This window comes from Canis aureus, chromosome 24, assembly GCF_053574225.1.
Source record: "Canis aureus isolate CA01 chromosome 24, VMU_Caureus_v.1.0, whole genome shotgun sequence".
NCBI lineage: Eukaryota > Metazoa > Chordata > Mammalia > Carnivora > Canidae > Canis > Canis aureus.
The window spans coordinates 31600757-31661704 of NC_135634.1; the positions used below are offsets into that span (position 1 = coordinate 31600757).

Consider the following 60948-nt stretch of genomic DNA (forward strand, 5'->3'; position numbering starts at 1 on the left):
AGATATTGCCAGTTAAGGACAAAGACTTCACAATCTCACCAACTTTGCTTATTTCCAAGTCTGTTCTTTTTTAACCTCAATTTCTTTTGTTCAAAATGGAAAGAACCAGACGTATCTTACTGTAAAAACTGTACACTTTAAATGAGATAGTACACACTAGTGTTTAGAATAGTGGTGTGTAGCACATAAGCACCCAATATATGGTATGGAAAAATTGATGCACCCCCAGAAGTCAACTGCGAGTGCTCCTATGTGGTTGGACAATGGACTGTTTTCATTTTGTTGTTTTGTTTTCTACAAATTCTTCATGATTTACATGTAAGTTTTGAAAATAAACACAAAGATGAAAGTAATTTTATAAAAATCTTTTGAAAATGTGAAGAACAATGTAAAGAGACTGGTGGAAAAGAACCAACATGGAAATTGTAGCTGTCTTTGAATTTTTAGCAATTAAAAAAAATTTCTCTTGATTTTCAAAACGTTTTATAACAACTATGTACTTCTTTGTTAGTTTCCTATTCTATCTCCATCTTGTTTTATCCTCACCACCCTTTCATCTTCCAAGGTAAGGGTGGGGAATACAAACATGAAGTAATGGAAATCATCTTCTTTGCCGGCGAAGAGATTCTGTTCCACCTTCTGCACATTGCTTCAAGCACAACAAAGTCATAATAACTGTGGATTTGCTTTTTTTTTTTTTTTTAAGATTTTATTTATTCATGAGAGACAGAGACAGAGAGAGAGAGAGGCAGAGGGAGAAGCAGGCTGCATGCAGGGAGCCTGACATGGGACTCGATCCTAGGTCTCCAGGATCACACTCTGGGCTGAAGGCGGCACTAAATCGCTGAGCCACCTGGGCTGCCCTGGATTTGTTTTTAATTCTCAAATTGGACGTGCCATTTGATATGTTGTCTGAAACATGGTGTGGCTGTGGGACTTAACATCTGCATTTAAGACTTGCCAGAAAATCAGAAATGAATTCTCACAGGAATTAACACTGCTTTCTTTCTGCTTGGCACACGCATACATAATGTTCAGAGCCTTCTCTGATGGTACTGTGTTCTCATGGAAGACTATTCTTTTGTCCATTTTTTCCATTGTCCCTGTAACGTAAGAAGGATCCAGACACTTTTGCACATTATTGCTTCCACACCTAGGGAGGAGAAGTGTCACTGTCATTATCACATTAAAGTGTGCATCAACTTATTTTATCAGGTAGATCTTCTTCTGTAAGATGATCTGCTTTCGCTTACCTCCAGAACACTGATTTTTAATTTGATCTTAAGATAAAAAAAGTTATTCCTCTAAAAATACAAAGAAATATCCATGACTATACAGTATTAAGATTGCAACACAGGAATAAAGAAAAAATTGATTGTGCCCTAAGTGTCCCAAATGTTCTTGTTGCTAAAGGAAGTGAATGGGCTACAGGCCAATATAGCTCTATCTTATTAGTGAAAAAAATGTCATTTTGATTTATATTAGCTTAAGAGCCACAAGTTTTCACTCACTTTTAATTTTATGTTGGATTTCTCTGCATGAAAGTAGGAAGACAACCTAGAGAAAACCAAAATAGATCCAAACAAAATCCACCAGCCATCAGTATGGAATCCATGAACATCTTGTCTCTTTTTGCTGGCCTTGCTTACCCTTTCATAATCTGAAAATGGACTAAATGACTCCATAGGAAAAGCAGGCATTGCCCAGTAGGAGGTAGAAGAGTGATTTTTTTTTTAAAGATTTTATTTATTTATTCATGAGAGAGAGAGAGGCAGAGACACAGGCAGAGGGAGAAGCAGGCTCCATCCAGGGAACCCGACATGGGACTCAATCCCGGGTCCCCAGGATCAGGCCCTGGGCTGATGGCGGCGCTAAACCGCTGAGCCACTTGGGTGGCCCGAGTGATTTTTTTTTTCTTTAAGATTTTTAAATTTTATTTATTCATGAGAGACACAAGCCTGATGTGGGACTTGATCCCGGGACTCCAGGATCACGCCTGAGCTGAAGGCAGACACTCAACCGCTGAGACTCCCAGGCGTCCCTAGAAGAGTGATTTTTAATATTACAGGTGATCTCTCATCCCCAACAGATAGACTAAAGGTCTGGGCTGAAGAGAATTTTCCTAGCCTGACTTGTTAAGACTGCTTCCCAGTAGATAATTTTTGGCCACAAGGCCTCCATCAGCTCTCACGTAGCACCAGGTTGTGTAGGAGCTAACTCATTATTCTGATGTAGTTTGACTCTCTAAAGAAATATTTAAAAGGAAGAATAGCTCAGAGTAAGGAACAAAGGAGTTAGACCTCAAGTTAGTATTTATTAAATGTGACAATATGAGTGACAAACAAGATGAATAAGCTCTGGAAATCTGCTGTACAACATTATACCTGCAGCCAACAATTAATGTATGGTACACTTAAAAGTGTGTTAAGAGAGCACATCTTGTGTTACGTGTTCACAAGATCTGCTTGTGAAATGAAAGAAAGAGAGAGAGAGAGGAGAAGGAAAAAAGGTAGGAAAGGAAGAAAACTGAATGAGTGGATAAAGAGGTCTGAGTATGAGTCTTGGGTCTGCCACTTAAGGTCAGGGATCTTGGGATAATATTTATCTTCCCACAGTTACACACAGTCTTCATTAGATTGTTGGAGGATAAAATGAGATAGCAAGTGTGTAAAGCACCTGGTAAACAATGTATATAAGTGCTCAATAATTACCTCACTTTGAGATGATGGTCATGTTACCCTCTCCAGCTTCATAAACACGGCAAGAAAAAGCAATGTTAGCCAAGACACAAAAATATCTTCTCTGGCTGATGCCTTATTTCTTCAGACTTTGGCAAACACTCTCGCACTGGAGAGGGTGTGGCACTAAGACTATTGGAAGAGCTAAATGACAGGAACAAAGGGAAAACTTTTCCCCCAGAACAAAAGAGCAGTCTCACTAAAGTTGGAATTGTACCTTCGCTACAAATCAATTCAGACAAAGGAAGGTTATTTGTTGTGTGCCATTTGCCAAGAATAAAAAAAGAAATCTAGGACTTGGAAAATAAGAAACATGTTCACATTCTTTTCACTTTAAAACTGTTGCTCGCTGCATTTGCATATATTGTAACAAGCATCCCTTTCATTTACCTTGAAAAGAGGGTTGATTTGCCCCCAGAAAGATGATTACTCTTAGAACTTCTGACCCTATTAGGCCCAAGGAAACCTGCAAGTTCTACGGGAACCTATTTTCTTCTTTATGCATACCCTTCCCTCATTTTGTGGCTTGAGAGCTTCTAGGGTCACTGGTCCACACTGAGCATGCATCTAAAATGTAACCCACTGAACTGTTCTATCCTGTTTTGAATTCATAGCCTGTTACACTGCAGCAAGCAACAAGCTCATGTTTAGGAAAGGAAATGAAAAAACACAAATAGCCTGGCTTTCTTTGGAGCTGAAGAGTTGCACAGGGAAGCCAGCTCAGCCAGCTTCACATCAGTCCTCTGTAGCATAAGAACTTGGCCTCCATTGCTTATACTGCAGCATGGTTAGGAGGCTAGAAAATAGATGAAACGATGTCAGCAATGCATAAAGAAAGAGAGTATAGCCATCCGCTCACCAAACAGTAGCAATTCCCCCGACCCATAGCACTTTCTAGGAGCAGGATACAAACAAACAGAAAATGCATGCTTAGGATGTTGTTCCTAGTGTTAGAGGCTGGTGGGTATCCGCTGGTTTGTGCACATGATTTGCATTTTTGCATGAGGAAAGATAATGCAACATCCATGGTATCAGATATTTTAGGAGTCAAAATTGAATAGATCTGGGATCTCAGATTTAAATGTCCATAGGAGCAAGCAGATGACCTGACTATGTAAAGCAGACCAGGTATGAGCACTTCTGGTGGTTAGGTCCATAATGAGTGCTGCAGACCCAATGTATGCTCCCACCCTTATCCATGTGTCAAAGCCCAAGTTCCCAATGTAATGATATTTGGGAGGTAATTAGTTTGTGAAGGTGGAGCCTTCATGAAGGGATTATAAGAGACACGAGACTGCTGTCCTCTCTCCCTACCATCTGAGGACACAGCAAGAAAGTGGTCATCTGCAAACCACAAGGAGGGCTCTCACAGACAACAAATCCACCAGCACCTTGATTTTTGGACTTTCCAGCCTCAAGAATGATGAGAAATAAGTGTTTTCTGTTGAAGCCATTGGTCTATGGTATTTTGTTATAGCGGCCTGAGCTGAGAATAATGGGGACAGATAATTTCTCATGTCTCTTCCTCCATCTAATTAATCTAAAGAAATGACTGCCATGTATAGGGAACTAGAGGTCCATATGTATAGTGAATTCAGGTCTAAATGTCTATGGAATAGCCTCTCCAGGGAAACAAAAATTTTGTGAGATCCCAGGTCTCTGAAGACAAGACCAAGCACATGGGGAATGGAGAATATGAAATCAATCATGGAGGGTGGGGCAGGGGGCACAGTGTGTGAGAGCTGCTCCTGAAAAAAAGCTGCCAGCTCTTAAGTGTTTGGAGATGCTCCAGGCTTTCCTGTAGCAGACACCATGTACCTTCTGAGGATCAGCTGTAGGATTTTGAGTGAGATTGAAAAATGAACAAACTCTCCAGCCTCTGAAGGCTCTGATGCTGTTAGACTGAGGTCACAGGGCAATACTCAAAGGTGACAAGAAATCAACTGGGTGAATGTACTACTTTTATCAATTTCTTTTTAAAGATACCATCAATAAGCCTTAAAAATGAAGGGTTCAGCAATTATTTCATTCTGCCCTCTTTTTAGCAGATAATTCTTCCATCAGGAGTCCCTAATTATTGGTTGCTTGAAACACAAACAACAACAAAGTGTTTCAGGTGCAATGACCTGAGGCAGCATCTGGATGGGCGCAGCTTGAGATTGTTCTTTGCACCCCACCGCCATTGCCTCCTGTGTGTGATGGTTACTGTGCTTTAAGAACGCAGTACCCAAATTCTGCATTCTCTGCAGGGTGTGATTACATGAATAATCTTGTCAGAACACAGTGGATGCTCCCTCCACCACCTGCTCGCCCACCCTCTCTTCCTCCATGCCAGTCAGCCCTCCTCCCTCTCTAGAGTTTTTCCCAAAGCTTCTCATCATCTGGAAATGGAGTTAGGATCCCATGAAACAGATGTGAGGGAAGGAGCATGTTTTAAAGACAGGAAAGAGTGCACCTGTGTGGCTCAATGGTTGAGCATCTGCTTTGGCTCAGGTCATGGTTCCGGGGTCCTGGGATCCAGTCCTGCAAATGGGCTCCCTGCAGGGAGCCTGCCTCTCTCTCTGCCTATGTCTCTGCCTCTCTCTGTGGTTTCTCATGAATAAATGGATAAAATCTTAAAAAAAAAATAGAAGAAGGATCCAATTAAGGAGAGAGAGAAGGTGTAGTCTTTAATGTCAAGTTTCTGAAAAGCAGAAACCTCAGGGAATCCTGAGAATGTGGGAGAATTTGCCGGTGGGAGGAGGGATCACAAGAAGGAGTTATCAGGCCTCCCCTACTTCCTCTTCCTTCCTCCCCAATTACTTATGCTCCTCTGTGCCCCAATTTTCTCACTCGCAAAATGGTAATAATAATGGTATCTTCCTTCCTACCCCACTTCTCTTTCTCCTTTTCAGGTCCAAACATGCAGAATATTTGGACTTAAATTGACCCTTAGCTATTCTATCTTTTCCATTTCCAACCATTTCAAGAGTGTTTCTAATCTGTTTTGCAATGATCCTAGGCTAGATAGGAGCCATTAATAAAATCTTATAATTCTCATCAAATAATTGGGAATGCAATATTCTCCTTGTGTGCGACAGATTCTATTACAGTAGATTCAGTCTGTTATAATTGGACTCATAATGTCTAGGCTTTTAAAATAAAATACAAAACAAGACCAAATAGAAGAATCAAAGAAGCATTTTCTATCCTTTGACCTCCTCAGCCACCCTCCCACCTGAATACCGAAGATTGGTGACTTCCCAGCAGATTTTTTTTTTTTTTTTTTGAGAGAGAGAGAGAGAGCACACAGAGGGAAAGGGAGAAGCAGATTTCCTGCTGAGCAGGGAGCCCAAATCAGGGCTCCATCCCAGGATTCTGGGATCATAACCTGGGTTGAAGGCAGAGGCTTAACTGACTGAGCCACCCATGCTCCCTGCACCACCACCATCCCCCTCCGCCCCAGCAGATATGACGGAATGGGTCTTTCACAGTTATCTCAAAAGTCTGTCTAAAGCAATCATGCATCCTGAAGTGACCCTGGAGAGCGAGGTTGAGTCTCATGGGATGTGTGATGACCAGACATGTTCTTGGCTTCAGCCCCTGCTGCTTGTCTTGGTGTGGAGGCTTCATGCTCCGATATATGAGTGTTCAGCCCACATAGGTTAATTGAGCAAATCCTGACTCAAGTGTGTCTACTAAAAGCCTCTGTTACACATTCATTTCACAGGAGACCTCTGGGTTATTATTGTGTCTGACAGTGACATCCCAGGCATTGGTATGCAGGCTGCAGATGCACTTGCCAAAGGGCCACTGGTGCTGGCGGTGGGTCCCCTCTCATGCACTGCAAACCCAGCTCGCCCCATGGGAGTAAATGTCTCCTGCCTCAGAGGCTAGTGCTGTTTTGTAAAACAATCTGTTCTCATTTGCATCCTCTTTAATTTTTCTTCTTCTGAGTAAGTCAATTTTCAATTAACTTCAACCAACCCACATTGGATACTAATACATGTAAGGCATTGTTATAGGTACTGCAAGGAATATGAAGTTACATTTACTAGGCTGTACATCCCCCAAGGGCAGAGCCCTGTCTTATTATCCTTGTATTGTGCATAGTGCCTGGCACAAAACAGGGGCTTCATAAACATAACTGAACCAAACAAAATAAATGTGTCGACTGTCATCTTTAGGTACTCATTATAAAATAAGGCGGATGCGAAAATTAATTGAAAACAATTAATTGAAAACAAGCCCATAATACAGACACAAAGTGTTATGAAGAATAACAATAGAGCAATAACATGTTTTAGGGGTTAATTAAAAGGAACTTCATGGAGGAGTTAGTAATTAATGTGGTCAATGAAGAATGGTGGTGTCCAGCAGAAAAACAGAGCTAAAAATCAGACAAAGAACATTCAGGATGGATGGGAGGGAATGATATGAAAGAAGGTGCTGAGGCTTTGGGAGCTGGGAAAGTTCAAGCATATATAGGTGACATCACGTAGTGATTATATGTACAGGCTCTGAGTTCAAATCCCTGTGTTGTCACTTACTTCTTAGAATGTCAACCGAAGCAGTAATTGATTCTAGGAGTGTCTGTAGTCAACAGGTCTTCAAGGAAGTAGAATACAAGGACAGTGGGGTAGCCTGGCTGCCTCAGAGCTGAAAAGCTTATAGAAAGAAATCGAGTTCAAAGCCTTTATTTTCCCAGAATAAGGCATAATCAGAAAGCCAGGGAGTTTCTCTGATTTCTAAGGAAGTACTAAAAGAACTTATCTTTGCTACAGACAAAGGACTCAAGTAGTAAAAAATCAAAGTCAAGGTTTGAGCCTGTGGGTTGCCAAAATTCAGAGTGAGAGAGGGCATCACCAAAATAGCAATGCAGGAAACCCCAGCTTCCATCCTGCTCGAAAGATAAATAATTAGACAATTATCCATGAACATTAACAGCTCTGGGAGAGCTCTGGGGCCACTTAAGAAACATCAGCAAGTCAGTGGAACAAAAAACCTGAGACTAACTGCACAAAAAGGGAAGGGAGACAGTTTCATTCTGCCTGCATCATCCCATTCCCCACAGTAGCACTGCTGGGCACCAAGAAGAAACCCCCTAGCTAGAGTTTTCCTCACAGGGAGAGGAAGAGGAGGGTGAGAAAGCAGCTTCCCCAGCCTTTGGGGCCCTGCACAAAGATCCTACCAGCCTTCTGTCTCCCTGCCTGCTTTCTTCTACCTGTCCCGTCCCACCACCTCCGCCAGGAAGCCAGTCCCAGCCTCTGTGATTGTGAGTTAGGCTCGTCAAGGTGGTCCTGCAGCTGTGTGTGTGCACATCACATGCTCTGGCCGCCATCAGTCACTGCCTGCTCTGGTCTCTAGCCACTGGATGTGGAGGTGCCACTGAGGACCCCAACCGCACTTCCTGCCACTGCAGACACCCTGCAGCACGCACCAGGGACCACACAAGTTGTTCATGCTGTGAACCCCAGTGGCCTGAGCCAAAGAGACATCATGCCTTCAGACCTGGTGCTGCCACATGCCCCCATATTTGGCACCCAGCACCACTAGACCTGGGGCCATGGAATGCCCCAGCATAAAACATTGGGCATGCTTTCATGATATGTAAAAATATCAGCAAGCTAAGAACAGAAGGGAATCTCCTCACCCAGATCAACAGCATCTTTGAAAAACCTATAGGCAATATCATACACAGAGGTGAAATGCTCAATGCTTTTTATCTAAGATTAGAAACAAGGCAAAGATATCCACTTTCATCACTGGTGTTTAACATTACAGTACTGAAGGTCCTAGCCAGAGCCAGAGGTGAGAAGAAAACAAATAAAAGGCATGAAGATTGTAACAGAATGATAAGAACAAAATTTTTCTTTTTTATTTATTCTTGAGTGACACAGAGAGAGAGAGAGAGAGAGAGAGAGAGAGAGGCAGAGAGAGAATCAGGCTCCACACAGGGTGCCTGATGGGGGACTCGATCCCGGGACTCCAGGATCATGCCCTGGGCCAAAGGCAGGTGCTAAACCGCTGAGCCACCCGGGGATCCCTTCTTATTTGAAATAATGATCATGTAAGTAAAAAATCCTGAGAATTTTCAGGAAAACTAGTAGAACTAATAAATGCATTTAGTGAGATTGTAGGATATAAGTGTAATATTTTTAAAAGATCAATTGTGCTTCTTTATAGTAGCGTTAAACTTTAAAAACTGAAATTTTAAACACTACTATCACATAAAAAAGAAACAGCAAAATATTTAGATAGATTTAATAAAGGATATGTAAGTCCCTGTATCCTATAAACTGCAAAGCAATTTAAAAAGAAATTTAAAATATATAAGTAAATGGAGATACATAAAATGTGCCTGGGTCATAATGTTGTTAAAATGGCAATCTTCCCTGGGATGCCTGGGTGGCTCAGCGGTTAAGCACCTGCCTTCGTCTCAGGTTGTGATCCCGGAATACAGGATCGAGTCCCGCATCAGGCTCACTGTGAGGAGTTTGCTTCTCCCTCTGCCTGTGTCTCTGCCTCTCTCTCTCAGTCTGTGTCTCTCATGAATAAATAAATAAATCTTAAATAAAATAAAATAAAATGGCAACCTTCCCTCTATAGATTTGTGCAATCACAACCAAAATTCTAACATAATTTTAAAAATGTATAAATTGACAAACTGACTTTAGAATTTTTATAAACAGGCAAAAGACCTGGAATAGCTAATACAATTTAGTAAAAGGGAAACAAAATTGAAAAAACTGTGCTGATTTACATAGTTACTGCAAAGCTATAGTAATTACGATAGATTGGTTTTAGGGAAAGGCTAGACCTATAATGAAAGAGAAAAGGCAGTCCAGAAATAGACCCATATTTTAAAGTCCATTGATCATCAACTTAAGTGCCATGGTGATTAGGAGAAAAGATAGTCTTTTCAAAGTGATGTTGTAAGAATCGTATATTTCTATAGAAAAAAAAATGAACCTTGACCCCTATCTACCTTACATTATACATAAAAGTTAACTCAAAATGAATTGTAGATCTAAATGTAAAAACTAAAACTATTGTGCTTTTAGAAAAAAATGCAGGAGAAGATCTTAGTGAAATTGGGTTGGTCAAAGATTCCATAAAGAGGACACAAAAAATACAAACTATAAAAGGAAAAACATGATAAAATGTGTTTCATCAAGGTTAAAAAATTTTCCTCTTTGAAAGGCATAGTTAAGGTAATAAAAAGTCATAGACTGAAAGAAATTTTTGAAAAATATATATCCAACAAAGAGCATATGTCCATAATATGTAAAGAACTTCTACAACTCAATAATAAAAGACAAAAAAAATAATAATAAATAGACAAAAGATTTGAGGATGCATTTCTCACAGAAGATATATGAATCACCAAAAAAGGATGAGAAAAGCAGTTCAATATCACTGGTCATCAGAGAACTACTGGTTAAAACCACAATGAAATACCACCACACATTCATTGCAATAGCTAAAGTTAAAAAGACTTAACAATACTGTGTTGGTGATGATGTGGAGTAACTGGAGCTCTCATAGAAATAGAAACCAGTACACAGAAAACTATGTAACAGTACTTTATAAAATTAAATATATATTTACCATATGATACAACATTTCCACTCATAAGTATGAGAAATAAAAACATATGTCCATACCATAATATAAACATAAATGTTCATAGAAGCATTATTCATAGTGGTCCCAAACTGGAAGCAACTCAAATGTCCATTCACCAAACTGGTGAATGAATGAAAAACTTTAGTATATCCCTATAAGGAATTTAATGCATAAACAACATTGAGAATTGAAGAATTATCAAAACATTATGGTAAATGAAAGAAGTGACATACAAAGGCATGCATGCCATTGATCCTGTTTATGTGAAATTCTACTGAAATTCTATAGTGACAGAAAACCGATCAGTGATTGCTGATGGCCAAGGTGCACATAAGGGATAAAGAGCAAAGAAATGTTTTAAGGTTCCATGTTGTTTTATACTTTGTGGCATTATTTACATAATTGTTTATGTGCACCAAAATTCATTAAATTATATACTTTGTGGCATTATTTACATAATTATGTGCACCACAATTCATTAAATTATATATTTTAAATTGGTGAATTTTATAGTGTGAAATAATACTTTAAAAATCAAAAAGAGAAAAAGAAAAGAAAAAGTGAATGACATGTCAGGAGCAAGGTGCACAGAATCCAGTCTACTAAAAAGACATCTGGCTTCCAGGAGCAGCAGTAAAAGTGTTCAACTCCTACGCCTAGTTCTTAAACTTTTGTGGCAACAATACCTTTGGCAGTCTAATAAAACTTATTCTTGTCAGAATATTTTTTATTTGGTAAGAGCATGTGGTTACAGCATAAAATTAATCATCCTATCCATTGTTAAGTTTACTATTTACTGGCATTACATTCACATTATTGTGCAATCATCACCACCGTCCACCCACAGAACTTTGTAAATCATCCCAAATGAAACTGTATACCCATTAAACACTACCTCCACATTCTTTCTTTTCTCCATCCCTGGACAGCACCATTTCCCACACTTCTGTGCCCATGAATTGGACTAATCTAGGAACTTCATATAAGTGGAATCATAAAATATTTGTCTTTTTGTGACAGCTTATTTCACTCAGCATAATGTCCTCAAATTCATCCAGAATTTATTTATTTTTTTTAAAGATTTCATTTATTTATTCATGAGAATACACAGCGAGGAGAGAGAGCGAGAGAGAGGCAAAGACACAGGCAGAAGGAGAAGCAGGCTCCATGGAGGGAGCCTGACGTGGGACTCGATCCCGGGTCTCCAGGATCATGTCCTGGGCTGAAGGCAGCGCTAAACTGCTGAGCCACCTGGGCTGCCCCAGAATTCATTTTTTAAGGCTGAATAATAGTCTATTATATACATATACCACATCTTGTTTATGTATTTGTCTGTCAATGATGAAGAGTATTGTTTCTACCATTTAGCTATTGTCAGTAATGTTTCTCTAAATGTGAATATGCAAATATCTGTTTGAGACTATGCTTTCAATTCATTTGGTTGGATATTTCCAGAAGTGGAATTGCTAGATCATATAATAGTTTTATATTTAATATTTTTACATTCAGAAAAATTTTAAATAATGAAAATAAATACATATAGTTACAAAAGCAACCAAGTATATTGAAAAAGTTATTAAATGTTTAAACATAAGTGTGTATTTTATACCATCAAAATGGAGGTGGGGGTAGCATTTGAAATGGTTTTGAAATGTTTCTAGGGGTTTCACGGATTTCATATTCAAGTCTATTGGTGGAGAATTTTCTATTTCAAGTCCATTTTGGAAATGTATGTCATTCAGTATTTGAAATTTTGCAAGGGTGTTGGAATATACTCTATTCTTCCATATTAACAGCTTGGCTAAGAAAGTTTGTCTTTTTTTTTTTTTTCATTTGTATTCATAAAGGAAACTTTAGAACCTTGAATTCAAAAGCTTATTCATATAATTAAATATGTCTGCCAGGTAAGTTAATCTAGGTATAAATTCCTTTATTTCAAAGTGTTCTAAGAATGTGTTTTCCTCATCTTTTAGCAAACACAAAGCTTCTATCATTAGTTCAAATAAATACTTTAAAACTTGTCCTCTTGAAGACCAGTGAATTATGTCACCCATACAAATCATAAATATTTTAATCTCATGTAATAGTTGTTGCATGTATCTTGCAATACATTTATACTCATCACTATTTCAGAATATCATGACTAGAACTGCTGTTAGATCATACATATTCATATTTCTTCCCCCTGCTGACCCTTGTTTGACCAGTTGGCCAACTCTGGGTCTGGGTCAACTGGCCATTCACCTCCAAATCCTGAGATGACTTGTTTCCCTATTGGTGACCCAGCCATCTGTGTTGACTTTTATTTTTTCTTATTTATAGAAATAAGTTGCCAAATAAGTGACTAGCTCCATGAGAATGTAGACCAAATAAGCTTAAATATCTCATAGTTGAAATAAATGTTAAGTGATCATTTAAAATAACCTACAATTTCCATTTACAATAAAAAGGATCATAAGAGATTACAATGAATAATTATATATCAATAAATTAGACAACCTAAAAGAAATAAATTTCTTAGAAACATATAATCTACCAAGACTGAACCATCAAGAAATGAAAATCCGAATAGATGAATTACTGGTAAGGAGATTGAATCAATCATCAAAAATTGCCCAACAACAGCAAAAAAGTGTAGAACTATATGATCAGAAGTGAATTTTACCAAACATTTAAAGTGCTAATGCTAACCCTTTGCAAAAGAGTAGAAAAGAGGGAATACTTCCAAACTCATATGATGAGGACAGTAATACTTTTATATAATAACCAGTTAAGGACACTACAAGAAAAGAAAATTATAGGCCAATATCCATGATAAATATAGATATAAACATTCTCAAGAAATACTAGAAAACTAGATTCAACAATACATTAAAAGGATCATACACCATCAAGTGGGATCATTTTAGAGATGCAAGGATGGTTCAACATCTACAAATCAATCAATGCAATCTATCAGAATAACAAAGAATAAAAATTATACAATCATCTCAATAGATGCAGAAAATCATCTGACAAAATTCAACATCCTTTAATGATAAAAACTTTCAATAAATTGTGTATAGAGGGACTATAATAAAAGTTATATATGACAAGTTCACAGCTAACATCAAACTCAAGGTTGAAAAGCATTCAGCTTTTCCTCTAACATAAAAAAACTCTCACCACTTTCATTCAACATAATACTAGAAGTACTGGCCAGAGCAATTAGGTAAGAAAAAAAATTAAAAGCATCTAAATCAGAAAGGAAGAATTAAGACTATCTCTATTTGCAGATGAAACAATATTACATTTAGAAAATCCTAAAGGCTTCGTCAAAAAAATTGTCAAAACTAATAAATTAAAGTTGCAGGATGCAAAATTAGTATACAAAGAACTTGCTATACACTCATCATGAACTATCAGAAAGAGAAATTAGGGAAAAATCCAGTTTACAATTGCATCAAAAATAATAAATACTTAAGAACAAACTTAACCAAAGATCTGTGTGCTGAAAACTATAAGACATTGATGAAAGAAATTGAAGAAGGCACAAATAAATGGAAAGATATTCTATGTTCATGGATTAGAAGGATGAATACTGTTAAAATATCCATGCCATCTAAAGCAATCTGTAAACTTAATGCAACTCCTATCAAAATTCCAATGGTATTTTTCACAGGCATAGAGAAAACAATCCTGAAATTTGTATAGAACCACAAAAGACCTGAATAGCCAAGGCAATTTTGAGAAAGAAGAATAAAGCTGGAGATGCCACACTTGCTGATTTCAAACTATATTACAAAGCTATAGTAATTTAAACAATAATATGTAGATCAGTAGGACAGAAATATATACATATATTTAATCAATTAATTTACTACAAAGGAGCCATCAATATCAATGGTGAAAGGATAGTCTCCCCATTAAATGGTGCTGGGGAAACCAGACGGCCAATGCAAAAGAATGAAGCTGGATCCCTATTATCTTACACCATACACAAAAATCAACTCAAAATGGATTAAAGACTTGAATGTAGGACCTCAAACCATAAAATTCCTAGAAGAAAACTTAGGGAGTAAGCTCCTTGACATCAATCTTGGCAATGATTTTTTGGATTTGACACCAAAAACAAAGACAACAAAAGCAAAAATAAACAGTGGAACCACATCAAACTAAAATGCTTCTGCAAGGGAAAGGAAACCATCAATAAAATGAAAAGGCAACCTATAGAATGGGACAAAATATTTGCAAATTATGTATCTGGTAATAGATTAATATCCAAAGTACATAAAGAACTCATACAACTCAATAGCAAAAAAAAGAAATAGACAATCTGGTTAAAAAATGATCAGAGGACCTGGATAGACATTTCCCAAAGAAGACATACAGATAGCAAACAGGAAGATAAAAAAGGTGCTTGACATCACTGATCATCAGGAAAATGCAAATCAAAATGATAATGAGATGTTGCCTTACACTTGTCAAAATGTCTATCATCAAAAAGACAAAAACTAATTGCTAGTGAGGATGTGGAAAAAAGGTGTACTATTGGAGAGAGTGCAAATTGGTGCAGCTACTATGAAAAACAATGTGGAGGTTTCTCAAAAGATTAAAAATAGAACTACTATACGATCCAGGAATTTTGTTCTGGGGTTATAGTCAAAGGAAAGGAGGGACGCCTGGGTAGCTCAGTGGTTGAGCGTCTACCTTTGGCTCAGGTTGTGATCCTGGAGCCCCAGGATCGAGTCCTGCATCGGGCTCCTTGCATGGAGCCTGCTTCTCCTTCTGCCTATGTCTCTGCCTCTCTCTGTGTGTCTTTCATGAATAAATAAATAAAATATTTTTTTAAAAAAGGAAAGGAAAGTAGAATCTCAATGAAATATTTGCATTCCTATGTTTTTTGCAGCATTATTCATAACAGCCAAGATAGGGAAACAACCTGAGTGTCCATCAATGGATTGATGGGTAAAGAAGATATGAGATATACATCTATGTAAAGCTATAGCTATATATATATATATATATATATATACTATTCAGTCATGAGAAAGAAGAATATCCTGCCATTTGTGGTGACACGGATGGACCTTGAGGGCATTATGCTATCAATCAGACTGAAGAAGACAAATACTGCATAGGATCACTTATAGGTAGATCGTTATACAAAGTCAAACTCACATAAACAGAGAGTAGAAAAGTGGTTGCCAGCGGCTGATGGAGGAAGTGGGGGGAGCATAAGAAGAGGTTGGTAAAAATACAAAATTTTCAGTTATAAGATGAATAAGTTCTGAGAATATAATGTAAAAACTTGTAACTTTAGTAGATGACGATGTATAGTTGAAATTTGCTGAGAGCAAAACTTAAATGTTAGTAGCAAACAAAAAGAGATAAATATGTGAGATGACCAATGTGTTGATTAACTAGATGGGAGAAATCTTCCAGAATTTGACATATATCAAATCACCGTGATGTACACTTAAAAAAAAAAAAGATTTTATTTATTTATTCATGAGAGATACACAGAGAGGGAGGTAGAGACACAGGCAGAGGGAGAAGCAGGCTCCATGCAGAGAGCCTGATGCGGGACTCCATCCCAGGACCCCGGGATCAAGCCCTAAGCCGAAGATAGACTCTCAATCACTGAGCTCCCAGGGGTCCCCACCATGTACACTTTAAATATGTCACTATTTGGGCAGCCAGGGTGGCTCAGTGGTTTAGCGCCACCTTCCGCCCAGGGCGTGATCCTTGGAGTCCCGGGATTGAGTCCCATGTCGGGCTCCCTGCATGGAGCCTGCTTCTCCCTCTGCCTGTGTCTCTGCCTTTCTCTCTGTGTGCCTCTCATGAATAAATAAATTAAAAATCTTTTTTAAAAAGTCACAATTTTATATGTCAATAATACCTCAATAAAGTTGAAAAAATATTAAACTTGTGGACAATAAAATATATGAAATAAAAAAAATTTTCTGATTGATAACAGATTGCTCAATGGATATAGGCCATGCCCTGTGTAATATGCTGTAAGAGTATTAAAGCATCTCTTAGAAATGTCTTGTTTTTTAAAAAAATTCTTTTTAGTTTATTCTCTGAGATATATATAGTAATGACATCCATATTCAATATAAGACGCAGTGATATTCATATGTTATTACTCCATGAAAATACCATACATTAAAGATATATCTCTGCAAGAAAAGTGTGAAAGCTATTCAGAAATAAAACCCACTATTTTAGGAAGGCAAAAAACAAAAACACAAAAACAAGCAATTCTATGTCAGTGGTTGAATTTCAAGGACACAGACTCTGAATTAGTGTTTTAATCTGCATGCCAACATTAGGATTAAAAGTCATTAAATGAATTAAAATTTTGCATAAACTATAAAATCTGCTATATCTTATTGACTTGTTATATAAATATCTTGAATATCCTATACTTTACGTAGATAGCATTAAAATTACTTATTGCTAAACCATTAAATTGGAAATACATAAATTTGGGTTTTACAATGTCAATTGAATCAGTATTATCTAGATGACTATATATTTATTTTTGTAGACTCAATTTAAAGCTGAAATGTCAAAGAAAAGGAAAGATAATGATTCTAGTAATATGCTTTCACTTTGTATTTTTGATGTGGTGGGATGATGGACTACAAAAGCCATAATGTTTTCTGGGCCAAAAGTTCTTGTCAATGAAAGTGTGTATCCAGCAAAGTGATAAAGGACTTCTCATCTGCTCATGGCAAAAAAAAAAAAAAAAAAAAAATAGACCTAAACAAGGTATTTGGGGTGAAGAGGTAGTGTGAAGAAAGTTCAACTCAATAAAACTGGGACCTCTCTAAATCTTGAATTTACTGTTTCACAAAAACCTTTTCTTGAGGCATTCCATGACAGTTGTCAAACACAAGAAACTCCACTCTTTGTGGAGGTGTAAGTAAAGCCATGTGTTGCAAATAGCCAAGCTGGTTTGTAAAATAAAACAGGAGAAACTAGAAGTGGTTTTCTTGTCTAATGACATGTTCTGGAATAGTTGATATTGCTTTTAACATTTTGAAGGAAATCATCAAGTAATTGACAGTCTCCTTGTTGCCTTTCAGCATGCAACTGGGTAAAACTACAGACATTTTTTAAAGTAATCACCTCCTTTTTTATACTCACTATTTACATGCTAATGCCATCAAAGAAAAAACTCTTATTTTATGAACTGCTTTTGAAATTACAAAGATTGCCAATGTTTGGAAATGGTAAAAGGTTTTGTTTTTTGTTTTTTTGCCAAATCACTTTCTCTGAAGGTAATAGCTTTATATGCAGCACAGATGGAGCCCTTGCAGTGCTTGGTAAGACATCTGGTTTTGCCACTTTAGGGGAAAAGGAAGCTCCCCACATCTTCATCACAGACAAGACTTTTCCAAAATTTCCAAAAGAAGTTTGGTTGAAAGCCATAAAGTTATAAGCTTCATCAGTACTGATCCTGATTCCTTGGTTACAAAGAACTGAAATTGAACCTAAAACTTTACTTTTTTAAAAGATTTTATTTTTTTTTATTTGACACAGAGAGAAAGCACAAGAAGGGGGAGAGGCAGGCAGAGGGAGAGAGGGAAAAGCAGGCTCCCAGCTGAGCAAAGAGCCTGATGAGAGTCTCGATCCCAGGACCCTGAAATCATGACTTGAGCTGAAGGCAGATGCTTAACTGAATGAACCACCAAGATGCCCTTAAATCTGAAACTGTATTAAAAAGGGAATTTATTTGAAGAGATTGATCATAATAAGGCTAGAAAACCAGGCCTGAGCAAGTCTGAAGGAAGGAGAGCAGCCAAATTCCTGTCACAGGAGTGGCCGAGAGTGGTGCCAACGCCACTAGGCTCTTGAATGAGCTGCAGCCATCAGAAATAATTCCTATTGACCTTCTGCTCTTGTGTTACTGCCTCAAGAACATGTTTGTCACCTTCAGGTCATTTCTATGCTCAACTACTAAGAGATCATGAGAGGAATAGCTGCCTTCCTTCAGCTTCCCTAGTCAGAAGAAAGGTATGATTTTCTTAAATATACAGCTAACCAGTAGTGAGCATGGTAGAACAAGTAACTCTGAGCTTTTTTCTATCTAACTGTTACAGTGTTAACATATTATAAAGTTCATTTTTCAGGTAACAGCCTAACATTGTGGATTCATATATACCTTACCATCCTGCATACATCTTTAAAGAATGACTAGAAACAGAATGTGTGTATGTTTGTGTGTGTTTTCATGACAGTTTCGAAAGAACTATTGATCACACATCAGTCCCATACACATGAGCAGAGGTAATAGTTTATATCAGTCATATCATCATCTATCACAGTAAATATAAGCATACATTTCACTTTCAAATGCAACATTTTATTTTATTGCAGATTTTGTGTATTTATGAGAGAGAGAGAGAGAGTGAGAGTATAAGAGAGCATGAGTAGTGGGAGGGATAAAGGAAGAGGGAGAAGCAGACACTCCCCTGAGCAGAGAGCCCAATAGGAGGCTTGATCCCAGGACCTTGGGATCATAACCTGAGCCAAAGGCAGACACTTAACCAATTGAGCCACCCAGGTGTCCCTCAAGTGCAACACTTTAATTTCTTCTTTCCAAGCTAGTGAAATCATGTGTCTAAAGGAAAAAGAAAAAACAAACTCCTTTTGAATGAGATCGTAGAGAGGGTAATTGGCTGTGGAAAGAATCAAGAAAGATAAATTTCCACTTCAATCAATCAATTAATTTAATTTAAAAAAAATTGAGGACCATATGTACCAACATCATGGTTGAATAACTTGTCAACAAAGCTTTATTCCAGGACAGTGAAGCAACATCCTTGGAGTTTTGAGAGAGAGAAAAAATTATGATCCAAGTATTGTTAACATAAAATTGGATTAGGAAGTGTAGGTCTTCTAATGATGTGTCATTGGTGAACAGAAAATAGGCAAATGGGGTGGAAAGAGAGATCTGAAGAAAAGGAATATGATGATTGTGAGGCGAGTGGTTGGGAGGAATAGGCACTGAAGGTTATTCCTGCCAATTATTTCAAGTCATTAAAAAGTCACATTTTTCTATTAAACTCTCAATTTAAGAATGTGGTTTCACAGCACTAGAACAAGTAACATTAAAATTTGTATGGAACCACAAAAGGTCCTAAACAGCCAAAGCAATCTCGAGAAAGAAGAACAAAGTTGGATGTACCCTACTCCCAGATTTCAAGATATACTACAAATCTGTAGTGATCAAAACAGTATTGTTTTGGCAAAAAATAGACACATGGATCAGTGGAAGAGAATAGAAATTCCATAAATAAGCTTACACAATTAATCTACAGGAAAGCAGACAAGATTATAGAATGGGGGAAAAGATAGTCTCCTCAACAAATAGTGCTGGGAAAACTCAACAGCTATGTACCAAAGAATGACACCAGACCACTTCCTTACACCATATACAAAAATAAACTCAAAATGCATTAAAGACCAAAACCTTAAAACTCTTAGAAAACAGGCAATAATTTCTTTGACATTGGCAGTAGCAATATTTTTCTAGGTATGTCTCCTTAGACAAGGGAAACAAAAGCAAAAATAAACTATTGGGACTACATCAACATAAAAAGCTTTTATAGCCTAATGATTGGAAGCAGATATTTGCAAATGATATAACCAATTAGGGGCTGATATCCAGAATATATAAGGAATTTATCTAACTTGATACCAAAACAAACAAACAAATAGTCTGACTAAAGATGGGTAGAGGACCTGAATTTTTCCAAACAATACATCCAGATGGCCAATAGACATGTAAAAAGATGCTCAACATCATGAAACATCAGGGAAATGCAAATCAAAACCACAATGAGATATCACCTCACATCTGTCAGAATAGCTAAAGTCAAACACACAAGAAGCAACAGGTGTTGTGAGGATGTGAAGCAAAAGGAACTCTGGTACACTGTTAGTGATAATATAAATTAGGAATGTAAATTGGAAAACAATATGGCAGTTCCTCAAAACATTAAAAATAGAAATACCATATGATCAAGAAATTCCACTACTGGGTATTTGCCTAAAGGAAATAAAAACACTAATTTGAAAAGATATATGCACCCCTATGTCTATTGCAGCATTATTTACAATAGCCCAGGTATGCAAGCAACCAAGGTGTCCATCTATAGATGAATAGAGAGGATATGATATATATATAATACAATGGAATATTAGTCATGATAAAGAATGTAATCTTGACATTTACAATAACAGACATGGACCTAGAGGGCATTAAGCTAGGTGAAATAGGTCAGGCTGAGAAAGACAAAGAACATATGATTTCATTTGTATGTGGGATCTAAAAACAAAACAAAGAAACAAACAGACTCTTTTTTTTTTTTCAAACAGACTCTTAAATACAGAGAACAAACATGATTGTGAGAGGGGAGGCGTGGGGGGGATGGGTGAAGGGGATCAAGAAGTATGAACTTCCAATTATAAAATTAGTAAGTACAGCATAGGGAATTTAGTCAATATGATTGTAATAATGTTGTTTGGTGACAGATGGTGATTGCACTTACAGTGATGAGCACTGGGTAATGTATAGGATTATTTAATAATTACGTTGTATATATGAAACTAATATAGCACTGTATGGTAATTATACTTCAATAAAGAAAATTCAAATATCTAAAAATGTTTAGAAAGAAAAAAGGGCATGAGTTTTCAAAACTTGGGAAAAATTAGAAATTATTCCAACTCCTGGAATTTTAATGTTTATGGATGATTTGGAAATTATACCAACTTCTCCATATATATATATATGTTTGTATATATATATATGGAGAATATATATATATACACATATACATATTGTATAGGGTGTAGCTCATCTGTGACTAAAACACTAATCATATAGTTCTGGATAATGATGATGATATTGAAAACAGACTGATCTGCAATAGGATTTCTGTGCAGGAATATTTGTCCACTAATGGGACAACTTCCTTCTTTAATTAACCAAAGAATAAGACAACCACAACTAATGGAAAGAAGCTGTATTTTTTCTCTAATATTTTCTAGCATGTTCCTACAGATCTTATTTATTCAATATTGAAAAGAATACTAATGCAATCATGATGCAGTAGCCGGGTGTAACAAAAAGTACCCAATTTTCCCTGGCATTACTAAACTAGCACGGTTTATTACCTTTATTTTAGAGCTACTCATATTTTTATGGAGTACCACTTATCACATAAAAATTATATGATGAACAAAGATTTTCTAAGAGCCTCAGTATTGATAAATTCAAAACACTGTTTTTAACCTTGAAAATCCTTTGATCTAGTAGAAAGATAATTGTTCTCAGAACTGAAATGCATAACCATTATATAATGAAAGAAAATCTTGTGAGCTTTCCTGGCTGATGGAACAAGTTTCAATCTGTCAAAGTCAGTTTCCATTGCATTATTTGAATTCAAAAGAATGGTAGATATTACATCTTAGTATCCACAGAATTAAAATCTTTTATTAGGGACACTTCTATTGTAAACACACTCCACGCATATAACATTGAAAGATACTGTTAAACAGAAAGCTAAAGGACAAACCCAAACACAAAGATGAGCTGCTGATGGCTCTGAAGTGGGCCTAGTCAAGGAGGAGTCTGTAGGTCTTACACCCTTTTAGTCCCAGGGAAATCAGAAGTGGCCCAGAATTCCTCTCTTACAGTGCTCAGATCATAAAAGCACTCCACAAGAGGCAGGATCTCACTATGAGGAGGGCTTCCAGACCACTGCCCAATGTAAGATTTGATAGTTTTGGATGGGGTTAGATGAAGATAAACACATAAGAGAAGGAAAAAGAGAGAGAGAGAGAGAGGCATAGTGAGGGAAAGGATATAGAATTTTACCCAAAATGAGCTTGCAAACTAAAAGTAATAAATATAAAAATTTAAAAATTACCAATAAAATTTAAAATGCAGAAGATTAAATCATTTTAGAATAAATATACATGATGTAACAAACTGAATAATGGCTTGAAATAAGTACATTTAGTTTCTAAAAAAAAAAAAACCCATAAAATGAACATCCATGAGAAAGAATAAGACAATATAAAGAAAGACACAGAATGGAATAGGAATCATTGGCTAAGAAACAGAACCAATTAGAAATCTGAAGTTAAAATATTGTCATTAAAATTTAAAAAACCATGAATGGGGTAAACTCTATACTGGGTAAGATCAAAAATAGAATACAAGAATTGGCACATACTACCAAAGAATTCACCCAGAAAGCAGAACAGAGAAGCAAAGACTTTAAAAGCAAACTAGCAGATAAAAGATATGGAAGATAAATTTAGAAGCTCCAACCTATGTCTGATGAATGTATCAGAAGAGAAGAATAGAGAAAATAAGCAGAAAAAAGATATATGAAGAGATAATAGCTAATGATTTTGCTGAATTGAAGAAGGAATAGTGTCAAAGCAAAGGAGTATTCTAAATATTAAGAAGGATTTTTAAAAATTGATCCATGCCTGGACAATTGGGTAGGAAAATTGAAAAGTATCAAGAATGGGGATCAAATTCTAGAAATATCAGAGAGAAAAGGCTGATTCTGCAAGAGAATGATAATGAGCCTGATTGTAGGTTCAGCAATAATAGATGCCTGAATACAATTAGACTACAATAGAAAAATAGTCTTAAAAGTATTGAGGGAAAAATACATGTCAGTCTGAAAATAATTATTTTAACAAACTTTTATTATTTGTCATTAAAATGAGAGATATTAGTACAAGGATAGACAAATGGACATGTAAATAGAAAACTGGAACTGAATTATAGATGTATAAGCAGTTTGTGTGTCTGAGATAGAATTGTAAATCAGTAAGGAAAAAGCAGATTTTACTCAATACTTTGTACTTGCTCTTTGTTCTTCTATGTAGAAAAGAATGGGACTAGACCTCACCTCATGTCATGTCCACAAATGAGCTCCAAGTGGCTTAAAGACCTGAAATTTTAAAGCAAAACTTTAAAATACTTAGAAGAAAACTTCTTTTTGTGATCTCAGATCACTAGGATTTCTTAAAGCATTAAAAGCACATTGTAAGGGAAAAGATTAATAGATTTGATTACATTAAAATTAAAACCTGCTATACAAAAACATTATAATCATAATGAATAAGATTTAGTTGCTTTCAATTTTTTCTCCATTACATTGCTACAATGAACATCCTTATACATATTTTTATGCAAATATTTTATCCAATAAATTTTTTGAAGTGGAATTGCTGAATTGAGAAATAGATAAAACTTAATAGCTCTTGCTTTCTAAATAGTTTATCAATTTATATTTGCATTAAAACTATCTGAGAGTATTTTCCTGACACTGTTTTCAAAGTGATGACTGTAATTTTATATTTATAATATCAATTTTGTTTCTGATCTTTTGTTATCTCAAGTAATGCTGCAGTAAACATCCTTGTACATGAGTGGGTTTGCGTTTGTAAACGTTCCATGCAAAATAATAGAATTGTGTAAGGTCCTGTATAAAAAAGTTCTAGAAATGAAGTTGCTGAATCAAAAATGTGTATACTTTAATTCCTGTCAGCAGAGATAATAATTGTGCTACCACCAAGAGTTCATGACAATGGGCATTCCCCATATTCTGGGTGGCATTATGACTCTCAAACTTCTCAAAGTTCTTCATTTCGCCAATCTGACTAGTGAAAAAAGGTATAGCGATTTTAAAGTGTGCATTTCTTTAGTAATGAGTTCAATCAAACCACTTTTCATATTTTCTAAAGCTATTTGGATTTCCTTTCTTTTAATGAATTGTATGCTCATGTCCTTGCCCTATATCTCATTGCGTTTATCAATACATCTCACAGTTTTTATTGAGCACCTACCACTAGGTGCTCTGCTCTGGACTCTGAGGAAACAGTAATGAAAATGGTAGACAAGATCTTCTGGGTCCAGAACTGCCCATTTAGTGGGGAGAGTCAGGTACTAAACACATGAAGTGTACTTTCAGTGTAACAAAGATAAAACATGACAATGGGACAGATAGGAACTGGTAGAGGGCACTGCTTTGGAAAAGGCAAGCAGAGGAGGCACCCTATTGAATCTGCTCTTCCCACTTCCTCTTCTCTTTGTCTGAACATATGATCTGTTTACATGTTGTCAAGGTAGACAACATTCATGATTCTGTCTGGCAATCATAATTACCACACAAGTTCGGTTCTGATTCTACATTTAATGTATTAAATTCACATAACCACCTTTCTTTCCATAGCTTTCCCATATCTGGATTTATAATATTGATTCCTTTATTGGTTCGTTTAGATTTTTTTCTTAAAAGGATTGATGTGTGCTCTATTCCTTAAATTCTTGTATGCCTGAATAAGGCCAGTCTATTGAAGGATAACTTAGCTTGCCATAAAATTCTTGAGTCATAGTTTCTTCTCCCCTTTCTAATGTTTTAGGGTTTTATTTATTTATTTATTTATTTATTTATTTATTTATTTATTCATTTATTCATTTATTCATTTATTAGGAGAGCACACATGCCAGTGGAGGCAGGGGGTGGGGAAGAGGGAGAGGAAGAGAGAGTCCCAAGCAGACTCCATACTGAGCGCAGAGCCCAACACAGGGCTCAATCCCAAGACCTGAAGCACCCAATGTTTTAGTTTTGGAAGTGTCTTCTGATATTGAGAGTCTTCTGTGACTTAGTCTGAGGCCAATTTGATATTTTCAATTCTTCAACATGACTTGCCCTTTACACCAGATTTTTAGCAGTTTCATCCTTTACCCTTGAGGTCCAGAAACAAGACTAGGATATTGATCAGATCTATCTTGCTGTGTTTACATTTTTCCTAGGACATCACACTCCCCTTCAGTATTGAGATATGAGTAAATTTCAGTTTAGGCAATCTAATCTTTTCAATCTTATTGTTTTTTGAACTTCATATTCTTATTCTAACATCGCTTCCTAAAATGTAGTTTTAATTTACGTAAGTTATTTTATTTTTCTAATCCATTTCCTTCCTCAGGTCTTCCAGCTCATTCTTTTATTGCCGTTTGTAGGTTTGTCATCATCATGTCTCTCTCCTAACTCTTATTTCAAAGAAGTCATGTTTCTTTAATTCCTCTCAAGTCATGGATTTAAAAAAAACTTTCTCCTGTTTTGAGGTCAAATTTGTCTTCTGCTTTGGGTTACTTATTTGCCTTCTGATTTTCTATTTTCTTTTTAAATAATAGTGTATATGTATAGAGACTGCCATAGACTGTATGTTTGTGTTCCCTCTAAATTTGTATGTTGGAACCTAATGCTGAAGATGATGACAGTAGGAGTTGGGGTCTTTGGGAGATAGATGATAAGGTCACATGGGCAGAGCCTTCATAAATGGGGTTAGTGTCCTTATAAAAGAAACCCCAAAGGGCTTCCTTGCTTTTCTGCTATGGGAGGGCACAGTAAAAAGACAGCTGTCCGGCAGCCCGGGACTCAGCGGTTTAGCGCCGCCTTCAGTCCACGGCGTGATTCTGGAGACCCAGGATCGAGTCCCACGTTGGGTTCCCTGCATGGAGCCTGGTTTTCCCTCTGCCTGTGTCTCTGCCTCTCTCTCTCTCTCTGTGTCTCTCATGAGTTAATGAATAAAATCTTAACAACAACAAAAAAAAGACAGCTGTCCATGAACCAGGAGGCAGGATCTCACTGGATATGGTCTCTGCTAGTGCTTTGATCTTGGACTTCTCTGACTTCAGAACTCTTAGTAACAAATCTCTTCTGTTAATAAGCCACCTAATTTATGGTGTTTTTATTACAACAGGCTGAACAGATTAAGACACACTCATCACCAATTTCTTTCTCTTTTTCCCTCATAATTTCTCATTTTTAATGAAGAATATTTTAGGAAGGAGGGAGATGTGATCTGCTGAGTACCCACTTTCATTTCAATATGTTAATTTAGAACCCATTTTCTCGAATTCTTTATCCTTAGTGAACCAAGTCTTCTGTTCCCATTTTTAGTGGCATTTTTTAATTGAACTATATTTGGTATATAGCATTGTATAAATTTGAAGTGTACAGCACAACATGATTTGATACATTCATATATTGTAATATGATTGCCATGGTAACAATGATTAGCACCTCTATCACATCATATAATATCATTTCTTTTTAGTGGCTCGAATAGTCTTGATCTAGTCTAGTAAATTTGATGATTGTAATCGAGGTGAACAGAGAGCTCTATGACTCATGGTGAGGGACATATGTTTTCTGTGTGGTTATTTAGTTATTTTACATGGTGTGAGGTGCAGACAAGGACCTGGAGCATCCTGCTAAAATACACACTTGGATTCATTGACTCTGGGTGGGACTAGAATTTCTTCATTTTTAACATGCTCTAGGTGTGTTTGATTCTGCTAGTCCATGAGGGCACTTTGAATTGCAAGGATTTGGGGTTTACTTTCTCTTCTCCGCTGACTTAGAGTAGATGGTCCCAAACAGATTGACCCACATCCCCAGCCTGCCCCACAGCTCTTCCTGCCTCTTGCTCTCCTTCTGCCCAAGTGGTTGCTGCTCAGCAAGGCAGCTTTTGTGGTTTCTAGGTGTTTATATTACTTAGGTTAGCATTTGGTTTTTAAAGTTCTAATTCTATTGCATTAAGAAGTTGTTGATTATATGATTTCTATTTGGGGAAGTTTATTAAAATATTTTTGTGGCCTAAATGACTATCTGTTTTTGTATACACTGCAGTAATACTGGAAAGAAGTGCATTTTCTGCTAATAGAGGCCAAGGTGTCACTCGCTCTCTCTCTCTCTCATACACACACATACACATCATATGTATTTTTTATTCCTTTTAGTATTAGCTTGTCTACTTGATATTTTTAATGATACTTTAATGTCTTTATTATTTAACCACTGTATTTCATCTTGTATCTGTCATTGTGTTCCGTAATTTTTAAAATATTTATGTTCTCTTACTGTTTTCATTTTTTTACAATGAAATACAATGTCTTATTTTTATCTCCTTCAATATTTTGAAAATCATATCCTATTTTTATGTCCTTTGGTGATCAATTCTTTTTCAAAAGCATTCTTCCACCTACTTTTATCTAATTATCAGTTAAAATATGCATTTTTAATCCTTTGTGACAAGTAATTTCATACTTTTTTAAAAGTTTTTTTATTTTTATTTTTATTTTTTTTTTATTCATGAGAAACAGAGAAAGAGACACAGGCAGAGGGAAAAGCAGGCTCAATTTCATACACTTTTAAAAATGTCTCTCAAAAATCCCTACATAGTGATCTTTATTATTTATTCAGATGATGGTATGTACCCTAAGGAATTCCAAACACTCAGACTGCCTCACCAAACAAGGCAGACCAGAGGACCTGCCCTGGTGGAGTTCACACTGTAATGGCAAAGACAGACAGGAAGAAAAATCAGTATATACTGCAGAATATGATTTCGGGAAATTATAGATCTATATCATTGTTCTTATCTAATTATACTTTACTTGCATAGTTTTTTCTTTTGAAAATACTTTTGGCATTTGTATTGAGCAATATAACCAGATTGACAATAATATTTAGATTTATTCCTATTTTGACTGGTTTCAATGCTCATTATTGCTCCTGATATATAATAGTTTTCCCCTTGAGAGGTCTCAATTTTATCTAATTGCTGGAAATACAGACAAAAATCTAGAGTCTAAAAACTTTAGTTTAAAAAATCTAAACATTTATTTTCATGGTTCTATTTTTTAAGCTCTTACATTGCTGAAGATAATTATTTGAAAATTTCTTTTTTTTAATATTTGTTTATTTATTCATGAAAAGACACAGAGAGAGAGGCAGAGACATAGGCAGAGGGAGAAGCAGGCTTCTCGCAGGGAGCCTGATGCAGAACTTGATCCCAGGACTCTGGGGTCACACCCTGAACCAAAGGCAGACACTCAACCACTGAGCCACCCAGGTGCCCATGAATTTCTTTAAAAGAACTAGTACTGTTATAAAATTACCAGATCATACTGTGGTATCTTAAAATCCTGTACAATTTTTTTTTTAAATCTTATGCAATTATTTTGTTGCTTTCTGACATTTCATATTATGTAAGGAGAAACTTGGGAAAGATTTTTGCCTGTTGTGAATCACCTACTTTATCTGCCCAGAAGCTTTCAGGAATTTTCCTTGTACATGTATATAAATGGCTTCTTTTTGTGATTTTACAAATAAAGCATGGAGGGCATTAGAATGGATACATAGTATTCTGCTTGCCTTGTAACACAATTCATGGAGTAGAAAAGAAAGGAACTTAGATCTGTAGTGGTTTGGATCTCAGAGCTTTAGGTGAAACTCAATAGGTACAGAATATGTACAACTTCCATTTCTTTTTATGTGCTTTATTATGTTCAGGAAACATAGCAGTGTGCCATTAGCCTTAGAAATTTTTTCCCCAATTGCCTTCTACCTTGCATGAAAATTTCCCTATATTTTGGCAATTATCTGTGAACTTTAAGTTTTAGTAAGTTGGTAAATTTCTGTCTTTTGTGTTTCCTCTTAAGTGATTTGTTGAGTTTGGTAGCCTCCTAGATGGATGCTAGTAGAAGTCCAGTGTTTGTTATTAGTTACAGTTTCTTTTAAAAGAGAACAGTATTCAATTTACAAACAATGTATAAAGTGTCAGAAACCATTTTGTCAAAATGTATGAGAAAGTCAGTGTTTTAGACTTTTTGAAGAAAACTGTATTGGTCAGAAAGCTATATTGCTCAGAACACTTCATTCAAGTGAGAGAAACCAAATTCAAATCTTGTTGAGAGAAAGAGAATGGGAGAAAAGAATTTATGGGCACATGATAAAATGCCCAGAATAAAAAGTAATTCAAGCATAACTGTCTCTCACAGCTCAAAAGATATAATCAACTCATTATACTAATGCAAAAATAAATTCTTTCCAGATTTCTCCTAGAAAACCGTAGACTTGATTGGCCTATCTTGGGCTTTATGGCCATGCCATGAGAATAGTCGTCCCATGAGAATGTTGGTTGTCTAGGAATGTCCCTTTCCTTTCAGGGGTACACTTTATAATACCTTAAAGGTTGATTTCATGTCCTGGGATTTTTCGGAATGTATTTTTTGTTGTTGTTTTTCCCCACCTTTACAGAGATGTAATTAACATATGACATTGTGTTAAGTGTGAAGTATACAACCTATGGATTTGATATATGTTGCAAAATCATTACCACCAAAGCATTATCTAACACCTGCATCACATCACGTAACTATCCTTTCTTTTTTTGTGGTGAAAACATTGAAGATCTACTCTCTTAGCAACTTTCAAGTATATAATACAGTATTACTAACTATAATCCCTATGTTATACATTAAATACCCAGAACTTATTCATCTTCTAACTGGAGGTTTGTACTGTGTAACTGACATCTTCCCTTTCTCCCACTCCCCAGTCCCTGGTGACCACCATTTTAGCCTCTATTTCTAGGAGTACTGTTGTATGGTTTTGTTAGATTCTAATACAGTATTTGTCTTTTTTACTCTGCCTTGTCTCATTTAGCCTAAAACCCTCAAGGCCCATCCATGTTGTAATAAATGGCAGGATGTCCTTCTTTCTCACCTTCTGAATAATGTTCCACAGCTTCTTTACGCATTCATCTGCTGACGCATACTTGACTGTTTCCATATATTGGCTATTGTGAATAATGCTGCAAAGAACGTGGGAGTCCAGATATCAAGATCCTGTTTTCATTTCTTTTGGATATATAGCCCAAAATGGATCATATTGTAGCTCTATTTTTAATTTAATCATCACCAAGACCCATGTCAAGATGCTTACTACCCTCTATGTTTTCGTCTATGGGTTTTACAATTTCAGGTCTTATGTCCAAGCCTTTAATCCATTTTGAGTTAATTTTTGTGCATGGTGTAAGAGAGGGTTTCAGTTTCATTCTTTTGCTTATGGCTCTCCAGTGGTGTTCTAACACCGTTTATTGAAGATATTGTCCTTTCACCATTGTATATTCTTGACTCTTTTGTTATAAATTAGTTGATGACAAATGCTTGGATTTATTATTATAAATGCTCTTTATTTTCTTCCATTGATTTATGTGTCTGTTTTGTCCCAAAATCATATTATCTTGATGACTATAGCTTTGTGATATAATTTGAAATTAGGAAGTGTGGTGCCTCTAGCTTTGTTCTTCCTTAAGGTTGCTTTGGTTATTTGGGGTCTTCTGTGGTTCCAAAGTTTAGGATTATTCTTTTCTATTTCTGTAAAAAATGCCATTGGACTTTTTGTAGGGATTGCATTCAATCTGTAAGTGATTTTGGTTAGTATGGACACTTTAACAATATTAATTTTTCCAGGCCATGAGCACAAAACATCTTTCCATTTGCATCTCCTTCAGTGTTTTTTCATCAGTCTTGTAGTTTTCATTGGCTAGATCTGTCACCTTGTTGGTTAAATTTATTCCTAGGTATTCTATTCTTTTTGATGTGATTACACATGAGATCGTTTTTAATTTCTCCTTCTGATAATTAGTTATTAGAATATAGAAATGCAACTGATTTTTAAATATTGATTTTGTATCCTGAAACTTTACTAGATTTCTTGATTAGTTCTAACAGTTTTTGGTAAAGTCAAGATTTTCTAAATATAATACCATGTAATATGCAAATAAAGATGATTTTACTTCTTCCTTTCTTATTTGGATGCTTTTTATTTCTTTTTCTTGCCAAATTGCTCTGGTTAGGACTTTCAGTACTGTGTTAAATAAAAATGGTAAGAGTGAGAATTTTTGTCTTACCCCTGATCTTAGAGGAGAAAGCTTTTAGATTTTCACCACAGAGTAGGATGTTAACTGTGCTCTTGACATATATGCCTTTATTATGTTATGTTCCTTCTGTGTGAAGTTTGTTGGGAGTTGGAGAATGTTGAATGGAGGATGCTAAATTTTGTCAAATTCCTTTTCTACATCTATTGGGTTTATCATATGATTTTTATACTTCATTCTGTTAATGTTGTACATCACATTGCTTACTTTATGAAATTTGCACCACTCTTGCATTCCCCGGAATAAATTCCATTTTAATGGACTGTTGAATTCAGTTTACTAACATTTTGTTGAGAATTTTTACATCTATGTATACCAGGGATATTGGTGTATAACTTTCCTGTGATGTCCTTGTCTGTTTCATTATGAAGGTAATGCTGGCCTTGTAAAATGAGTTGGTAGTATTCCTTAATCTTCTTTTTTTTGAAAGATTTTTGAGAAGCATTTGTATTAATTCTTTTTTAACTGTTTGGTAGAATTCATCAGTGGTGTCATCTAGTTCTGGACTTCTTTTGTTGAGATGCTTTTGCTTACTGATTCAATCTCCTTACTAGTAATTGCCTGTTTAGATTTTTTCATTTCTTCATGATTCATCCTTGGTATGTTGTATGTTTCTAGGTATTTTTCCATTTATTCAAGGTTGGTTGTCCAGTTTGTTGGCATATTATTGTTCATAGCAGTCTCTTATGATCCTTTGTGTTTGTGTTTTGTCAGTTGTAAAGTTTCCTCTTTCATTTCTAATTTTCTGTATTTGAGCCCTCTCCTTTTTTTCCTGGTAAGTCAAGCTAAAGGTTTATATATTTTATTTATCTTTTTAAAAAAAGCAAGCTCTTCATTTTATTAATATTTTCTATTGTCTTTTTAGTCATATTTCATTTATTTTCACTCTGATCTGTTATTTCCTTCCTTTTACTAACTTTGGGCTTAGTTTCTTCTTTTTTCCCCTGGCTTCTTGCAGTGTCAATTTTGGTTGTTAATTTGGTTGTTATTTTTTTTTCCCTCTCTAAACTGCTTTTGTTGCATCCTGTAAGTTTTGGTATATTGTATTTCCATTTTTGTTTATCTCAAGATATCTCTTTATCACTTTTTTGACCCTTTGGTCATTTGGTAGCATGTTGTTTTATCTCCATGTACTTGTAAATGTTCCAGTTTTCTTCTTGTAACTGATTTTTAGTTTCATACTATCTCGATTGTAAAAGATGCTTGATGTGACTTCAGTCTTCTTAAATTTATGAAGATTTTGCTTTGTGGCCTAACATATGATCTATGCTGAAGAGTGTTTCATGTGAGCTTGAGAAGAATGTATATTCTGCTGCCATTGGATGGAATGTTCTGTAAGTGTCTGTTAGGTCCATCTGGTCCAATGTGTAGTTCAAATCCAATGTTTCCTTTTGATTTCAGAATGTATTTTTAGAAGTAGCTACCATGAAGCATCACTTTACACCTAGTATGATGACTATAGCCCAAAAGATGGACAATCATAAGTATTGGCAAAGATATAAAGAAATTGGGACCCTCATGCATTGCTGGTAGGAATGTAAGATGGTGCAGCTGCTATAGAAACAGTTTGACACTTCCTCAAAAACTTAAACATAGGGTTTCTGTATAACTAAGCATTCTATTCCTACAAAGAGAATTGCAAACAGATGTCTACACAAAAACATGTACACACATGTTCATAACTTCATTATTCACAACATCCAGAAGGTAGAAACAACCTAAATGTCCATCAGTAGATAAATGGATAAATAAAATGCAAAATTACTCAGCCATAAAAAGGAATGAAGTACTGATACATGCTATAAAATGGATGAGCCATGAAAACATTATGTCAAGTGAAAGAAACCAGACAGAAATGGTCTCATAGTATTTTATTCTTGAAACGTTCAGAATAAGCAAATCCATAGAAGGTAGATTAGTGTTTTCCAGAAGCTGAGGGAGGAGAACAATGGGGATTGAATGCTACTCAGTACAGGGTTTTATAGGGTGATGAAAATGTACAGGAATTAGTAATGATGGTTTCACAACTTTGTGAATCCATGAATAGCCACTGAATTGTACTCTAAAAAGGAGAATTTTGTAGTATGTCAATTATGTATCAATAGAAAATGATTCTTTAATAATATAGGATGGATTCAGAATGGAAAATGTGTAATCAGATATTTATATCAGCACTTCTGACAAGTTATAACATCTTCAGGGAATTTTCTAGCAATCTCATGGTAAGAGACATGGAATGCCTTCATCTGCTTTGTGTTAGTAAAGCACAAACTATCATGAAAAGAACTGTTCAAAGTTCTTTTTGTTTTGTTTTGTTAATTGGTGCCACCTTCTTGCATAGCCAGAATAATTTCATATTTGCAAGTTTTAGATATGACTGATGATGAACATTAATACACAAAAATATTCCAAATACTACCGAATTAAGTGGCATTTACACCTGGAAGATATTTTAGGTCAGTTACAATCTACTAAACTACAAAATCAGCATGCTATTCATGAAGTTTTCTCAGAAACCAGAGTATGATTCAAAAATTTCTTTTGAAAACAGTAAAAGTTCAATTTATATATGTAAATAGCTTACATGAGAAAAGGACAAATTTAGGCAAATAGAGAGGTTTTTATTTTCAAAGAACAGTAAAGGAACAGTAAATAACTTAATGTATAATATTACTGACTTTAAAACTATTTTATTTTAGGGGCACCTGGGTGGCTTAGTCAGTTAAGCATCTGTCTTCAGCTCAGGTCATGATTTCCAGGTCCTAGGAGTCCCACATTAGGATTCCTGCTCTGCTTTTTCTCTCCCTGTGCCCCTCCCCATCTCCTGCTCTCTCAAAATACAGAATCTTAAAAAAAAATTTTTTTGAATTTATTTTTTTAGAACCCAAAAATATAGAAAACTCTTCCAAACAAATATATAGCCTAATGAGTTTTTATAAGACCTTTTTGTAGCTACCAACCAGGTGAAGACATGTGGCATGATTCAATCACAATCCTACTCTTTGCTAAAGTAATACTGCACTGACTTCTGTAGAGATGACACAAATGTTCATTCCTAGAGATTATAGTTTAATCTTCCTTTTTAAAAAAAAAAACAATTTTAGGGTGGCTCAGCAGTTTAGCGCCGCCTTCAGCCCAGGGGTGATCCTGGACACCCGGGATCGACTCACACGTCAGGCTCCCTACGTGGAGCCCGCTTCTCCCTCTGCCTGTCTCTCTCTCTCTCTCTTTCTGTGTCTCTCAAGAATAAATAAATAAAATCTTAAAAAAAAAAAACAGGTTTTATTTATTTATTTGACACAGAAAGAGCATAAGCAGGAGGAGCAGCAGGCTGAGGGAGAGGGAGAAGCAGGCTCCCCCCCTGAGTAGGGAGCCTGATGTATGGTTTGATTCTAGGATCCTAGGATCATGACCTGAGCCGAAGGCAGACAATTGACTGAGCCACCCAGGTGCCCCTTAATCTTACTTTTTAAAAGGTGTTAGTACTTATGTCATTTTTAACCCACCAATTTCACTTCCATCCCTTCCTTTTTCCTATAACTTACCTATTAAGGAGTTATTTGCTGGCATTTACCTATTTGCTGGCATTTGCCCAGCAAAATATTCCACATTCTCAATTCTGTTTTACTATGGAGTCATAGTGTAGTTCCTCTTTTTCTTGAAATTAGGCAGCTGAACCCCAGACTCCATCAGACTCAGGTTCAACTCTTTTGGCAAGACTATGTGGTGCGATATACTCCTACCACGAGTCTGTCTGTCTGTCTGTCTTTGTGGTTTGAGCAGCTGTTGATCCTCAGCGCCTAGATCCATTCATTCATTAGTGGTTCAAAACAGTGATTTTTCAATTCCATCATTTTTTTTTTCACTTTTTAGATAAAATGTTTTTACAAAGAGATGCTTTCCTGCTTCTCACATTTGGTTATCCAGTCATACAGTTTGTACAGAGGAGCAAGGATAAATGCTTGATTCTTCTCTCTAAATAGTTGTTTGGCTTTTGCACTGTGGGGATAAAGAGAAATGATCTACTATTTTTTAAAGTTTTCATACTCGAAAAAAAAAATAAAATAAAGTTTTCATACTCGAGAATAAAATGTGATCCCACACTTTTATGAAAACAAAGAAGTAGAGATTCAATAATCTCATTTATTTTTAACTTTTTATTGAAGTCTAATACGTTTAAAGAATGTCCACATCATGAGACTGTAGGTCAGTGATTCTGCATGAACTGGCCATACCATGTAACCAGCAACCAGATCAAAAAGCAAAATATTACCAATACCTTAGACCAGCTTCTCCAGGTGACGATGAACTCTGAGGATAACCACACCCCCTGACATCCAACAGCAAATTATTTCTGAGTGGGACCAAAAATTTAGATGAGTGGGACCATGCAGTATACATTCATTTGTCTAGGCTCTTTTGCTCATAGCTATGTTTGCAGTAGTCATTGGATTGTTTATCCATTATTCTGCTGATAGGATTCAGATTGTTTCCAGTTGGCAGCTGTATTGTTACAAACTTTTCAGGGCATGCCTTTTGGGTGGCATAGATGTACATTTCTTGGGATATATATGGCCTTTATTTTTAAACATGGTACTAGAACCAGATAATTCTTTGGAAGAGCTATTGAAATATGTAAATTTTTATAGAAAAAAATGAGTCGTTATTAATAAATAGCACTATACGGTATTTAGTTTCAAAATTGCAGCTAATACTGCTGCCCACATCAGGCACAAGCCCCTAGCAAATCTCAGAGAAAGATGCACTGTCCACAGGTTGCATTCAGTAACTTGCCTATGCTTGACACAAAGAAGAAAATAGATAGCTCATGGGGCACTGGGTGGCTCAGCAGTTGAGCATCTCCTTTTGGCTCAGGGCATGATCCCCGGGTCCTGGGATCAATTTGCACATTGGGCTTCCCACAGGGAGCCCGCGTCTCCCTCTGCTTATGTCTCTGTCTATTTCTGTGTGTCTCTCTTGAATAAATAAATATAATCTTTAAAAAAAAGGAAAATAGCTCAACACTGGAGAAAAATTTTATCATGTTGTTTTCATTGCCCTCTCAAGGCTCTGTCTATTTCTACCGGTTTACTGGTCAGCAGTTACCTAAGAAGCTTTGCTTAGAAACCTGAATTACCTGGAAACTTATTTTTAATTTGCTTTAATGGGGATTTATCACTTGTTATGGGTTGAATTATCCCTCCCACCCCAGATTCATACCTTGAAGTCCTAATCCCCAGTACCTCAAAATGTGACCTTATTTAGAAATGAGGTCATTGCCAATGTGATTAGTTAAGATGAGGTCATTAGGGTGGGCCCTAATCCAGTGTGACTGGTGTTCCTTATAAAATGGGCAAATCTGGGCACAGACATGCCTACAGGGAGAGCGCCATGTGAAGAGATCAGGGTGATGCTTCTATAAGCCAAGGAATACCGGAGACTGGCCACAAGTCACCAGAAGGTGGGAGAGAAACATGGAATGGATCAACCTGTAACATCTCACAGAAGAAATCAACCATGAACCTTGAATCAATCAACCTTGATCTCAGACTTCTAGCCTCCTGAATTTGAGACAATACATTCTTCCTATGTAAGCTTCCCAGTGTGTAGTGCTTTGCAACAGCAAAGGAACCCATCACCCTTTATAATGTGGTACCCTGGGTCATTGCCTATTTTCATGATCCTTAATTTGGCTTTTTAAAAAAGATTTTATTTATTTATTCACGAGAGACACAAAGAGAGGCAGAGACATAAGAAGAGGGAGAAGCAGGCTCCCTGTGGGGAGCCCAATGTGGGACTCCATCCCAGGACTCCAAGATCACACCCTGAGCCAAAAGCAGACACTCAACTGCTGAGCCACCCAGCCATCCCCTTAATTTGACTTTTAACTTGGACGTAGGGACTGACTGGCAACTGTATAATCTTGAATAAAGGATAAAGGATTCAGCCACTGTCAGCCTCCACGTCCTCTTCTGTGTAATTAGGATAATAATCATACCTAGGATTAATGTGAGACTTAAATAAGATCTCCATTTAAAGAACTTCTTAAAATATCTCTAAATAGTAAGTTTTTATAAATATTAACTTTTATTATTATAATACTAGGCCACAACCACGATAAATTCCAAAAAGCAGAATTCAGACAAGCCACATTCTCTGAAACACAGGAACATGCCCAGAATAAATAAATAAAAATAAATTATCCCTAAAAAACAAATCCAAAAAGGAAATAAAAACTGTAGTTATAGACTATTTGAGGACAAGGCAATTATGACATCAAATCTTACAGCTATTACCACAAAATAAAATGAAAAAGGTTACAAATGTATAGCTCTAAGGGTTTTCCATCAAGGAAAAAATTTAAAGATCAAATCACGCAGATAGCACAGGGAACTAGAAAAAGTAACAAAGGGATTCTAAGAAAGCAGGATAAGAGCAGGAAAAAAATATTGACTCTAACCAAGCTGTCATTTTGGTAACCAACACTTGTAAAGCATTTCCTACATGCCCAGCCCTGTGCTAAGTGCTTTTCCCAGGCAATCTCTGAATTATCAGAACAATCTTATGAGGTAGGTTCTATGATTATTCCCATTTTATAGGCACTGGCACTGAGGCTTTGAAAGGTGAGGTAACCTGCCCAAGGTCACTGAGCAGAAGCAAGATTGTGTCCCAGGAAGTGTGACTACAGACCCCAAGTTCTTAATCACTGTACACTACACGGTTTTCTTCAGCCAGGGTACAACTGGTCACATTCTAGAAAACACCTACCTTAGTGCTTCTTATATACTGTTCCTACTACATATCCTGTGCATTTGAATTTAGTCACTTTTTTTAAGATCTAATTTATTTGAGAGAATGTGAGCACAAGCATGGAGCAAGGAGAAACAGAAGGAGAGGAAGAAGCAGACTTCCCACCGAGCAGAGAGCCCCACATGAGCATCAATCCCATGACCCCAGGATCATGACCTGAGCCCAAGGCAGATACATAACTGACTGAGACACCCAGGTGCCCCTAAAATTAGTCATTTCTTATAATCAGCCTCACAGCAGCACATACCCTACCCCATGCACACCCACATGTGTATGTACACACACCTGACACACTTACTTGCATCCTCTCCATCATTAGACAAGGGATGAGGAGGAAAAATTTCTCATTCCTAGGCTGGACCTCTAACAGTTGAGGAACAACTGGGCCCCCGACCATTCAAATATGGGAAGGGTCACATTACCCAGCCATCCTGTGTCCATCCAGCATGTGACAGGCTATGTCCCATCTCTGCTGCTCCGCGTGCACATGTGGCACCTGGAGCCCCTCTCTGCTCACACCTTGCTTCCACTTCTCCTGACTCTTCTTCTCTGCCCTTCTAAAGACTTTTGATATTTGCCATCCCTGACTGCCTTGACCCACAAAGGATTTAAAATCAGATTGAGAATAGATTTTTTTCTCTTTACTTAAAATCCACAAATATGAACAAGTTCCAAGGACAGAAAAAATTAATATTCATAGATCTCCAGTTCCTTTCAGTTCAGTAGTTAGTAATTATTAAAAAAAATTAATCTCCACTTTCATGTCAGGCTCTCATAAAAACAAATTAAATGCACTTAGCTGAAATATACCTTTATTTAACAATTATGCTTTTTCAGATGTGACAAAGTAAACCTTTTGAAAGGATCTTTATGTAACATAAGAAATCAGTTGGCATATCTTAGGACAAACCCTACAAGTAGAACAAACGTAAATTGCAATTAGTTGTTTTCTAAGCATTATTTTTGGAAAGCCCAGTGTTTATTTCAGCCTTGCACATACTGTATAATGACATAGTATATCTGGAACTGTACACATTTAGAGACCGTAATTATAGCAATGCTGCACTTCACTCCCTCATTTGCTAAGCTTAGTTGAAAACCGAAGCTAAGTGGAGTCAGAGTCTACCAGTTTACTCCACAAATTTATCCGAGTTTGAAAATAAATAATAATCACAACAACATGATGCTTTTAAAAAGAAATGAAACTGCTCTTGTTTTCATTCCTTGAGAATGCAAAGCCCACCACGGTAGAAAGCAGAAAAACGGGGGTTTTCATTGGATGTGTATTGCCATCCAAGGAAGCAGTTTGGGGTAAGTCTTTTGGTTTCTATTAATGTCACTCTGTTACAGTTAGAGATGGACAGGCCTCAGTTGGCTGCTTCTTCACATTTCATACCCTCCAGAAAATGTTTTGGGTTCGGAGAAATTCACAAGTTTACTTTGTTCTAAACACTCTTTCTTTTCATTTTTAAGTGACTGTAAACATTTACCTCAGCTTCAGATTCATTTGCACTTAGCTCATCAAAACTTTTCACAGCATAACTCTGCATGTACGAAAATAAAACCAAACACTCTTGCTTATAAAAGACACTGGATTCCAGAATCACTCTGCAGATTCCATCAGGCACTTTCAGCTTAGAAGCACAAAGTCATGTTTTGCCAAATATAATTGGATTAAAACATCCCCTGGGTTTTCACTCCCGGTGAGTTTCCCTGTCCCATCCCAGCCCTGGGGTGCTGCTGGGCCCTAACCTTTCCAGCCTACTTGGCACTTGGTCCCAGGATAAACCCAGCGGATTCAAAATCATTATCTCCCTTCCCAAATCCGTTTGCCATTCTGAGTTTATTCTCAGGCAATGGCACCACCTTCTCCCTCTGTCCCACCCGAAAGGAGAGAAGTCAGCCTTCATCTCTTGCCATCCCACCAAACCCTGTTCATTCATCTGATTTTGCTTCCCTTTCGTTGCCCCAGGCTACGCAACATCATGTCTAGACCCTATTTCTGCAGGGACTTCCTAAAGCTAGTAGGTCTGCCTTCTAGACTCATCCCCATCAATCCCTTGCTCACTCAAAACCAGAATGATCTTTTCCAAGGGGAAAAATTTGATCACCTGAATTCCCTTTTCAGAACCTTTCCATGGTTTCCCATCACTTCTGGAATAAAGTGCAAATTTCCGAGTAGATTTTACCAGGTTCTTTTTAACCAGCTTCTATCTTCCCCTCCATTCTTCTCAGCTTCTTCTTGCCTGTTTCACAAAGGCCAGGGGATTGCCGTCAATTCCTCAAAACTGTGTGCTGTTTAGCATGATAATGACTGGGTTTTTTTTAAGATTTTGTTTATTTATGAGAGACAGAATGAGAGAGAGAGAGAGAGAGAGAGAGGCAGAGACACAGGCAGAGGGAGAAGTTGGCTCCAAGTAGGGAGCCTGACATGGGACTCCATCCTGCGTCTCCTGGATCAGGCCCAGGGCTGAAGGCGGCCCTAAACCCCTGAGCCACTGGGGCTGCCTTAGTCTGGCTATTTTATCACAAATATGGCAGTGTTCTAAATACAGTCAGTTCTGCTGTAACATGATATTCACAAAAAATGGCAAAAAATAACCATGCTGTGCAACATCATGCAATGAAAATCCTTATGGAAAAAACAGAGTGGGGAGGGGGTGCGGTACTGATGTAGGAAAAGATGTTAGGATTCGAACCTGACAGCCAAGAAAGAATTCTTGAGACTTCTTTGGTGCAAAAAAGGTGATTTTTCTTAAAGCACTGGGACAGGATCTGTGGCCTGAAAGAGCTGCACTGAGCTCCTGAGGGATGGCCCATGATGTACTGTCAAGTTGGGAGAGGGTTAGGGAGAGTGTAGGTCTCTAAGGAATTTTGGAAGCAAGGTTTCCAGGACCTTGAGAGGGCTAGTTATTGTTGGGAAAATGTCATTTATTACTCTCTAATAAAACCTTGGTCATGAGACTCTTCAGAGGTATATCGGTGGGCCAAATGTTTGGGGGATGATTGCCAACCATGTCTTGGGAGAGGGGTGGTTAGAGATAAAGGAAATTCCTAAAGGGATTTTTATATATTAAAGTAGATTTACAGGATCCTAGGGGTTGGGCTAAGATTGCCTTTTGCCCTTAGCAAAGTATTAACATCTAGGCAGTTGAGTCCCTAGAGGAATGTCATTCTGCTAGTTTCAAGGGCTTGTGGATGGGGTGTAGTAAGGAAATGCAATGATGTTTCTTCTACCTTTGTTTCCCACATCAGTACCACTCAAAAAAAAAAAAAAAAATCAGTGACGTTAAAAAAAAAAGCTAGAAAATTAATAAAAATGGTAACAAACTTTGACAGATGCCGAAGAAACACATAAAAAATTGGTATATATATTTTTGGTCTTCCTCACTGAATCCCAACACAGAGCTCCTAAAACCACTGCAATTTCCTGAGAGATAGGGGTGAGAGGAGTATCTTTTGTTATTCGTAAGCCCCTTTCAGGGCTTTATGCTAATGAGGTCACTCGACGGTGGAGGCTGGAGATTGGGCCAATGGCTAATAGTTTTACTTTCTCAAGTGATTTGGGTTTTTTGTTTGTTTTTTTTCTCAGGCAATTTGTCTGTGCAGCCTGGGCAGGGGATCCGCCTGGAGCAAAGCTGACCCCACAGGTGGGAAACATCTGACTTCAGAGTGATGTGGGAGCCAGAAAGGTCCTTTAGCACCTCCACCAGCATCTGGATGGGTTGGCCTGCAGTTCTCTGGCTCCAGACATTGGTGAACCAGTGATTAATAAGACCACACCCAGGAGAGAGCAATTCAAAGCACCATCTCATTAAACTAGATTTGAAGTATTTTTATAATCTCCTCAAACTAGATTTTATATCATGAATTGACTTAGGTACTGTACCCCAAATCCATTTTTTGTGAATTCCAAAATATTCCCATCTCAGAACAAGAAAATCAGTGTTAGACAACCTATTAAATAGATGAAGAAGTGTCAGATGCATGGAAAGGTTTTTAAGAATTTGTGACAGGAATGCTATTAGGGGATGAGTGGAAAATAGATGAATGGATCAAAACAGCATTACTTTCTATGCTGGTTTAAAAGTTTAAGAATCCCCCCACCCCCCCAAAAAAAGTTTAAGAATCCAGGTAAGCTCATGACACAGGGGCTAATGGTGCAATTGCCACAGAATATATCACAGATTATTAATGTTTTCCACTCAGCAAGGTGAAGCTGACAGAGAACAGTGTTTTCCAATGTGTATTTCATGAAATACTTGTCTCTTAAAATTTTACAGGAAATGCTAGGTGACATAAAATGAGACAGGTCTCTTTACTATTGGATTGTTTCCAGTCTTTATTATGAAGATGTATGTGGTGACTTTCTAAGAAGGAGATGACAGTAAACTTTGTTTTCAAAATTTCTCTTTTCTTCCCTCTTTTATCTTTCTTTCTCTGGAGATTTGGACTTCCAAAAAGCATACTGTTAGAAATCCCAGCAAAGAGGATTGGAGAAAATGAGAACCCGTCAATTCTATCTTTCTCCAAACTGCTTCTACCATCATTGGTTCTACTCAATGCCTTAGGTCATTTTCCATGCTACTGAGTCGTGGACTTTCCTGGGCTGGGGACATCCACAAGACCAAGCTCTGCAGTTCCAAAGGACTCAAGCAGAAGAAGAAACAAGGAGCAGGAGGCAGTGAGAACCTCAAGCCAGTTGATGCTCTTCAACAAGTCTGAAACACAAAGGCATCTCTGGGAAAGGACTTGGGTCAGGGGCCACTGAGGGACCAGGAGGAGCCTTTGCCAGCACGTAAGACTTCATCCCGCCTCTGCCTCCCCCTCAGCAGCCACTTGCAGAGGAGATGAGGATGATGGAGAATCCCAGAGACTCAGCCACTCCTTCCTACCCCAGCCCTCCCCACTAAAACCCAGACTTGAACCACTGCCACACATAGACCCCGGGGGATGGGCTCCTTGGCTTGCCATGTCTCCTAGCCCATGTTGCCCTTAGAAGGATGGGGTTTGTGGTGGGCTGTCCCAGCTTGTGCCTGGACCTTGTTCAAGGAGCAGAGAGGCTGGCTTCTGATGCCAAATGGCGGTTGGGCAGGACAATGCTCTTTGCGGGTACCTTACCCACCCCCTTCACCAGCGAGCTCTCTTCCCGAAAGAAATTTTGAGATAAAACAGTACATGAGGGGATCCCTGGATGGCTCCGTGGTTTAGTGCCTGCCTTCTGCCCAAGGCGTGGCCCTGGAGTCCTGGAATAGAGTCCCACGTCGGGCTCCCTACATGGAGCCTGCTTCTCCTTCTGCCTGTGTCTCTGCCTCTCTCTCTCTGTGTCTCTCATGAATAAATTTTTTAAAAAAGTACATGAATCAATAAAGAAGTATAATGCAAGAACCGGAAAAAAAACCCACCTTTCATTTGCATCTCAAATTAACATAGGAATACACATCCTGACATAAATGAATAAACTATTTATCCATGTGCAAAGGAATAATCTCTCTGCCTACTGATGAAAATAACCCAAGACTCAATTCTACAGTGATCATGGGCACCTGGTCCTCAGACTTGGCTCTATCTGGGCTCATGGTGGCTTTTCGATGGGTGATTTTTAGGCCCGTCTGTCATTTGTGTGTAATTTATGATACTTCCCATCTCTAATGCAAAGTCTATGCTTCCCCTCACCTTTGAACAGGTGCTATGCAATTTAAAAATCAGCCTGAATAGTAAAATGGACCAATGAGTTTTCTGTGAACATGAAAGACAAATTGATAAATGGACATGCCTAGTCTGGGAGCCAGAACATCAATGAATTTTCCAGCCTCGAATACAACTAATGCTATTTCACAGCGACTTAGTCTTCTTCATCCCATTTTAGTAGTATGAATCCTGAATTTCAAATTAGCATGAAAAAGCACTCTCTTGTAGATAGATTCATACTTCAGCCTGCTTTAAAGCTGCAACAGCCTCTGTTCCAGGAGTGCCAACCACATAAAAGTACTGCCTTTCAGGGGTGGGGGGGAAAGAATGTTCCTTTTCTTCCCTGCAATCTTCAGACTGCTGGATCCCCAAAACTGTCCTGAAAAAGAAATCTTTTCTCTTCTTTCCAGGGAAAGAGAAATTCTATAGAGTAACCGTTTAAATAATGATCTGTAAATCTTACTCAAGTTGAAGGGCAGAGTCCTTTAAAGGAGGGAAGGCCGTCTATGGCCACTGTTGTTTTCTCTCTTCTGGAGCTCTGCAGGAAAGCATGTCCTCTCTAAGGCAAGGGATTAACAATCCCTGCCTGCACAGCCAAGGGATGGCTCTGAGCTCTCTCTTATTCTTATGTGCTGTCCAAGATGTCTCAAAGCCTCTCTAGGCTCTATAAAATAAGAACAAAATAAATATACATACAACAGTCAATGCAGAGAAAATAGAAAGCCAGCAGAGATGATGAATAAATCCCAGAGCTCATTCTTTTAAAAGACCAATAGAATGCAAATACCATAAATAATCACAATCCTGATCAAATGATGCCTCTTCAGAAAAGCCTTCTTTGACCTCCTTAAAGTAATTACACTTGTCTTTATCATTATATTACTCCTTCGTTTTCTCTTAGTTTTTTCAGAGCACTCAGATTCCATTGCATATCTACTCATTTCCTTTTCATTGCCCTCTCCTCTTCTGCAGTACATCTCCACATTGGAAAGGCCTTTTTCTGTTTTGCTCCCAAAGATACCCTCAGCACCTATTAATTACAGTGCATGGAATATTGTAGGAGCTCAATAATTATTGTTCGCTAGATGGATACTAAAGAAGTAAATGGAAACACCATATCTCAATAGAAAACATGAGAAAAAAATACATGTGTAATCTTGATATATCCATGTATACATATGGAATATATATATAGAGAATTTATATATATAAAATCTTGGAAAAATTAGTTAAAAATATATAAATTAATAAATGTTTGTAAATGTTAGTTACACTTCACATCAGTAAGTTATACTTTATATCATGTTAGTGATATGATCCAAGAGCAAGTGTAATGGAAAAGATTGGTAGTTGTGAAAGTCTTCAAACAACAACAACAACAAAAAACCAATGTTTAGAAACAAATGAATTAGAGGGGTACCTGGGTGACTCAGTCAGTTATACGACTGATTTTTGCTCAGATCATGATCTGGGTTATGAGATTGAGCCCTGCATGGGGCTCTGAGCTCAGCAGGGAGTCTACCTGAGATTCTCTCTCTCTCCCCCTTTCTGCCCCTTCCCCCTTATGTGTACACACTCTCTCCCTCTCTCTCTCTCTCTCTCTCTCAAAAAAGAAAAAAAAGAGAGAGAGAGAGAGAGAAACAAATTAATCAGGGAAATATTTATAGCATACACTATAAACAAAGTATTTGCATCTTCATATAAAAGAGCCTTTAAAATTCAAGCAAAAGATGAATTATGGTCACAAGACTTAACGTGGGGATCATTTTGTAAAGTTTAAAAATACTGAATCACTATGATGTACCCCTGAAAGTAAAATATTGTATGTCAATTATATTTTAATTTTTAAAAAGTACACAATTTCAACATAGGCACAAGGTAATAGGCAAGCAATTCACCAAGACAGAAAAAATGTATATGGTCAATAAACATATGAAAATGCCCTGCCTCCAGTTAGCATCGAAATGCAAGCTCCATGTAACCTCATTTTCACCTGTTATAATGGCCCAAAGGATAGCTAATAAAGGCTAAAAGTCTTGGTGAAGATACCGCATACTGGTAATGGCTTGGCAAGTTGAGCCTTTCTGAGAAAGAGTCTCAGAGAGAGAGAGAGAGAGAGATAGCATGTGTGAGTGAGTGGAGGGGCAGAGGGAGAGAATCCTCAAGCAGACTCCCCACTAGACCACAGCCTGATGTGGGGCTTGATCCCACAACTCTAAGATCATGACCTGAGAAATCAAGAGCCGGCAGCTCAACCAGCTGAGCCACCTAGGTACCTCCCACAATTATATATTTTCTATAAATCTTTAAAATGGAAGTAACTGTTAAAATAGTAGTTTTGCCTCTCAGAATTTATTGTAAGAAAAATGCTAAGGAAATATGTCAAGATTTAGTCACAGAGATGATAATAACAATGTTGTTTATGGTCACCCTAAATTAGAAACAAACTAAATATCTATCAATTCTGAATTCATTAAATAAATTATGGTTTATCCACATGATTTATACAGTTGTTAAAAACAATCATAGACTAGGCATTAATTGACAGTAAAGAACTGTTCTTAACATTATTAAAAATGATATGGATTGTGGGTTTTTTTTTAAGTTCTTATCTGTTAGAGATACATTCAGAAATAGGTGAAATGATATCATGACTTCACTTGGATTGGTTTAAAATACCCCACCCTTCACTTGACGGGATGAGCACTGGGTGTTATTCTGTATGTTGGCAAATTGAACACCAATAAAAAATAAATTTATTATTAAAAAAATACCCCACCCTTTCCCATTTAAAAAAGTATGTGGATGGGAAAAATTAAAAAAAAAAATGACTCTGGGGGTCAGTACTGTGTGACTCTGGGCAAGTAACTTAACCTCTCTGTGCTATAGCCCCCATGTGACATGGGGCCAATAATAAAAGTTCTTCAATTGTTGTGGGGGTTGAATAAAATAATGCAGGTATCATGTTTCCCACAGTGTCTGGCACAGAGCTAGGTGCTTTCCCAGGATGTGGAACACACCAGATGATAGGAGGTTCTCAAAGGTGCTTGGAGAACTTAAGAGGTCCTTAGCCAACATTACCACTGTGGTTTTGAAAGGTTAGCTTTTCTCTTCCAACCCTTAAATTTTGAGGGTGTAGGGCTAGGGAGGCTTGGGTAATGGGAAAACCTCATGCTGCTGAAAGAGAACCAGATGCCAGCAAGGAGAACTACTTAACGGGTAAGAGTATATCTTCTAGAGGAGAAATAAAAAGTGCTTCTTCCAAAATTTTGCTGGAAATTTCCTCTGGTGCCTGTAATAACTCAAAATGCAGTTGATAGTGGGCAAGAATTGAGGGAGGAGGCCAGTCCAGAGACTGACTTCAGAACCTGCCCTCTGAGCCCCTGGCTCCTTCTCTGGAAGCCTTCTACTCATTCTTGATTTTCTTTCCTGAGCATCGTATTCATTTAGGCAGGAACTTCCTGCCAAATGCAAAAGACTCACTAGCATGGGGATTAACTAATATGGGCTCTTCAACTTGGAGGTACGCAGAGAGCAATCCTAGTGCAGGGAGATTTATCCTGCAGTTATTTTCTACTGAAACCAACATTTGGAGTCTCTAACCCTCTCTTTTCTAGCCAGATCCTCAGAAGGGCCATGGCTTAATCAATAAGCAGAGTTATAAATTGGGATGGGAGGGTCGATAAAAGGTAGAGAAGAAAACATTCCTGGTCTGCTTCAAATTACACTTAATAAGTCACAAAGCACGGTAGATGAGCTGAAAATAGAAAAGATCCAAATTACTCTTTCTTTCTAAAACAGTCAAGCTAATCTCTGAAGCACTGAGTAACTAGATAGACAGGTGTGGCTTCTAACGTAGGCTTTAAAATAAGACATGAATGGAGGGAAAGAGTTGGTTCTCTTGGTTCTTTGTGGATATTCTATATATCCTCAGCATGAAGTCACTTTTTCTTTCATGAATAATATTGCCGTCTCAACCTAGTTGTCTGTCGTAGAAGCAACACTCTACAGTGTTTCCATTTTTAGACCTTCCCTTATTTAGACATATTTCCTTAAACCAGAAGGAAGGTTCCACTTTTACAAGTAATCAGGGAATGTGGAGTTCATGACTGTTATTCTATTTCCAGTCTTCCATCCAAGTCCTCCATCACTGCAGCCACATCCTCAATGTGTATGGGCTGAGCAATAAGAACCCTAGGAATATCCAGTTGTGAGGAAATTGATCAAAAAAAAAAACATGATCATCCAGAAATACTGATTGTGCTTTGGACAATATAATCAAGGGTAGTGTGTTCATTTGCGTGGGCTGTCATAACAAAGTACCACAGGTCAGGTGGCTTCAACAAACAGAAATTGATTTTCTCACAGCTCTAGGGACTATAAGTCTGAGTCCAAGGTGCCAGTAAGGATGATCTCTTTTGAGTCCTCTCTCCTTGGCTTATACAGGGCTGTCTTCTTCTTCTGAGACCCTTGCCAGCTTGGTCTTCCCTCTGTGTACGTCTGTTTCCTAATCTTCTCTCTCTACAAAGACATCAGTCATATTAGATTAAGGGCTCACCATACAGCCTTATTTTACCTCGATTACCTCTTTAAAACCCCTTTCTCCAAATATAGTCACATGATGGGGATGGTAGGGACTGGGGGTTAGGAATAACATAGGAAAATTCAACATAAGAATTTGGGGAGGGCACAATTCAGCCCATAATACTCAACCTTTTTTACCCACAAAATTTGTGTCTTTCTCATATGCAAAATACATTCACCCCATTAAAACAGTCCCCAAAAGGAAGCTATTCTAGTATCAACTTGAAGTCGAAAATCTTAACTAAAGATGATTCAAATCCAATATGGGAAACACTCAAGGTATGATCCATCCCAAGTCAAAATTCCCCTTTGGCTGTGAACCTATGAAACCAGAATGCAAGTTATCTGCTTCCAAAATATAATGATGAGACAGGCATAAGATAGATATTCCCATTCTAGAAGGGGAAAATAGGGTCACCTATGTTCTTCAGTCAGTGAAAGTGTCTGCCTTCAGCTCAGGTCATGAACCCAGAGTCCTGGGATCGAGCCCCATGTTGGGTTCCTTGCTCAGCAGAAAGCCTGCTTCCCCCCTCTCCCTCTGCTGCTTCGCCCGCTTGTGCTTTCACTCTCTCACTATCAAATAAATAAATAAAATCTTAAAAAAAGAGAAAAGAAAAATAGAAAAGAAGGAAGCAGTGTTGGGTCTAAGCAAGTCTGAAAGGTAGTAGAGAAAATTACACTAGATCTTAAGCCTCAAAAATAATCTTTGGCTCAGTGCTCTGTCCTCTAGGCCCACCCTGGTGACATCCCTGTTTTTCTAGTCCACCAGGCCAGTAGCCATGATTGGACAGACTATGTGGTTTGGGGAGAGGAGCACTAGATTGAGGAGACACTAGATGTGACTCTACTCAATAACCAGCTCTGTGCCCTTGAACATGACATTCAACATCTCAGCATCATGGTTTCCTCATCTGTAAAGTGAGATGGCTATCATTTCCAGGGCTTTTTTTTTTTTTTAATCTCTGGAATGGTTTAGTTTGATAGGGAACATTAGTCTTCTTTTTTTGACAATTTCTGTCCCTGAAAGAGGATAGATGGTTAACGATTACAAAATACAAAAGTGCAATAATATTTAAGGCACATTTATCCTGTCTACAGAGATCACTAACATGATTTTTGCAAAATAGTAAAGGAGAAGTGGCCATTTTTCAGGATTCCTAATCAAGTAGTAAATCAATGAAAGTTGAAACTAAATTTGAAGACATGCTTAATATGATAAAATGTAGACTTTTAGGTTTTGGTCCAAGAATATGAAGTTCAGGTGCCTATTTACAGACCTGGCAAGTATGATAGCCCAAAACACCACTGTGGAGAAGCACTCTGTGTAACCAAATCTCTTCCTGAAAATCTGGGGAAAATTATATTTCCAGTGACACTTGGCACATCCTTCAGCTACTAATTGCCTTCTCATTCAGCGGTTCTCCATTTCTCCTGTTAAAAATCCCCAATCTGTTGTCTTGAAGATACAGGCAGGAAGTGTTACAGCAGGGAAATTAGAAAAGATGCAAAGGAGTTAAAATGAGAGCTGATTCATACCATTAGAAAAATGTGAGTCAGTAGCACTAAAGTTAGTCAGTAAAACTAAATTGTAGGAACCCTAAGGTTAGCAAGTCTCACAGGCTCAGTGCGTCAGAGTGCAATCATCTCATTAGGTAGCAAATCATGTCAATGAATTAATTAACATTATCATCTCTTACTAATATGAAAAGAACCTCAAGAAAGCTCTATCATCATCTTCAATAATCCAAATCTATAAAAGTTTAGATTCAGCTTCATTCCAAGTGTTCCTTCAAGTAGAATCGAAATCATAAGCTAATGTTGGCTACCCAGAGAGCTGACTCATGGGGCAGGGGTCATCTGTATTTGAGTGATGACTGTGCATGTTGTGGGAGGTCTGTAAGTGAGTGGGATTATCGAATATTAAAGGCAAGAAGAAATTTAGAAGTCCAACTGAATATTGTCACTTACCTGATGGATTTCAAGTTCAGGAAAAGTGAAGTCCCTTGCTTAGGCCACCCAGAAGATACAGGAATTCTTTACTATGTTCAACATTCTCCCAACTAAACTGACTCTCTGCCACCAAACACAAAGGATTTTATCTTTAAAAGGGTTTAATTGGTGTTTCTTTTTAATTATGAAGAGGATATATCTGATAGCTCTTTATATCTAGAGGTCAGAAAGAGAGGTGAAATTTTTAGCCAAAGCATAGTTGAAGAAAAAAATTATATATATTTATATACATTACATATATAAATGCATATTTATATATGTTCAGGTGTGTGTATGGGCATATAGACATATATATAAATGTATTTATCCACTTATCCCTTATAAGATTATTGATAGATAAATATATATATATGTGTGTGTGTGTGTGTGTGTGTGTGTGTGTGTATAGGCATCCATTATGAAAGGATCAGTCAGTTTTCAAGTGTGGGGAAAAACTGCCTTTCACTTTGCTGAGATAATTTTTTAATATTAAAGACAAGTAGGGAAGGGAAAAAAAGTTGCATATGGAATAAACAAACCACATTGAATTTGCTTGCATCCCTTTTTCAACAGTGTGCTCTAGAGCAGTATTGGAGTTGTTTTAGGGATTAAATGGCTGACATTCAAAGTGCCTACATAAGTGCCTGGCAACCTGGTAGGCAATAAACTATTTCCCACAAAACAAGTATCTATTGTGCTTCTGCGGAAGACTGTGGAGTCAGCACGGTCCTCCCTCCAAGTTCTCCCTGCCAGCACTGCTGGACAAGTGGCATGGAACAATTAGGGGGAATTGCCGGAGGGCTGGATCCTAGAGAAGGAGGCCACTTCATCATCACAAGTTTTGAAGAACTGGCTTTGGATTTCATACCTATGGAGTTGATAACTGATTAGCAGATCTTCCTATTGAGAGAATGGCTAGAGGTAGCAGAATGAAAGTGGAGACAGGGAGAAGCCCTCTTATTGTTACTAACATGAAGGAATAGGAAGTGGAGATGTGGATTGACTTTTGTAACCAAGATAGCAATATAAGCTATTCCTGAGTTTGATCTCAAGAAGAAGTAACAACTATTCAAGAACAAGACACCACTGAGAGAATCCTAGAACATTGTGGTGAGGCTGAAGCACACTCTGCATCACACAGAGACCAAGGCAGACTGCTTTGGAAGGGTAAGAGAAGCAGCTGGTTGATGACTGCATGGCCTCTTCCTGGTCAGCGCAGCACATGCAGAGAGGTCCTCCTTGAGCCTACAGTTTTTCCAGTTGGAAAAAAATGGGGAAAACCAGCTTCTCTCAGCACTGGAGTTACTTTGCAGAAGTACCTGCCCTGGTCTCACACCATGGGAATTGCAGGGGTATCTGGGTGTTCAACTACTGAGAATCTCACTGTGACAGAGAAAGGGGGAGGGGCTTGCAATGACCAGTGCATAGATGTTGGCAGAGCAAATTTATTCCTGCAGTGTCCAAGTAGCAATACCAACCAGTAGCTTTGCTCATCTATGGAACTGGGTTGAGACCAGTCTGACCAAGGAATTAGGTGGGATGGAGATCTACCAGTTTGGATCCTAACCAGAGAATCCAGGCAAACAGAGCCTACTCTGCAGTCTTAGTAGGGTAGGGAACCAAGCCAGCAGTCCTATCCAACTGTTCTTGGCCACTGGCACATACTGCCATTCCTGTTCTCAGAGCTTGACCAGTAGCCTTGCCCCAAAATAGACAATAATAGCAGGCCCCACTTGCCCAAAGACATTTCCAGCAGACACACCAGAAATTCAAACTGAGCTGACTGGTGATAAACCACCTCTGCAAAGCAAACCTGTAAATCCTGGAAGAGGAGTCCTATTACTCAAATGCACAGATACCAAGATAAGGATCACAAAAAAACTAGGTAAATGTGACACCACTAAAGGAAACTAATAAAACTTCAGTAACTTATCTTAAAGAAATGAAGATCTATGATCTGTCAGACAAAGATTTCAGGATAATCCTGTGAAGGAAGTTTAATGAACTATAGGAAAACACAGGTAGCCAAACAACATTGGAAAAACAATGCCTGAACAAAAAGAGGTTTGAGAAGGAAATAGAAACCATCAAAGACAAACAGAAATCCTAGAGTTGAATATCCATAACTGAATTCAATAGTTTCAAAAGCAGACTTGATCATACAAAAAGATCAGTGACCTGGAGACTAGAACATTGAAAATTATCTAGTCAGAGGAGAAAAAAGAAAAAAAAAAAAGAATAAAGAAGCATGAAGAAGCCTATAGGAATTATCAATGAAATATGATAATGAAATATTATCAATGAAATATCAATATTTTCATTATGGGAATTTCAAAAGGAGTAAGAGAAAGGAACAGAAAATACATTTAAAGCAAAAATGGCTGAAAACTTCTCAAACTTGAATAGCGAAATAGACCTCCAAATATATGGGGTCCAAAGGACTCCAGATAGGTTGAACCTAAATAGGGCTATACTAAGACACATTATAATTAAACTATCAAAACTTAAAGGCAAAGAAAGAATATTAAGAGCACCAAGAGGAAAGAGAGAAGTTACAGGAAAGAGAACCTCTATAAGATTGTTGATAGACTTCTCAACAGAAACATTTCAAGCCAGGAGAGAATGGGATGACATACTCAAAATATTGAAAGGAAATAATCTCGAGATTATTTCATCAAGAATCTCATACCGGCTAAAGCTATGCTTTAGAAACAAAGAGAGATAAAGACTTTCCCAAACAAACAAAAGTGGAGAAATTTCATTACAACCAGACCTGCCTTACAAGAAATTCTAAAGAGAGTTCTTTGAGCGAAAGTAAAACAACATTAATTAACATCATAAAAATATAAAAGGAGATGTGAATCTCACTTGTAATGATAAATATATAGTCATAGTTAGATTCTGCAGTATGATAATAGTGGTACATAATTCACTTACCACTCTATTTTTAAAGCTTAAAAAATAAGACATAGCAAAAATAACCATAACTACAATAGTCTGTTATTAGTTATACAATTTTTAAAAATCATGTAAATTGTAACAGTAACAACCTAAAACATGAGGGGGAGGAGAAGTGAAAGTGTGAAGTTTATGAATTCTATTGAAGTTAAGTTGTTTTAAGTTTAAAATAGGGTGTTATAAACTTAAGATATTTTATGTAAGACTCATGGTAATCACAAAGGAAAATTCTATAGTAATTACACAAAAGAATGTGATAAAGAAGTCAAAGTATATTGATACCAAATGACATACAAATACAAAAACAAAGAGAACAGAATAAGAAACAAGAAGCAACAACAGATCTATAAAACAACCAAAAGAAAAAAAAAAAACCTAACAAGATGGCAATAATATTCTTACATATCAATAATTACTTTAAACATAAGAGAAATAAATTCTCCAATTAAAAGTATTAAGTGGCTGAATGAGTAAAATAAAAAGATCCAGCTATATGCTGCCTACAAGAGACTCATTTTAGCCTTAAAGGCAATCATAGACTGAAAGGATGGAAAAAGTCATTTCAATCAAATGGTAACCAAAAATAGCAAGGGTAACTATACTTATATCAGACAAAATAGAATATGAACTAAAAATGGTAAAAAGAGACAAAGAAGATCATTACATAATGATAAAGAGAACAATACATTAAAAAATAATAGTTTAAAGTATTTATAAGTCCAACATAGAAACATCTAAATATATAAAGCAAAAATAACAAAGACAAAAGAAGAAAGTAATACAGTAATATTTGAGAACTTTGATACCTCACCCTCAGCAAAGGATAAACTATCCAGACAAAGAATTGATAAGGAAATAATGGATTTGAATAACACTATTAACCAAATGGACCTCACAGACATATACAGAACATTGTATCCAACAATCGCAGAATACACATTTTTCTGAAGCATATATGGGATGGTTTCTAGGATAGACCATATATTAATTAAGCCACAAAACAAGTCTTAACAAATTCAAGAAGATTGAAATCATATCAAGTATCTTTTCTGACCATGGTGGTATGAAGCTAAAAATCAATAGCAAGAGGAAATCTGGAAAAATCACATTGATTGAAACACATTGAAATTTAACAACACTCTCCTTAACTACCAATGGATCAAATAAGATATAAAAGAGGAGATTTAAAAAGTCTGCATTTATAAATTTTCTTGATACAAACAAAAATTGAAATACAGAGTATCAGAACTTATCAGATACAGCAAGGATACCCCTTGAAGGAGGTTCATAGCAATAAACTCCTACATTAAGGAGCAAGAAAGATCCCAAATAAACAACCTAACTCTATGCCTTGAGGAATTAGAAAAAAAACAAACTGAGCCCAAAGTAGCAGAAAAAAGGAAATAATAAGTATTATACCAGAAATAAATAAAATAAAGAATAGAAAAGATTAACCAAGCTAAGAGCTGGTTTTTGAAAATATGAAATTGACAAACCTTCAGTTAGACTAACCAAGACAAAAAGAAAAGGGACGCATATTAACAAAAGTATAAATGGACAAGAAGACATTATAATAGATACCATAAATATTCAAAGGATCATAAAATGCTACCATGACCATATGCAAAGAAACTAGACAACGTAGAAGTAATGGGAAAAATTCTTAGAAACATACAACTTACTGAGATTGAATCAGGTAGAATAGAAAATCTGAACAGAATAATTACTAATTGATTGAATCAGTAATAAAAAATCTCCCTATGAAGAAATGTCCAAGACCAAACAGCTTCAATGGTGAATTTTACCAAATATTTAAATAAAAATTAACAACAATCCCCTCAAGCTCTTCCAAAAAATTGAAGAGGAAAGAACAATCCCAAACTCATTTTACAAGACCAACATCGTCCTTATACCAAACCCAAAAAGAACATTACTAGAAAAGAAAACTACAGGCCAATTTCCCTGATGAATATAAATGCAAAAATTCTCAATAAATTACTAGCAAAGTGAATTCAGTACTACATTAAAAATCATTATCACAATGATTAAGTGGGGTTTATCCTCGGATGTAAAGATGATTCAACATACACAAATCTATCAGTGTGATACATCATATTACCAGAATGAAAGAAAAGAATCATATAATCATCTCAATATATGCAGAAAAAGAATTTGATAAAATTTAACATCTATTCATGATAAAAAACTTTTAACAAATTAGGCATAGAAGGGACTTATCTCAACATAATGCAGTCTATATATGACACGCTACCAGCTAACATCATATTCAGTGGTGAAAGCTTTTCTTCTATAGTCAGGAACAAGTGCCCACCCTTAGCACTCACATTCAACATAGCATTAGATGTCTTAGCTAGAGCAATCAGGCTAGACAAAGAAATAAAAGTTATCAGGATTTGAAAGGAGAAGATAAAATTTTCTTTATTTGAAGATGAATGATTTTATGTATAGAAAATTCTAAAGATTCCATCAAAAAACTGTTAGAGCTAATCAATAAATTTAGTGATCTTCCAGAATACAAATATCAGTAGTGTTTCTATACAGTAACAGTGGGTTTTCTGAAAAAGCAATAATCCCATTTATAATAGCATCAAAAACAAGAAAATGCTTAGGAATAGTTTTTTTTAAGATTTATTTATTTTGAGAGAGCAAAAGAGAAATGTGAGTGGGCAGGAGAGGGGCAGAGGCAGAGGAAGAGAGAGAATCTCAAGCAGACTCCACACTGAGTGCAGAGCAAGACACAGGGCTCAATCTCACAATCATGAGATCATGACCTGAGACAAAACCAAGAGTTGGATGCTCAACCAACTGAGCCATCCAGGCACCCCTGGAATAATATTAATTAAAGAGGTGAAAGGTCTCCACTCTAAAAACCACAACTGACGAAAGAAAAGTAGGACATGAAAAAATGGAGAGGTAGTCATGTTTACAGATTGGAAGAACTAATATTGTTAAAATGTCATTATTACCAAAAGCCATCCATAAACTTGATAAACATAAACAATCCCTATCAAGATTCCAATAGCATTTTTTTTTTTTTTCAGAAATAGTGGGGAGGGGATCCCTGGGTGGTGCAGTGGTTTGGCGCCTGCCTTTGGCCCAGCGTGCGATCCTGTAGACCCGGGATGGAATTCCACGTCGGGCTCCCGGTGCATGGAGCCTGCTTCTCCCACTGCCTGTGTCTCTGCCTCTCTCTCTCTCTCTCTCTCTCGTGACTATCATAAATAAATAAAAATTTATTAAAAGAAAAAAGAAATAGTGGGGAAACACCCTTAAAATTTATATAGAACCACAAATGACCATAAACAGTCAAAGCAAATTTTTAGAAAGAAAAACAAAGCGGAGGGTATCACACTTCCTAATTTCAGGCTATACTATAAAACTATCGTTTATCAAAACAGTAAGGTACAGAATCTAATTGAGAAATAAACCCAAGCATATACAGTCAACTAATATTTGATAAGGGGATCAAGAATACTCAATGCAGAAAAGATGGATAGCCTTTTCAATAAATGGTGCTTGGATAAATGAATACTGATACGGAAAAGAATGAAACTGGGCCCATATAATATACCACTCACAAAAATTAATTAAAAATGGGTGAAAGACTTAAATGCAAGATCTGAAACCTTAAAATTCCTAGGGAAAGAAATTTAAGAGCAAATCTCCTTGACATGGATCTGGATAATGATTTGTTGGATATGATGCATGAAGCACAAGCAACAAAGTAAAAATAAACAAGCAGGACTACATTAAATTAAAAGGCCTTTGCACAGCAAAAGAGATGATCAACAAAGTAAAAAGACAGTCTACAAAATGGGAAAAAATATTTGCAAACCACATAACTGATATGGGATTCATATCCAAAATGAATAAATTACTCATACAACTCAATAGAGAAAAGAACAAAAAATGGGTAAAGAACCTCAGGAGACATTTCTCCAAAGGAGATGTACAAAAGGTCAACAGGTACTCGAAAAGATGTTTGGCATTACTATTCTTTAGGGAAATGTAAATTAAACCTGCAGTAAGATATCACCTTACACCTGTTAGGATGACCATCAAAATATATACATATATTTATTTGTAGAAAGAAAGAGAGAGAGAGATAACAAATACTGATATAGATGTAGAGAAAAGGGAACTCTTGTGCACTCTTGGTGAAATTGGAAATTGATATAGCCACTATGGAAATTAGTATGGAAGATCCTCAAAAAATTAAAACTAGAACTACCATATGATCCAGCAATTTCATTTCCGGGAATATATTCAAAAGAAAGAGAGATAATTACTCAAAAAGATATCTGTGTCCCCATGTTCATAGCATCATTTATAGTAGTCAAGACATGGAAACAACCTAAGCATTCATCAATCAATGAATGCATAAAGAAGTTGTGGCATTTGTGTGATTGTGGGTGTGTGCATGTGTGTGTATGCATAATGGAATGTTATTCAGCCATAACATATGAGGAAATCCCAACTTTTGCAACAACATGGGTGTATCTTGAAGACATTTTGCCAGGTGAAATACTTCAGACAAATACTGTATGATCTCACTTATATGTAATCTAAAAAAAAAAAAGACAAAAAAATTTTTAATTGCAAACTCATAGACAAAGAGATCAGACATGGCTACCAGATGCAGAGGGCAGGGGAAGGGGGGGATTAGAGGAAGGTGGTCAAAAGGTACCAACTTCCAGTTATAAGGTAAGTAAGTAGCAGGAATGTGATGTCCAACATGATGACTACAGCTACCCCTGCTGTGTTTACTATAGGAAAGGTGCTAAGAGAATAGATTCTAACATGTCTCATCACAAGGAAAAATTTATCCCCCTTTTTTCTTTCTTTACTTTTTATTGTATCTATATTGATGGGTGATAGCTCTACCTATCGTGATAATCATTTCATAACATATATAAATCCAATCATCATGCTCCCCACCTAAACTTAGGGAAGTATAGCAGTTCTTTCTCAAGAAAACTAGCAAAAGAAAATAGATGCATGAATGGGCCCTGGGAGAACGGAATCCTACCACCAGAAATTTGCCTTCTAACACAGATCAAAAACCTATGTCAGGTGAATGCCATCTAACCTTAGGATAAGCCATCTAAATTTAAATCTCTTCACACAACTTCTCCAAAAGACCTAAGATCAACAAGGAGTGCAAATCATGCCATACATGACCAGCACCTTTAGCATAGAATTGTTATCACCCTCAAATTGCCTGCAAGCAGGGAAATTAATACCAAATTCCAACACAGCTTGAGTTCTAGCTGCTACTCCAGCTCCAAGCAACAAAATTTCCCTCTCCCTGCTCACTTTCCAAGAAAGAAAGGACAACACTAAGTATTAAAATATCCAGGCCAGTCTGAGACTTAGAAGTTCATGGAACCAGCTATAGGAATGTGGTTTGAAAAGGAGATGAGGTGGCAGCTTCAGAGAAGCTTTGTGTCCAGGGGAGAAGGAGATAGAGATAAATAGCCTCCTACCCCCAGTATGTGTGACAATGAAGGGAAAGAAAGAAGGAAGAGAGGAATTTAAAGATATTGCAGAAATGAAAAGCATTCCAAAATTTCCCCCTCCTTTCCCAACAGTATGTGTTAAAAGAAATACATTTTTACTATTCTGGTTATAAAATGCCCAGGAACAGGAGATATCGGATCAACTTTACACATAGTTACTTAAAGAAGACAAGAGAAAATGGAAAGTATCCCCCCCAAATCGGTGAAAAAAACAGAAGAATTCACACACTATTCCAAACTGAACTAAATGCATTCAAACAGGCACCTAGATATATTTTTAAGTACAAACATGCAAACAAATATTAATATACAAAACACAGAAAAAAATGGGAGAGGCGCTCATCAAGATCAGGAAAGAAATTAAAGAAAACGTGCTAAAAATAAATCAACTCAGAAATGAAGAGTATGCAGCAACTGTAGTTAATCATACTGCACTGTGTACTTGAAACTTGCTAAGAGAGTGGACTTAAGTGTTCTCACCACAAACAATGTGGTGCATTGTACCATCACCATACAATTGTATGTCTTAAATATATCACTTTTATTTGACAGTTCTACCTCAATAAAGCTGAGGGAGAGAATGAAGAATAAATTCCAAAGCCCTGGTGGAATAAAGTCAAATAAAAATTTAATATGGGATAATGAAGAAAGGCATGAATATAACTAAGACCAAAAATGAGATAAACAGGCAAAGGGAAATGAGGAGAAAGTGGTTGAAAATAAGACTGAAAAAAAAAAAAAAAGATTCAACATATACAAGTGGGGGCCCTGAAAAAGAAAGCCAGAACAAGAAAATGGAACTAATATTTAAAGCTATAATTCAAGAAAACTTTTCAGACACCAAAGAAAACAAATGTACACATTGAAAGGGTCTAGAACATAGCTCAGAAAATTGAGCTTCAATTGGACAATTGAATCTGAGGCATATTCTAGAAAGACAAGTAGATCTTAAAGGCAATGGAAAAAATCCTCTGGGCATCCAGATAGAAAACCCAAACAACTTATAAGAAGAAACTTAGGTTGGTATGACATTTCTCAAGAGAAACGCATAAAGCACAGAAATAGTGAGGCAGCATATTCGAGAAACTCAGAAAAATAGTGTGAGAAGACAAAGAATTTATATCCAGCTAAATGTTGAAGTATCAATGCTATAGATAACTGTTTTTGTGTCTGGGTTTTTGTTTTTGTTTTGTTTTGTTTTGTTTTGTTTTGTTTAAGGAGGGAGTGAGGAGGAGCAGAGGGAGAAAGAGAATCTTAAGCAGACTCCACACCCAGCATGGAGCCCAACATAGGGCTCGACCTCACAACTTCAAGATTATGACCTGAGCCGAAATCAAGAGTTGGAAACTTAACCAACTGAGCCACCCACGTGCCCCCTATGGATAACTTTTATAACCCTCAAGTCCTTAGAGAATGCTGTACTCATAAACCCTTCTGGAAAAATCTAATAGGGGAGAAACTTTAACCTATCAAGAAATGACTGGGGAATTTTGGCAAAAAAAAAAAAAAAAAGGTAATGAGCACTTAATGTATTTCTGGACACTTTAGACACTTTATTCAGGTTCATTGATCTTTTTGTCTTTTTTAGCAATATCACATGTCTTGATTACTATAGCTTTAAAATGTCTTGAAATAAGATAGTGCCTATCCTCAACCTCAACTTAGTTCTAAAAAATGTTTAAGCAATTTTAGACCTACTATATTTCCATTTGAATTTTGGAGTCATCTTGTCAATTTCTGCAAAAATTCCTGAGATTTTTATTGGGATTGTGTTGAATCTGCAGATCCATCTGAGGAGGATTAAAATTATAACAATTTTAAGTCACAAATTCAAATATAGCAACAAAAGAGTAAATAATGATATAGGTCTCTAATTTTGCTCAGTAATGTTTTGTAATTTTCTGTGTCCTGGTCTTAAACATTTTTTGTAATATTTTCTCTAAATATTTCATATATTTTTAAAAGATTGTATTTATTTATTTGACAGGCAGACACACACATGCACAGTACAAGCAGGGGGAGCAGCAGAGGGAGCTGACAGGGAGAGGGAGAAGCAGGCCCCCCACCTGTATATATGAGACTATAAGTTTGTATAGATGACATTTGTCAAGTCAAGGATATTCCCTTCTAGTTTTCTGGCAATTTTTGTCAGAATAAATTTTAGACTATATCAAATGCATTTGCTACATCTATTAATATGATTGTATCAT

The 60948-nt window shown here is 36.9% G+C and overlaps 1 long non-coding RNA gene across 1 annotated transcript; it reads left to right on the plus strand.

Annotated features, from left to right (window-relative positions):
• Positions 1 to 18194: 18194 nt before the first annotated feature.
• Positions 18195 to 43372, plus strand: LOC144296510 (uncharacterized). The gene is made up of 3 exons (XR_013363609.1): positions 18195 to 18353; positions 41569 to 41856; positions 42423 to 43372. It is a non-coding gene; the product is annotated as an uncharacterized LOC144296510 (long non-coding RNA).
• Positions 43373 to 60948: the final 17576 nt, after the last annotated feature.